The sequence below is a fragment of the Hyperolius riggenbachi genome, unplaced genomic scaffold (assembly GCF_040937935.1).
Source record: "Hyperolius riggenbachi isolate aHypRig1 unplaced genomic scaffold, aHypRig1.pri scaffold_272, whole genome shotgun sequence".
NCBI classification, from domain to species: Eukaryota; Metazoa; Chordata; class Amphibia; order Anura; family Hyperoliidae; genus Hyperolius; species Hyperolius riggenbachi.
In genome coordinates, this window is record NW_027152483.1 from 19,256 (window position 1) to 91,344 (window position 72,089).

The window sequence follows — 72,089 nt, forward strand, 5'->3', positions numbered from 1 at the left end:
CACCGACCACATCTACACACTGCACAGCCTCATCATACCCATGTCCACTGCACACACGGCAAATACACCACAGCACCGACCACATCTACACACTGCACAGCCTCATCATACCCATGTCCACAGCTCACACGGCAAATACACCACACCACCGACCACATCTACACACTGCACAGCCTCATCATACCCATGTCCACTGCTCACACGGCAAATACACCACACCACCGACCTCATCTACACACTGCACAGCCTCATCATACCCATGTCCACTGCTCAAACGGCAAATACACCGCACCACCGACCACATCTACACACTGCACCGCCTCATCAAGACCCATGTCCACTGCTCACACGGCAAATACACCATACCACCGACCTCATCTACACACTGCACAGCCTCATCATACCCATGTCCACAGCTCACACGGCAAATACACCGCACCACCGACCACATCTACACACTGCACAGCCTCATCATACCCATGTCCACAGCTCACACGGCAAAATACACGCTTGCTTTGTGGATTTTAAGAAGGCGTTTGACTCGGAGTGGCACCCAGGCCTTTTCCTGAAGAGAGCAAAATAGGAGGAATATGATGTCATCAAGAGTTCATACAGTATACTGGGAACCAATGCAGTGTGAAAAAGGACGGGAAGAGAAGCGCGTTCTTCAAACAGCATAGAGGAGTCAGGCAGGGCTGCAGTCTGAGCCCATCACTCTTTAACCACTTAAGGACTGCAGTCATAAAACCCCCTTAAGGACCATACACTTTTTCCATTCAGACCAATGCAGCTTTAACGGTTTATTGCTCGGTCATACAACCTACCACCTAAATGAATTTTACCTCCTTTTCTTGTCACTAGTAAAGCTTTCTTTTGGTGCTATTTGATTGCTGTTGTGATTTTTAGTTTTTATTATATTCATCAAAAAAGACATGAATTTTGTTAAAAAAATGATCTTTTTTAACTTTCTGTGCTGACATTTTTCAAATAAAGTAAAATTTCTATATACATTTTTGTCCAGATTTATTGTGCTACATGTCTTTGATTAAAAAAAAATCCATGTCTTTGATTAAAAAAAAAATCCAATAAGTGTATTTTTATTGGTTTGGGTAAAAGTTATAGAGTTTACAAACTATGGTGCCAAAAGTAAATTTTCCCATTTTGAAGCATCTCTGACTTTTCTGAGCACCTGTCATGTTTTATGAGGTGCTAAAAATCCAGGATAGTATAAATACCCCCCAAATGACCCCATTTTGGAAAGAAGACATCCCAAAGTATTCACTAAGAGGCATGGTGAGTTCATAGAAGATTTTATTTTATTTTATTATTCAACAAGTTTATTGATCATGTCAAAATTTGTATGAACAAACATGTCATAAAAACACATTCAATCAAGTGTCACAGGCACCAAACAAAAGAAATATGGTAATAACAGGCTCAAGTTGAGAATCAAACATCATAAAATGTATACAGGTTATGATAACAATGTCCATCTGAGAAAAAAGAGAATGTGAAAGGGTTAAGATAGATGCAGCCTCTTAAATTCCATCCAATTGCCCCATATGCTTTGAAACTTATCTGAATTTTCAATACTCATATAATAGAGCTTATCTGTTAACATAATAGTGTCCAATCTATCCTTCACTAAACAAATGCTTAATCCTGAAATTTCCAACTGAGAGCAATGGACCAATGAGCTGCCAACAACATATAATGGTAAAATCTTAGGAATTGCTTAGGTATTGATACATTTTGACCATATAGTAGGCACATAGTCCCCGAGAGGTTAGGACGGACCCCTGAAACATCAACAAATAAAAGTTGCCAGTCATTCCAGAATTTTGCTGCGGTAGGGCAGCTCCAAAATATATGCGAAAGGGTACCTATTGCACCACATCCTGTAAAACATAAAGAAGAGCATTCAGGATGTATACGATGAAGGCGAGTAGGTGTATAATACCATCTCATCATAAGTTTGACGGCCGTATCTTTCAGCATAGCGGATGGAGTAACAGTGGCTACATTAGTCCAGCATGAAACCCATTGGGAAGTATCTATTTGTGTTTGTAGATCTTGCTCCCATGCTCTCGGATAGGACATGGGACCAGTAGATAAGTTAGAAAGGAGCAACTGATAAAGAAGAGAAATAGTGCCTGGTTGTCTAACACCTTTATCATACATATTTTCAAATGTGAAAGGCTCCGTCAAGACATAATTAGGGAATTGGGACTGTAAAAATTGTCGAATTTGAAGATAATGATAAGCTTCCCCCCCCAGGAGCGTCCCTACCAAAACGAAACTGTTGGAATGATATGAACCTACCCCCTTGCCAAAATGTATTGGCTGTAACTGGTTAACCCACCAACCAAAGGCATTAGGATTGGAAAGGGCCGGGATTAAACCGGGTATTACTTAAAAAGGCTAATTTAAGAGAGGGGGTTCTTATTAAGGCGAATTTAGAAAGTACCCTTGACCAGAATTGTAATAAATGGGCAACAACTTTATTTAAATTAGATAACCCTCGAAGCATATCAAGAGAAAAAATAAAAATGAGATCTTTAAGATGGTATGGTTGGATTGATTGGAACTCAAATCCCCACCAAGGAGGAAGCGAGGAAGTGAGGCCCCAGTCTAAGATGTGGCTTAAACGAGCGGCCAAGTGATAATGCCAAAGTGATGGGAGCCCTATTCCCCCTTGATTACAGTGTTTATATAAAACCGTTATCTTTACTTGTGGTGGCTTATTATCCCAAACATACTTAGTCAAAAGGGATTGGATCGGTGTCAAAGTACCTTTAGTCAGGGAGATTGGTAACATGCGAAAGGCATATAAGAGTTTAGGTAGCAATATCATATTACAAGCAATGACTCGTCCAAGCCAAGATGTTTTAAAGGGGGCCCAGCTTTTATTTATTGCACCAATCTGTTGAAACAGGGGAGGGTAATTGACCTCAAACAGATGACGAAAAGAGGGGGTTAAATACATGCCAAAATATTTAAATTTTTTCTTCTGCCAGGTGAAATCAAAATTAGCCTCTAGTAACTTAAAGGGGAACTGAAGAGAGAGGTATATGGAGGCTGTCCTGTTTATTTCCTTTTAAGCAATACCAGTTACCTGGCAGCCCTGCTGATCCTCTGCCTCTAATACTATTAACCATAGCCCCTGAACAAGCATTCAGCAGATCAGGTGTTTCAGTGGTTCAGACTTTAAAGTCTGATCTGACAAGACTAGCTGCATGCTTGTTTCTGGTTTTATTCAGATACTACTGCAGAGAAATAGACCAGCAGGGCTGCCAGGCAACTGGTATTGATTAAAAGGAAATAAACATAACAGCCTCCATATAGCTCTCTCTTCAGTTCCCCTTTAATAGCATGAGGGGGCAGGTTCACAGGCATAGCAAGAGACTTAGATGAATTAATAGCAAGACCTGAGAAGCTAGCAAATTGAGACAGCAGCCTGAAAAAATTGGGTAAGGTGATGACCAGCCTAGATAGAAATAAAGCGTCATCCGCATATAGCAGAAGATTTTATTTTTTGTCAAAGTTAGCGGAAAATGACACTTTAAAACAAAAAAAAAAGTTTCCATTTCTGCTAACTTGTGACCCCCCCAAAAAATGAAATCTGCCACGGACTCACCATGTCCCTCTCTGAATACTTTGGGGTGTCTACTTTCCAAAATGGGGTCATTTGTGGGGTGTGTTTACTGTCCTGGCATTTTGGGGGGTGCTAAATTGTAAGCACCCCTGTAAAGCCTAAAGGTGCTCATAGGACTTTGGGCCCCTTAGCGCACCTAGGCTGCAAAAAGGGGCCAGACATGTGGTATCGCCGTACTCAGGAGAAGTAGTATAATGTATTTTTACACATACCCATGCTGGGTGGGAGAAATATCTCTGTAAATGAGATTTTTTTTTTTTTTACACACAATTGTCCATTTACAGAGAGATTTCTCCCACCCAGCATGGGTATGGGTAAAAATACACCCCAAAACACATTATACTACATCTCCTGAGTACGGCGATACCACATGTGTGACACTTTTTTGCAGCCTAGGTGCGCTAAGGGGCCCAACGTCCTATGAGTACCTTTAGGATTTCACAGGTCATTTTGCGGCATTTGGTTTCTAGACTACTCCTCACGCTTTAGGGCCCCTAAAATGCCGGGACAGTATAGGAACCCCACAAGTGACCCCATTTTAGAAAGAAGACACCCCAAGGTATTCCGTTAGGAGTATGGTGGGTTCATGAAAGATTTTATTTTTTGTCACAAGTTCGCAGAAATTGATTTTTACTGGGTTTTTTTTCAAAGTGTCATTTTCCGCTAACTTGTGACAAAAATAAAATCTTCTATGAACTCACCATACTCTGAATATCTTGGGGTGTCTTCTTTCTAAAATGGGGTCATTTGTGGGGTTCCTATACTGCCCTGGCATTTTAGGGGCCCTAAACCGTGAGGAGTAGTCTTGATTTCAAGATGTCTCAAAATTTTTACACATACCCATGCTGGGTGGGAGAAATATGTCTGTAAATGGACAATTTTTTTATTTTTTTACACACAATTGTCCATTTACAGAGATTTCTCCCACCCAGCGTGGGTATGTGTAAAAATACACCCCAAAACACATTATACTACTTCTCCTGAGTACGGCGATACCACATGTGTGACACTTTTTTGCAGCCTAGGTGCGCTAAGGCCTAGGTTCTCAACATGCGGTACGCATACCCCAGGGGGTACTTCTGATGGTTCCAGGGGGTACTCGGGCTTGATATACTTAACCAAGTATAACAAATTTAGAGTTTTAAGAGAATGATAAATCCTATATTAACAACACCAAATTAGTATTTAAGCGAATTAAAAGCAATAGTAAATGCTTGGAAATTGTTTAGAACCAATTATTATGTACTATGATTAAAAATATACTTGTCAAGGGGTACTTGTGATAATGGTTACTATACTGGGGGGTACTTGGTGAGTACTGGTTTTTAAAAGGGGTACATACCAATAAAATGTTGAGAAACACTGCGCTAAGGGGCCCAACGTCCTATGAGTACCTTTAGGATTTCACAGGTCATTTTGAGGCATTTGGTTTCTAGACTACGCCTCACGCTTTAGGGCCCCTAAAATGCCAGGGCAGTATAGGAACCCCACCAAGTGACCCCATTTTAGAAAAAAGCCACCCCAAGGTATTCCGTTAGGAGTATGGTGTGTTCATAGAAGATTTTATTTTTTGTCACAAGTTTGTGAAAAAAAAAAAATCAATTTCCGCTAACTTGTGACAAAAATAAAATCTTCTACCTAGGCTGCAAAAAAGTGTCACACGTGGTATTGCCGTACTCAGGAGAAGTAGTATAATGTGTTTTGGGGTGTATTTTTACACATACCCATGCTGGGTGGGAGAAATAGCTCTGTAAATGGACAATTGTGTGTAAAAAAAAAAAAAATCAAAAAATTGTCCATTTACAGACATATTTCTCCCACCTAGCACCAGTAAAAATACACCCCAAAACACATTATACTGCTTCTCCTGAGTACGGCAATACCACATGTGACACTTTTTTGCAGCCTAGGTGCGCTAAGGGGCCCAACGTCCTATTCACTGGTCATTTTGCGACATTTGGTTTCCAGACTACTCCTCACGGTTTAGGGCCCCTAAAATGCCAGGGCAGTATAGGAACCCCACAAGTGACCCCATTTTAGAAAGAAGACACCCCAAGGTATTCCATTAGTAGTATGGGGAGTTCATAGAAGATTTTATGTTTTGTCACAAGTTAGCGGAAATTGATTTTTACTGGGTTTTTTTTTCACAAAGTGTCATTTTCCACTAACTTGTGACAAAAAATAAAATCTTCTAAAATGGGGTCACTTGTGGGGTTCCTATACTGCCCTGGCATTTTAAGGGCCCAAAACCGTGAGAAGTAGTCTGGAAACCAAAAGCCTCAAAATGACTGTTTAGGGGTATAAGCATCTGCAAATTTTGATGACAGGTATTCTATGAGGGGACGAATTTTGTGGAACCGGTCATAAGCAGGGGGGCCTCTTAGATGACAGGTTGTATTGGCACTGAAGTGCAGGAAGCGCAGAATGTTCCCAAATCGTGACCTGGACATGGCAGCAGAGAACATGGGCATGTGATATTGGGTGCATAGACCAATAAGACCGCAATACATTCTTTTTGACTAGACCCAGGTTATGGAGAACGCCCCAAAAAAATGTTACGTTCGGAAACTTGGAGTGGTTTCCACCGAAAAGGCTGGGCATGGTAGCTTCTTGGATTGGCGGTTGCATATTGTGTGGCATAACGGTTGGTCTCAGCCACAATTAAGTCGTAGAGACCAGCAGTGATCAGAAAAAAAAATCTGTCACTGCGGTGGGGCGGGTGAGGGTTTGGCCGGGTGATCAGAAGCCCGCAGGGGGCAGATTAGGGCCTGATCTGATGGGTAGGTGTGCTAGGGGGTGACAGGAGGTGATTAATGGGTGATCAGTGAGTGATTAGAAGGGAGAACAGATGTCAATATTGCACTTGGGAGGTGATAAAGGGTGGTCTGAGGGCAATCTGAGGGTGTGGGCGGGTGTTTGGGTGCCCGCAGGGGGCAGATTAGGGTCTGATCTGATGGGTAGCAGTGACAGGTGGTGACAGGGGGTGATTGATGGGTGATCAGAGGGGAGAACAAATGTAAACAATGCACTTTGGCGGTGATCTGAGGGTGGGTCTGCGGGCGATCTGATGGTGCGGGGGGGTGATCAGATGCCGGTAGGAGGCAGGTTAGAGTCTGATCTGATGGGTGGCAGTGACAGGGGGTGATTGACGGGTGATCAGTGAGTGATTACAGGGGAAAATAAATGTACACGAGGGGGGGGGGGGGTGATCAGGAGCCCCCAGGGGGCAGTTTAGGACCTAATCTAAAAAATAGCATTGACAGATAGTGACAAGGGGTGATTGATAAGTGATCAGGGGGGTGACTGGGTGCAAACAGGGGTCTGTGGGCAATCAGAGGGCAGGGGGGGGCAGATCAGTGTGCTTGGGTGCATACTAGATGGGCTGCAGCCTGCCCTGGTGGTCCCTCACTTCTCACATCACTGGGACCACCTAGGCAGGAGGCAGCCTGTATAATACGCTTTGTATACATTACAAAGCTTATTATATGCTTTAGATGCGGCGATTCAGGGGTAAACAACCCGCCGGCGGGTCCTGGGCATGCCACTTTGCCGCCGCCCTTTCGCATTATGCGGTCGGCAAGTGGTTAACATATACATTAACTTACTGGCTGTAGCCCTGAAGTCCTCCCCAGTGCCAGGCCTCCTCCTGCATGACTGTGAGGTGAAGTTCCTGCTGTATGCAGATGACCTTCTGATCCTCTCCTGAAACGAGAAAGGTCTACTGGATAGCCTGGCAGTACTGGAGAATTTCTGCACCACATGGGCACTCTCCATAAAGCTTTTCAGCAGATGGAAGCATGAACCCACTTTTGAACCAGAAACAGCGGCAGAAGCGACTGACCTGGGCTACAGAGAAGCAGCACTGGACTGTTGCTCAGTGGTCCAAAGTACTTTTTTCGGATGAAAGCAACTTTTACATGTCATTCGGAAATCAAGGTGCCAGAGTCTGGAGGAAGACTGGGGAGAGGGAAATGCCAAAACGCCTGAAGTCCAGTGTCAAGTACCCACAGTCAGTGATGGTCTGGGGTGCCATGTCAGCTGCTGGTGTTGGTCCACTGTGTTTTATAAAGGGCAGGGTCAATGCAGCTAGCTATCAGGAGATTTTGGAGCACTTCATGCTTTCATCTGCTGAAAAGCTTTATGGAGATGAAGATTTCATTTTTCAGCACGACCTGGCACCTGCTCACAGTGCCAAACCCACTGGTAAATGGTTTACTGACCATGGTATTACTGTGCTCAATTGGCCTGCCAACTCTCCTGACCTGAACCCCATAGAGAATCTGTGGGATATTGTAAAGAGAAAGTTGAGAGACGCAAGACCCAACACTCTGGATGAGCTTAAGGCCGCTATCGAAGCATCCTGGGCCTCCATAACACCTGAGCAATGCCACAGGCTGATTGCCTCCATGCCATGCCACATTGAAGCAGTAATTTCTGCAGAAGGATTCCCGACCAAGTATTGAGTGCATAACTAAACATAATTATTTGAAGGTTGACTTTTTTTGTTTTAAAATCACTTTTCTTTTATTGGTCGGATGAAATATGCTAATTTTTTGAGATAGGAATTTTGAGTTTTCATGAGCTGTATGCTAAAATCATCAATATTAAAACAATAAAAGGCTTGAACTACTTCAGTTGTAGTGTAATGAATCTAAAATATATGAAAGTCAAATGGTTATCAGTACATTACAGAAAATAATGAACTTTATCACAATATGCTAATTTTTTGAGAAGATCCTGTATATCCCAACCCCCCATATTGTCCCTTACATCCTTCACACCCTATGGACTATATACCCTAACCCTCTATACCCTTCCTTTATTCCCACAACCCTCCCCCCCCCCCACCAATGTTAATGCTTTGTTTTGTTTGACAACGCAAAATGTATTTGGTCCTGCCAATAAAGCTTTTTTTTGGAATGGATTGGGTTCAGATCCAAAAATGTGTGTGTGTGTGTGTGTGTGTGCGTGTGTGTGTGCGTGTGTGTGTCTGTGTGTGTGTGTCTGTGTGTGTAAACTGTGAGGCAAACAGGCGACATTAATAACCAAGTAGACAGCAAACATAGCATTTGTGATAAGCTGGGGAGCATGTATGTACATGAAGACATCAATGAACACACATGCGCACAGAGAGCACCATCTAGTAAACAATTTAAGTGATGCAGCTTAAATCCCACCTCGTATTTAGACCAAGAGGAGAATGTACACCCAATTGGAAAATTCAATATGCCTCCCAAATTAGCTTATGAACGTCCCCCCCTCTAGTTGGTCTGGAGATACGTTCAATACCCTGCAAGGAAAAAGAGGACCTGTTTCCATAGTGAACCTGATGGAAATTGTATATAATAAACAGAGGCGCCAAAAACGTAAAATTTAACTAAAATTGTTAAAAATTGCTCGGAAGGCAGCGGTGGACTTACCTCCTGAAAGAAAACCTGAACTGAAAATTAAAAGTCAAAATAAGCATACACAAGTCATACTTACCTTCCATGTTGTCTACTCCTCAGTGTCTTTCTCCTGTCTCATGTCCTGTTTGTTCACTGTCATCAAGGGAATTTTCCGTCCTCCATTTTGAAAATGACCATTACCCATAACAGCTTTCTGGTCAGCACACAGTTAAACTGTAACATCGCCCACTTGAGCCATAGGGAAACATGGACATTACCTGGTACATCAGTTTTCCTCTCAGCTATAACTGACAGCAACTGATATTTTACTGACAGCAACTGATATATTTCAGATCTGACAAAATATTGTTAGAACTGGAAGGGATCATTGTCAGAAGAAAATGGTGAGCTTCGGAGAACTGATGGCAAGGTAACTATGTAATGTTCATTTGAAGTTACCTCATGTGTTTATTTTAAATATTTTTACTCAGTACAGGTTCTCTTTAAAGCAGACACATAGGCCTCAATTCACTAAGCTTATCTCCTGTCTTTAATAACTCTTCTAGAGTTGTTACCATGGTGATAAGGCATGTTGTATTCAGGAAACATTTTTCCTCAGGCAAACCTAAAGTTATCTCTTCTGTCTTTAAGTTAACTCTTTAATCCTTAAAATAACTCCAGAGTTAAAGACAGGCTGTTCATTAACTGCGTGTGAAAATAACTACAGAGGAGGTAACTTAACTACAGAGGAGGTAAATTAACTACAGAAGAGGTAACATAAGGAATGAAGAGATAAGATAACTCTCTTACTGTGTGGAGGTAAGTTTTCTCTTGCCTTATTATCTCCAGCATGATCTTAGTGAATTGAGGCCGTAAACTCAATTTCAAAGTGACAAATATTTATTAGATTCTCCCCAGTGTTGTAACATGTTTCACAGGTATAGTCCTGCTTCTTCAGGCAATAAAATAGAGAGCATATAACAGGGAATAGTCAGCGATGCACCAGGCGCCTCTGGTGGAAATGTTTAGCCACATTTGGGATTGCTGTGGTCAGTCAGCCAGGACCCCTGTGATGCTCGGAGACCCGCCATCTGAGATGCCGGATATTACACCCTGCATATCGGACACGGCAGATGGAACAAGAAATCAGATACACAGCAAATTTAGTGTGGAAATTAAGAAATTGTCTAAATGGAAAACGTTCTCCATTAGATAAGGAGGCAATGGGCTTGGATGTGGTATGGACATGGCAGTACTGACATGAGGACACGCCACACCGTGTATAACCAGTGACGTGGGCTGGAAGAGATCACAAGGGGAGAGAGAATGCTCCTCAAGGTGGGCGCCTATCTCCTGGCAAATCTTACACCTTTAGCGAGACAGTGTGGATGACTTCATCAGCCTGTAGTGCTGCTATAGAGAAAAAAATGTGACTGTACTCCAAACTAACAGCTGTGATGAATACAGTGCCCTCTGTATTGGGTTATCACACATCCCAGGGACATTGCACAACCCTTGTTCCCTGTTTCTCTCCGGGGCCAGTTTCATCGCTCTGCCTATCTTCCAATAAGGATAGCCTCATTCATGTAGGCGGATCCCACAATGTCATCTCTCTACACAAAGCGTCATCATGAGAGCAGCTGTGACGTGCCCTGATAAATTCCCCTACTGGGACTGGCAGAATAGTGTGGAGAGGAGGACAGCTATTGGCCCTCAGCATAGAATTCCCACTGCAGGGCTTGTGATAGGTAGAGGATGACACTGAACCTGATAACTGATTTCTACAGAGGCCCACTGACAAATAAGAGAGATTCAGGGAATGCTGTAATTCCCACACTTAACACAAATGCCACACAAAAAATGATTTGCGTTAAAAATATTTCCCACACTCAGCATTTGAATAGGACTTCTCACCAGTGTGAGATCTCTCATGTCTGACAAGGTTTCCTTTCAGTCCAAAACATTTCCCACACTCAGAACATGAATAGGGCTTCTCACCAGTGTGAGATCTCTCATGAGTGACAAGACGTGATTTACTCACAAAACATTTTCCACACTTAGGACATGAATAGGGCTTCTCACCCGTGTGAGATCTCTCATGTATGATAAGGCTGCCTTTATCTCCAAAACATTTCCCACACTCAGCACATGAATAGGGCTTCTCACCAGTGTGAGATCTCTCATGAATGACCAGATATGATTTACTTACAAAACATTTCCCACACTTAGCACATGAATAGCGCTTCTCACCACGGTGAGATCTCTCATGAGTGACAAGGTTGCCTTTATCTGCAAAACATTTCCCACACTCAGCACATGAATAGGGTTTCTCACCCGTGTGAGTTCTTTCATGTATGACAAGGCTACCTTTATCTCTAAAACATTTCCCACACTCAGAACATGAACAGGGCTTCTCATCAGTGTGAGATCTCTCATGTGTGACAAGATCTGATTTCCTCACAAAACATTTCCCACACTCAGCACATGAATATGGCTTCTCACCAGTGTGAGATCTCTCATGTGTGACAAGATTTGATTTCGTCACAAAACATTTCCCACACTCAGCACATGAATAGGGCTTCTCACCAGTGTGAGATCTCTCATGTGTGACAAGGCTACCTTTATCTCTAAAACATTTCCCACACTGAGCACATGAATAGGGCTTCTCACCAGTATGAGATCTCTCATGAGAGACAAGACTTGATTTATGCCCAAAACATTTCCCACACTCAGAACATGAATAGGGCTTCTCACCAGTGTGAGATCTCTCATGTTTGAAAAGATTTGATTTCTGAATAAAACATTTCCCACACTCAGCACATGAATATGGCTTCTCACCAGTGTGAGATCTCTCATGAAAGACAAGACTTGATTTAAGACCAAAACATTTCCCACACTCAGCACATGAATAGAGCTTCTCACCAGTGTGAGATCTCTCATGTTTGACAAGGCTACCTTTCTCTCTAAAACATATCCCACACTCAGCACATGAATAGGGCTTCTCACCAGTGTGAGATCTCTCATGTTTGACAAGGTTTGATTTAACACCGAAACATTTCCCACACTCAGCACATGAATAGGGCTTCTCACCAGTGTGAGATCTCTCATGTGTGAAAAGATGTGATTTCTGAACAAAACATTTCCCACACTCAGCACATGAATAGGGCTTCTCACCCGTGTGAGATCTCTCATGTGTGACAAGATGTGATTTCTGAACAAAACATTTCCCACACTCAGCACATGAATAGGGCTTCTCACCAGTGTGAGATCTCTCATGTCTGACAAGCTGTGATTTCCGTACAAAACATTTCCCACACGTGGAACAGGAATAAGACCCTCCAGCAGGGGGAGAGCTGTGCTGGGTATGAGGCCCCTCAGGGTTAGACAGGTGAGGGGAGTCTGGAAGAATATTTGGGGTAACCAGGATATCTGCAGGAGACTCTTCTCCAGTGACATCATCATCCGTTGTACAGTCTGTGGATACAGAGAGACGAGTCTCTGAGAGGATCCTGATGCCGGGACTCCGTCCTGCAAATAGAGACACATCATCACTTCCGGTTAGAGAATTCTGAGGGGAGGAGCAATTATCATTAGGGATGGTCAGTGAGCTGCTGATAATTCTAAGTTGATGCAAAGATAATGCAGATTGGAAATGGGGCAGATGCAGCATCTGTGTATCTCTACATATAATTAGACTATCATATTCACCATCTCAAGAGTTACTGGCATGTCACTGACCATCGCTAGTTATCAGCCTGACAGAGAACTGCAGAAGGTTGTGCTCATTACAGGCAGCCAATCACGTAACTTTGCCTTGCATGCACATTTTCTGTATCTTGGAATTTGGGCAATGAAATGAACTTCCTGAAAAATGTGATTAGCTGCATACAATTTGCATGATATTTGCATACAAGTCAGAGTTATTTGTATCTCATTGACCTCCCTACACATAAAGCATTGGCCATACACGGAAAAGCAGTAAATTGTAGAGCTTGATGAGACAATGGAAGCAATGTGTTACATCTGTGACAACAGACCTAGATGTACTTATAGCAAGAAATACATATATACTCCTATATATACATTATAGCCGTACCTCTCCTCCCATCCTGCAATCCAATGAGGAACCAAACTGCTTCACACTGCAGCTCCTATTGGACAGATCAGTGGGGGTGGGGAAGGGGTGTGACTAGAAATCACTGCCCCCCCCCCCCCACACACACACACACACACACACTTATCTCAGTGCCTCCTCTGCTCCCCCACACACTTATTTCAGTGACTCCTCTGCCCCCCCCCCCCCCACACACACACACTTATTTCAGTGCCTCCTCTGCCCTCCCCCCCCCCCCCCCCCAAACACACTTATATCAGTGCCTTCTCTGCCCCTCCCCCCCCCACACACACGCTTATTTCAGGGCCTCCTCTAACCCCTCCCCCCCCCCCCCCCCCCACACACACACACACACACACAAACACACACACTTATTTCAGTGCCTCCTCTGTACCTGTGTGAGAGCCCCTTTATACGCCTCCTGTGTGACTACCAGGCATTCTACTCCCTTTAAAGAAAATCTTATTATTGTTTAGTCATCACATCACACAGGCAGGTTCACACTTCGGCTGGGTCACATTTGAGCTGGAACATAAATTTGCCTTCTCAAAACAGAAGATAATTGTGATAATTCAGGTTGGAGTTAGCATATGCCATCTCCCATAATGCATCACTGCTGAATATGCATATTGTCTCTTTGTTGTCCCTGAAATCTAAACACACCCAGAACTGCTGAAATGCAGTGATGTATTAGCTTGTTTTAGCTTTCTGGGACAACAAAGGAGTGATTTCCATATTCAGCAGTGGTGCATTGTGGGGTGCCTCAAATGCTCACTCCAACCTGAATAATCACAAATACCTTCTGTTTTGAGAAGTCACATTTCTGTTTAGCATAGCATTTTAGTAAGAGGGATTTCTGATCCTTTGTAGCCCCTTACACTCTCCTGGGAGTTGTGGTTCACCGTGAGCTTGCTGGGTAATATGTAAATGTGAGCTGGAGTAACAGGAGGACAGCGGATGTGATGTAACATGTGCTGTGACTTCCCGTCCTTGTCATGGCTATCTATGCCACGTGTGATTTCTGTCATCGCGAATGAATGTTCAGGGACTATTCACAAACGCTTCCGCAAATGTCCACAAACCGAATGTTTGCAGGGGACCCCACTGACTTTACTGGCCGGTGAACTTCAAAAACCTTCAGGGCCTATTTACAGCCACAATTTCCATTGAAAAGGTGCCAAAACTATTCAAAAACCCCGGCAGTGTTATGACAGAGGGGGATAAATGACAAAACCCCGGAAGGGGCATGACAGAGGGGGATACATGTCAAAAACCCCGGCAGTGGCATGACAGAGGGGGATAAATGACAAAACCCCGGCAGTGGCATGACACAGGGGGATAAATGACAAAAACCCCGGCAGTGGCATGACAGAGGGGGATAAATGACAAAACCCCGGCAGTGGCATGACAGAGGGGGATAAATGACAAAACCCCGGCAGTGGCATGACAGAGGGGGATAAATGACAAAACCCTGGCAGTGGCATGACAGAGGGGGATAAATGACAAAACCCCGGCAGGGGCATGACAGAGGGGGATAAATGACAAAACCCCGGCAGTGGCATGACAGAGGGGGATAAATGACAAACCCCCGGCAGTGGCATGACAGAGGGGGATACATGTCAAAAACCCCGGCAGGGGCATGACAGAGGGGGATAAATGACAAAACCCCGGCAGTGGCATGACAGAGGGGGATAAATGACAAAACCCCGGCAGTGGCATGACAGAGGGGGATAAATGACAAAACCCCGGCAGTGGCATGACACAGGGGGACAAATGACAAAACCCCGGCAGTGGCATGACACAGGGGGACAAATGACAAAACCCCGGCAGTGGCATGACACAGGGGGATAAATGACAAAACCCCGGCAGTGGCATGACAGAGGAGGATAAAGGACAAAACCCCGGCATGACAGAGGGGGATAAATGACAAAACCCCGGCAGTGGCATGACAGAGGGGGATAAATGACAATAACCCGGCAGTGGCATGACAGAGGGGGATAAATGACAAAAACCCCGGCAGTGGCATGACAGAGGGGGATAAATGACAAAACCCCGGCAGTGGCATGACAGAGGGGGATAAATGACAAAACCCCGGCAGTGGCATGACAGAGGGGGATAAATGACAAAAACCCCGGCAGTGGCATGACAGAGGGGGATAAATGACAAAAACCCCGGCAGTGGCATGACAGAGGGGGATAAATGACAAAACCCCGGCAGTGGCATGACAGAGAGGGATAAATGACAAAAACCCCAGCAGTGGCATGACAGAGGGGGATAAATGACAAAAACCCCAGCAGTGGCATGACAGAGGGGGATAAATGACAAAACCCCGGCAGTGGCATGACAGAGGGGAATAAATGACAAAACCCCGGCAGTAGCATGACAGAGGGGGATAAATGACAGAACCCCGGCAGTAGCATGACAGAGGGGGATAAATGACAGAACCCCGGCAGTAGCATGACAGAGGAGGATAAATGACGAAAACCCCGGCAGTGGCATGACAGAGGGGGATAAATGACAAAACCCCGGCAGTGGCATGACACAGGGGGACAAATGACAAAACCCCGGCAGTGGCATGACAGAGAGGGATAAATGACAAAACCCCGGCAGTGGCATGACAGATGGGGATAAATGACAAAAACCCGGCAGTGGCATGACACGGGGATAAATGACAAAACCCCGGCAGTGGCATGACACGGGGATAAATGACAAAACCCCGGCAGTGGCATGACAGAGGAGGATAAATGACAAAACCCCGGCAGTGGCATGACAGAGGGGGATAAATGACAAAACCCCGGCAGTGGCATGACAGAGGGAGATAAATGACAAAACCCCAGCAGTGGCATGACAGAGGGGGATAAATGACAAAACCCCGGCAGTGGCATGACAGAGGGGGATAAATGACAAAACCCCGGCAGTGGCATGACAGAGGGGGATAAATGACAAAACCCCGGCAGTGGCATGACAGAGGGGGATAAATGACAAAAACCCCGGCAGTGGCATGACAGAGGGGGATAAATGACAAAAACCCCGGCGGTGGCATGACAGAGGGGGATAAGTGACAAAACCCCGGCAGTGGCATGACAGAGGGGGATAAATGACAAACCCCGGCAGTGGCATGACAGAGGGGGATAAATGACAAAAAACCCCGGCGGTGGCATGACAGAGGGGGATAAATGACAAAACCCCGGCAGTGGCATGACAGAGGGGGATAAATGACAAAAAAACTTCCTCAAAATATGTATTTTACACAAAGGCTTTTTCTTAATATGTAAACACGAAAAATTGCATTTTGTTTCTAGATTTTTTAAAATTAAGTTCCATAAACTGGCCGCTGTGTTTAACTGCCTAAAAATTGTTATTTGCAGCCACTGTAGCCGAGGCTTTAAATATTAGGCATAGACCTACCTAATTGTTAAAGTACACTGCAGTCACAAAATATGCCGCTTGCGCAGTGTGGGCCTAACACTGCACTACAAGCTCCACAGTGATGTGAAAGGCTTTGTGTGACAAGGTCAGGTGACACCATTTTTTCAGTACAACACATCCACTTTATCAGTTTATATAAGCACTAGGGATGGGGCGACTAATCCTGCAAATCCTTCGTATATTGGGAAATATTCAGGATTCGAATCCCAACGCCATTTACCGTTAGCCGAATCCCGACGCTGCGTCCTCGTGCATCCGCCGCTTGTCCTCCTCCGCTCACCCCCCGCATAGTTAAAGTACCCGCTCACCTATTCAGAGCGGAGCTCGGAGCGGCAGACCTCACGCTTACTTCCATGTTCCCCCTAGTAACCTGCTTTTACTAACACGTCATCAGTAAAAGCCGGTCTGGCCACTAGGGGGAACAGGGAAGTAAGGGAAGAGGTCTGCCGCTCTGCGCTCCACGCTGGAGGTGAGCGGGTACTTATTTATGCAGAGGAGGTGAGCGGAGGAGGCCACAGGGGAAGGGGGGGGGGGAGCATGGAGCTACCTATACTGAAAGCACATATACCCTGCTACCTATACTAAAGGCACATATACCCTGCTACCTATACTGAAGGCACATATACCCTGCTACCTATACTAAAGGCACATTTACCCTGCTACCTATACTGAAGGCACATATACCCTGCTACCTATACTGAAGGCACATATACCCTGCTACCTATACTGAAGGCACATATACCCTGCTACCTATACTGAAGGTACATATACCTCACTACCTATACTGAAGGCATATATACCCTGCTACCTATACTGAAGGCACATATACCCAGCTACCTATACTGAAGGCACATATACCCAGCTACCTATACTAAAGGCACATATACCCTGCTACCTATACTGAAGGCACATATACCCTGCTACCTATACTGAAGGCACATATACCCTGCTACCTATACTGAATGCACATATACCCTGCTACCTATACTGAAGGCATTTATACCCAGCTACCTATACTGAAGGCACATATACCCTGCTACCTATACTGAAGGCACATATACCCTGCTACCTATACTGAATGCACATATACCCTGCTACCTATACTGAAGGCATTTATACCCAGCTACCTATACTGAAGGCACATATACCCTGCTACCTATACTGAAGGCACATATACCCTGCTACCTATACTGAATGCACATATAACTAGCTTCCTATACTGAAGGCATTTATACCCAGCTACCTATACTGAAGGCACCCATATCTTGCTAGCTATACTGAAGGCATCAATAATATCTAGCTATACTGAAGGCCCCTTTACCTAGCTACCCATACTGTGGGCACCTATGCCTGGGTACCTATACTGCAGGCAACTATACCATGATTGCACAATTCTTATGTGCAGGATTCACTAGATTCGTGATTCAAAAGGATCGAGAAATTCTAGAACCTGTTTAGATTCGGATTCAAAGAAATTGTGGATTTGTCCCATCCCTACTAAGCACAGTGATGGGCTGTAACAGTGACACAGCCACACACTACACTATACTACACAGGTGATGTATATAAGCTACACACCGCACCACAATCAACAGCAAAAATAACAGCAGGATCAGTCATCTAAAGGACTTTGGGGGTCCCTAGTTGGTAATCTGCAAGGAGCAGAACACCTATGGAAGCAGCTACAGAGCACTGAATAACACAGAACATTGTCAGCAAGCTATCTCTCTGTCCCTCAGTCAGCAGCACAGCTCTCCCTACACTGACTCCAGGCACACAGCTACACAGCACTGGGTTACATAGAGAGCACCTATCTCTATCTGACCCTCAGCAGCACAGCTCCCCCTACACTGACTCCAGGCACGCAGCTACACAGCACTGGATTACACAGAGAACACCTATCTCTATCTGTCCCTCAGTCAGCAGCACCGCTCTCCCTACACTGACTCCAGGCACACAGCTAAACTGCACTGGATTACATAGAGAACACCTATCTCTATCTGTCCCTCAGCAGCACAGCTCTCCCTACACTGACTCCAGGCACACAGCTACACAGCACTGGGTTACATAGAGAACACCTATCTCTATCTGTTCCTCAGTCAGCAGCACAGCTCTCCCTACACTGACTCCAGGCACACAGCTACACAGCACTGGGTTACATAGAGAGCACCTATCTCTATCTGTTCCTCAGTCAGCAGCACAGCTCTCCCTACACTGACTCCAGGCACACAGCTACACAGCACTGGATCACATAGAGAACACCTATCTCTATCTGTCTCTCAGCAGCATAGCTCTCCCTACACTGACTCCAGGCACACAGCTACACAGCACTGGGTTACATAGAGAACACCTATCCCTATCTGTCCCTCAGCAGCACAGCTCTCCCTACACTGACTCCAGGCACACAGCTACACAGCACTGGATTACATAGAGAACACCTATCTCTATCTGTCCCTCAGTCAGCAGCACAGCTCTCCCTACACTGACTCCAGGCACACAGCTACACAGCACTGGATTACATAGAGAACACCTATCTCTATCTGCCCCTCAGTCAGCAGCACAGCTCTCCCTACACTGACTCCAGGCACGCAGCTACACAGCACTGGATTACACAGAGAACATCTATCTCTATCTGCCCCTCAGCAGCACAGCTCTCCCTACACTGACTCCAGGCACACAGCTACACAGCACTGGGTTACATAGAGAGCACCTATCTCTATCTGTCCCTCAGTCAGCACAGCTCTCCCTACACTGACTCCAGGCACACAGCTACACTGCACTGGGTTACATAGATAACACCTATCTCTATCTGTCCCTCAGTCAGCAGCACAGCTCTCCCTACACTGACCCCAGGCACACAGCTACACAGCACTGGGTTACATAGAGAGCACCTATCTCTATATGTCCCTCAGTCAGCAGCATAGCTCCCCCTACACTGACCCCAGGCACACAGCTACACAGCACTGGATTACATAGAGAGCACCTATCTCTATCTGTCCCTCAGTCAGCACAGCTCTCCCTACACTGACTCCAGGCACACAGCTACACAGCACTGGATTACATAGAGAACACCTATCTCTATCTGTCCCTCAGTCAGCAGCATGCTCTCCCTACACTGACTCCAGGCAAACAGCTACACAGCACTGGATTACACAGAGAACACCTATCTCTATCTGTCCCTCAGCAGCACAGCTCTCCCTACACTGACCCCAGGCACACAGCTACACAGCACTGGGTTACATAGAGAACACCTATCTCTATCTGTCCCTCAGTCAGCAGCACAGCTCTCCCTACACTGACTCCAGGCACACAGCTACACAGCACTGGGTTACATAGAGAACACCTATCTCTATCTGTCCCTCAGTCAGCAGCACAGCTCCCCCTACACTGACTCCAGGCACACAGCTACACAGCACTGGATTACATAGAGAACACCTATCTCTATCTGTCCCTCAGTCAGCAGCACAGCTCTCCCTACACTGACTCCAGGCACACAGCTACACTGCACTGGGTTACATAGAGAACACCTATCTCTATCTGTCCCTCAGCAGCACAGCTCTCCCTACACTGACTCCAGGCACACAGCTACACTGCACTGGGTCACATAGATAACACCTATCTCTATCTGTCCCTCAGTCAGCAGCATAGCTCCCCCTACACTGACCCCAGGCACACAGCACTGGATTACGTAGAGAACACCTATCTCTATCTGTCCCTCAGCAGCACAGCTCTCCCTACACTGACTCCAGGCACACAGCTACACAGCACTGGATTACATAGAGAACACCTATCTCTATCTGTCCCTCAATCAGCAGCATACCTCCCCCTACACTGACTCCAGGTACACAGCTACACAGCACTGGATTACATAGAGAACACCTATCTCTATCTGTCCCTCAGTCAGCAGCATAGCTCCCCCTACACTGACCCCAGGCACACAGCTACACAGCACTGGGTTACATAGAGAGCACCTATCTCTAGCTGTCCCTCAGCAGCACAGCTCTCCCTACACTGACTCCAGGCACACAGCTACACAGCACTGGGTTACATAGAGAACACCTATCTCTATCTGTCCCTCAGCAGCACAGCTCTCCCTACACTGACTGAAGGCACACAGCTACACACAGGGCTGTTGAGTCGGTACAAAAATCCACTGACTCTGACTCCTCAGTTTAGGATTCCACCGACTCAGACTCCTCTAATTTGCATATTACAATTTTGTTGAATGAAAGTATGTAACATGAAATTCGTCTCTTAACCGCCAACGCTTAGGAATTTTAAAAGACAACTGAAGTGAGAAGGATATGGAGACTGCCATATTTATTCCCTTTAGCCATAGACTAAAACTAGTCCTTGGTAAGAGTATTTGTAAAAGGTACAGACCGGAACAAAGAACATCTATCAGGTCCTAGGCAATGTGACTGTGGGTACATGTAAGAGTGATGTGCAGGTACTCTGCAGGGGAATGAGGAGATTCTTCCTCCATTACACATTCTTCATGTACAAGCTGAACCAGGTTTATGGGTGATAAACAACAACTCTGTGTTCAATGTGCACAACATTCTCAGTGGATTCCCTGAAGCTCTGTGGGGAGTGCATATGTATAGTATAGTACTACTGTGTAAACCTGAGACAGATGAAAATAAATTTTAATATGTGGGCTTCCTCCAGACCCCATCAGGCTAATCAGTCCCTCGCTGTCCTCCTCAGCCACCTGGATCTTCTGCTATGGGTCCAGGCACTTGAGCAAGTCTGGCGTAGTGCGCATGCACACACTCCACCGCCGGAAGCGTACTACATCTGCACAGCACTATTGTGCAGGTGCAGAATGCACCTGGCTGTGGAAGCGGCATGCGGCCGGACTGCGCTGACTGGCTGAATTACCAGGACTCATTGGAGAAGATCCAGGTGGTGGAGGAGGACAGTGAGGGACTGATTAGCCTGAAGGGGGCTGGAAGAAGCCCCAGGTATGTATAATACTTATCTTTTCATCCTTCTCAGGTACCGTTTAATTCATAGTCACCAACCCAAATTTTAATAACATATCAAATTATTTGATTTCATGAGCAAAGAGAGTGCGTACATTTGCATCAATGCGTACATTTGCATAAATCATAATCCACGCAGAATTATTTCCATCTCATTGACCATCTCTATTAGTGACACGGCTACACATCAGGCTTTATACTTACAGCAGAGATGTTATTTAGTATATATAAGAGATTCCACACCATATATACAGTATAGTCACAATCAGATGTGTATATCTGACTTTAAAACCACTTAACGACCGCCTAACGCCGATAAGCATCGGCAGGTCGAAGTGGTGTTTCCATGGAAACGGCCGCTCATTCGAGCAGCCGTTCCATGTCAATTCACGGAAGGTGTCTCCGTGAACAGTCTGCGAGCCGCCGATCGTGGCTCACAGGCTAATTGTAAACACGCGGGGAAAAAATCCCCACTGTTTACATCAATACGGCGCCATAAAGGAAATCGGCGATCCCTGGCCTCTGATTGGCCGGGGATCGCCGTCATTTGATAGGCTGAAGCCTATCCTAGGCGGCGCAGGACGGATTTCTGTCCTGCGCAGCCCATAGGGAAAGGGAGAGGAAGGGAGCGCAGAAACCGCTGCGGAGGGGGGCTTTGAGGAGCCCCCCTCGCTCGGGCACACGGAGCGGCGGCGATCAGACCCCCCCAGCAGGTCATCCCCTAGTGGCGGAAAAAAAAGGTGGGGGGGGGGGGGGTCTGATCGCCCTGCCTTGCACACGATTGGTGCTGTGGGCTGGAGAGCCCGAAAAGCACCGATCCTCCACAAATCCCCTGGTCCTTAAGTGGTTAAAAATACGGGGACTACTTTATTGAAGCAGCACAAGTAACTAATTTTGTTTGGTTTATTTCGTTTTTGTGGACTAAGCACAGCTATTACTGTATGTATAAATTATTTATGATGACTATTATCTGAGAAATAGAAGATTTTATCATATTTTCTATTTTAATTACAGTTTAAATTCATTAGGAGTCAGAGTCGGTGCATTTTTTTCCGACTCCGACTCCAGGCACCCAAAATTGCTCCGACTCCACAGCCCTGGCTACACTGCACTGGATTACATAGAGAACACCTATCTCTATCTGTCCCTCAGTCAGCAGCACAGCTCTCCCTACACTGACTCCAGGCACACAGCTACACAGCACTGGATTACATAGAGAACACCTATCTCTATCTGTCCCTCAGTCAGCAACATGCTCTCCCTACACTGACCCCAGGCACACAGCTACACAGCACTGGGTTACATAGAGAACACCTATCTCTGTCTGTCCCTTAGTCAGCAGCACAGCTCTCCCTACACTGACTCCAGGCACACAGCTACACAGCACTGGATTATAGAGAACACCTATCTCTATCTGTCCCTCAGTCAGCAGCACAGCTCTCCCTACACTGACTCCAGGCACACAGCTACACTGCACTGGATTACACAGAGAGCACCTATCTCTATCTGTCCCTCAGCAGCACAGCTCTCCCTACACGGACTCCAGGCACACAGCTACACAGCACTGGATTACATAGAGAGCACCTATCTCTATCTGTCCCTCAACCAGCAGCACAGCTCTCCCTACACTGACTCCAGGCACACAGCTACACAGCACTGGATTACATAGAGAGCACCTATCTCTATCTGTCCCTCAACCAGCAGCACAGCTCTCCCTACACTGACTCCAGGCACACAGCTACACAGCACTGGATTACATAGAGAACACCCATCTCTATCTGTCCCTCAGTCAGCAGCACAGCTCTCCCTACACTGACTCCAGGCACACAGCTACACAGCACTGGGTTACATAGAGAGCACCTATCTCTATCTGTCCCTCAGCAGCACAGCTCTCCCTACACTGACCCCAGCACACAGCTACACTGCACTGGATTACATAGAGAACACCTATCTCTATCTGTCCCTCAGTCAGCAGCACAGCTCTCCCTACACTGACCCCAGGCACACAGCTACACAGCACTGGGTTACATAGAGAGCACCTATCTCTACCTGTCCCTCAGTCAGCAGCACAGCTCTCCCTACACTGACTCCAGGCACACAGCTACACAGCACTGGATTACATAGACACCACCTATCTCTATCTGTCCCTCAGTCAGCAGCACAGCTCTCCCTACACTGACTCCAGGCACACAGCTACACAGCACTGGATTACATAGAGAACACCTATCTCTATCTGTCCCTCAGTCAGCAGCATAGCTCTCCCTACACTGACTCCAGGCACACAGCTACACAGCACTGGATTACATAGAGAACACCTATCTCTATCTGTCCCTCAGTCAGCAGCACAGCTCTCCCTACACTGACTGAAGGCATACAGCTACACAGCACTGGATTACATAGAGAACACCTATCTCTATCTGTCCCTCAGTCAGCAGCACAGCTCACCCTACACTGACTCCAGGCACACAGCTACACAGCACTGGGTTACATAGAGAACACCTATCTCTATCTGTCCCTCAGCAGCACAGCTCTCCCTACACTCACTCCAGGCACACAGCTACACAGCACTGGATTACATAGAGAACACCTATCTCTATCTGTCCCTCAGTCAGCAGCACAGCTCTCCCTACACTGACTCCAGGCACACAGCTACACAGCACTGGGTTACATAGAGAGCACCTATCTCTATCTGTCCCTCAGCAGCACAGCTCTCCCTACACTGACTCCAGGCACACAGCTACACAGCACTGGGTTACATAGAGAACACCTATCTCTATCTGTCCCTCAGTCAGCAGCACAGCTCTCCCTACACTGACTCCAGGCACACAGCTACACAGCACTGGGTTACATAGAGAACACCTATCCCTATCTGTCCCTCAGCAGCACAGCTCCCCCTACACTGACCCCAGGCAAACAGCTACACAGCACTGGATTACATAGAGAACACCTATCTCTATCTGTCCCTCAGCAGCACAGCTCCCCCTACACTGACCCCAGGCAAACAGCTACACTGCACTGGATTACATAGAGAGCACCTATCTCTATCTGTCCCTCAGCAGCACAGCTCTCCCTACACTGACCCCAGGCACACAGCTACACAGCACTGGATTACATAGAGAACACCTATCTCTATCTGTCCCTCAGCAGCACAGCTCTCCCTACACTGACTCCAGGCACACAGCTACACAGCACTGGATTACATAGAGAACACCTATCTCTATCTGTCCCTCAGCAGCACAGCTCTCCCTACACTGACTCCAGGCACACAGCTACACAGCACTGGGTTACATAGAGAGCACCTATCTCTATCTGTCCCTCAGCAGCACAGCTCTCCCTACACTGACTCCAGGCACACAGCTACACAGCACTGGATTACATAGAGAACACCTATCTCTATCTGTCCCTCAGCAGCACAGCTCTCCCTACACTGACTCCAGGCACACAGCTACACTGCACTGGATTACATAGAGAACACCTATCTCTATCTGTCCCTCAGTCAGCAGCACAGCTCTCCCTACACTGACTCCAGGCAAACAGCTACACTGCACTGGATTACATAGAGAGCACCTATCTCTATCTGTCTCTCAGTCAGCAGCACAGCTCTCCCTACACTGACTCCAGGCACACAGCTACACAGCACTGGATTACATAGAGAACACCTATCTCTATCTGTCCCTCAGCAGCACAGCTCTCCCTACACTGACTCCAGGCAAACAGCTACACTGCACTGGGTTACATAGAGAACACCTATCTCTATCTGTCCCTCAGCAGCACAGCTCTCCCTACACTGACTCCAGGCACACAGCTACACAGCACTGGATTACATAGAGAGCACCTATCTCTATCTGTCCCTCAGCAGCACAGCTCTCCCTACACTGACTCCAGGCACACAGCTACACAGCACTGGATTATAGAGAACACCTATCTCTATCTGTCCCTCAGTCAGCAGCACAGCTCTCCCTACACTGACTCCAGGCACACAGCTACACTGCACTGGATTACACAGAGAGCACCTATCTCTATCTGTCCCTCAGCAGCACAGCTCTCCCTACACGGACTCCAGGCACACAGCTACACAGCACTGGATTACATAGAGAGCACCTATCTCTATCTGTCCCTCAACCAGCAGCACAGCTCTCCCTACACTGACTCCAGGCACACAGCTACACAGCACTGGATTACATAGAGAGCACCTATCTCTATCTGTCCCTCAACCAGCAGCACAGCTCTCCCTACACTGACTCCAGGCACACAGCTACACAGCACTGGATTACATAGAGAACACCCATCTCTATCTGTCCCTCAGTCAGCAGCACAGCTCTCCCTACACTGACTCCAGGCACACAGCTACACAGCACTGGGTTACATAGAGAGCACCTATCTCTATCTGTCCCTCAGCAGCACAGCTCTCCCTACACTGACCCCAGGCACACAGCTACACTGCACTGGATTACATAGAGAACACCTATCTCTATCTGTCCCTCAGTCAGCAGCACAGCTCTCCCTACACTGACCCCAGGCACACAGCTACACAGCACTGGGTTACATAGAGAGCACCTATCTCTACCTGTCCCTCAGTCAGCAGCACAGCTCTCCCTACACTGACTCCAGGCACACAGCTACACAGCACTGGATTACATAGACACCACCTATCTCTATCTGTCCCTCAGTCAGCAGCACAGCTCTCCCTACACTGACTCCAGGCACACAGCTACACAGCACTGGATTACATAGAGAACACCTATCTCTATCTGTCCCTCAGTCAGCAGCATAGCTCTCCCTACACTGACTCCAGGCACACAGCTACACAGCACTGGATTACATAGAGAACACCTATCTCTATCTGTCCCTCAGTCAGCAGCACAGCTCTCCCTACACTGACTGAAGGCATACAGCTACACAGCACTGGATTACATAGAGAACACCTATCTCTATCTGTCCCTCAGTCAGCAGCACAGCTCACCCTACACTGACTCCAGGCACACAGCTACACAGCACTGGGTTACATAGAGAACACCTATCTCTATCTGTCCCTCAGCAGCACAGCTCTACCTACACTCACTCCAGGCACACAGCTACACAGCACTGGATTACATAGAGAACACCTATCTCTATCTGTCCCTCAGTCAGCAGCACAGCTCTCCCTACACTGACTCCAGGCACACAGCTACACAGCACTGGGTTACATAGAGAGCACCTATCTCTATCTGTCCCTCAGCAGCACAGCTCTCCCTACACTGACTCCAGGCACACAGCTACACAGCACTGGGTTACATAGAGAACACCTATCTCTATCTGTCCCTCAGTCAGCAGCACAGCTCTCCCTACACTGACTCCAGGCACACAGCTACACAGCACTGGGTTACATAGAGAACACCTATCCCTATCTGTCCCTCAGCAGCAGCACAGCTCTCCCTACACTGACTCCAGGCACACAGCTACACAGCACTGGATTACATAGAGAACACCTATCTCTATCTGTCCCTCAGCAGTACAGCTCCCCCTACACTGACCCCAGGCAAACAGCTACACAGCACTGGATTACATAGAGAACACCTATCTCTATCTGTCCCTCAGCAGCACAGCTCCCCCTACACTGACCCCAGGCAAACAGCTACACTGCACTGGATTACATAGAGAGCACCTATCTCTATCTGTCCCTCAGCAGCACAGCTCTCCCTACACTGACCCCAGGCACACAGCTACACAGCACTGGATTACATAGAGAACACCTATCTCTATCTGTCCCTCAGCAGCACAGCTCTCCCTACACTGACTCCAGGCACACAGCTACACAGCACTGGATTACATAGAGAACACCTATCTCTATCTGTCCCTCAGCAGCACAGCTCTCCCTACACTGACTCCAGGCACACAGCTACACAGCACTGGGTTACATAGAGAGCACCTATCTCTATCTGTCCCTCAGCAGCACAGCTCTCCCTACACTGACTCCAGGCACACAGCTACACAGCACTGGATTACATAGAGAACACCTATCTCTATCTGTCCCTCAGCAGCACAGCTCTCCCTACACTGACTCCAGGCACACAGCTACACTGCACTGGATTACATAGAGAACACCTATCTCTATCTGTCCCTCAGTCAGCAGCACAGCTCTCCCTACACTGACTCCAGGCAAACAGCTACACTGCACTGGATTACATAGAGAGCACCTATCTCTATCTGTCTCTCAGTCAGCAGCACAGCTCTCCCTACACTGACTCCAGGCACACAGCTACACAGCACTGGATTACATAGAGAACACCTATCTCTATCTGTCCCTCAGCAGCACAGCTCTCCCTACACTGACTCCAGGCAAACAGCTACACTGCACTGGGTTACATAGAGAACACCTATCTCTATCTGTCCCTCAGCAGCACAGCTCTCCCTACACTGACTCCAGGCACACAGCTACACAGCACTGGATTACATAGAGAGCACCTATCTCTATCTGTCCCTCAGTCAGCAGCACAGCTCCCCCTACACTGACTCCAGGCACACAGCTACACTGCACTGGGTTACATAGAGAGCACCTATCTCTATCTGTCCCTCAGTCAGCAACATGCTCTCCCTACACTGACTCCAGGCACACAGCTACACAGCACTGGATTACATAGAGAGCACCTATCTCTATCTGTCCCTCAGCAGCACAGCTCTCCCTACACTGACTCCAGGCACACAGCTACACAGCACTGGGTTACATAGAGAACACCTATCTCTATCTGTCCCTCAGTCAGCAGCACAGCTCTCCCTACACTGACCCCAGGCACACAGCTACACTGCACTGGATTACATAGAGAACACCTATCTCTATCTGTCCCTCAGTCAGCAGCACAGCTCTCCCTACACTGACTCCAGGTACACAGCTACACTGCACTGGATTACATAGAGAGCACCTATCTCTATCTGTCCCTCAGTCAGCAGCACAGCTCTCCCTACACTGACTCCAGGCACACAGCTACACAGCACTGGATTACATAGAGAACACCTATCTCTATCTGTCCCTCAGTCAGCAGCATAGCTCTCCCTACACTGACTCCAGGCACACAGCTACACAGCACTGGATTACATAGAGAGCACCTATCTCTATCTGTCCCTCAGTCAGCAGCATAGCTCTCCCTACACTCACTCCAGGCACACAGCTACACAGCACTGGATTACATAGAGAACACCTATCTCTATCTGTCCCTCAGTCAGCAGCATAGCTCTCCCTACACTGACTCCAGGCACACAGCTACACTGCACTGGGTTACATAGAGAACACATATCTCTATCTGTCCCTCAGTCAGCAGCACAGCTCTCCCTACACTGACTCCAGGCACACAGCTACACTGCACTGGGTTACATAGAGAACACATATCTCTATCTGTCCCTCAGTCAGCAGCACAGCTCTCCCTACACTGACTGAAGGCACACAGCTACACAGCACTGGGTTACATAGAGAACACATATCTCTATCTGTCCCTCAGTCAGCAGCACAGCTCTCCCTACACTGACTCCAGGCACACAGCTACACAGCACTGGATTACATAGAGAGCACCTATCTCTATCTGTCCCTCAGTCAGCAGCACATCTCTCCCTACACTGAATCCAGGCACACAGCTACACAGCACTGGATTACATAGAGAACACATATCTCTATCTGTCCCTCAGTCAGCAGCACAGCTCTCCCTACACTGACTCCAGGCACACAGCTACACAGCACTGGATTACATAGAGAGCACCTATCTCTATCTGTCCCTCAGTCAGCAGCACAGCTCTCCCTACACTGACTGAAGGCACACAGCTACACAGCACTGGGTTACATAGAGAACACATATCTCTATCTGTCCCTCAGTCAGCAGCACAGCTCTCCCTACACTGACTCCAGGCACACAGCTACACAGCACTGGATTACATAGAGAGCACCTATCTCTATCTGTCCCTCAGTCAGCAGCATAGCTCTCCCTACACTGACCCCAGGCACTCAGCTACACTGCACTGGATTACATAGAGAGCACCTATCTCTATCTGTCCCTCAGTCAGCAGCACAGCTCTCCCTACACTGACTCCAGGCACACAGCTACACAGCACTGGATTACATAGAGAACACCTATCTCTATCTGTCCCTCAGTCAGCAGCACAGCTCTCCCTACACTGACTCCAGGCACACAGCTACACAGCACTGGGTTACATAGAGAGCACCTATCTCTACCTGTCCCTCAGTCAGCAGCACAGCTCCCCCTACACTGACTACTGTCTGACTGTAAAATGGCTGCCAGATTCATTTCTTTTTATGGAGGGTGTGGCCTGTATGGTAAAAATACTTAATTGGCTGTCCTGACCTACCTGACTTGAAGGTGAAGGGTCAAAATAAGGCTACATGTTAACCACTTAAGGACCACAGAGTCCTCCCCCCCCCCCCCCCCATTTTTTACAATTCGGTGCTCTGCAGCTTAAATAGCTCGCTGCAGAGCCGCACAAGTCAGCACACAAATGGATTCCCCCCCCCCTTTTCTGCCCACCAATAGAGCTCTATGTTGGTGGGCTCTGATCGCTGCTGTCATGTTTCTTTTGGTTTTTTTTTATCAATTTATTTGTTGGGTTTTTTTTTTTAATAAAATTACATATTTTTTTTAAATGTCTGGGAATGTGGGAGAGCTGAGATGAGGGTAATTCCCCATAGACAGCCTCCCTGGTTGCAGATACGGGACACACAGGGACAGCTGAGATGAGGGTAATTCCCCATAGACAGCCTCCCTGGTTGCAGATACGGGACACACAGGGAGAGCTGAGATGAGGGCAATTCCCCATAGACAGCCTCCCTGGTTGCAGATACGGGACACACAGGGACAGCTGAGATGAGGGTAATTCCCCATAGACAGCCTCCCTGGTTGCAGATACGGGACACACAGGGAGAGCTGAGATGAGGGTAATTCCCCATAGACAGCCTCCCTGGTTGCAGATACGGGACACACAGGGAGAGCTGAGATGAGGGTAATTCCCCATAGACAGCCTCCCTGGTTGCAGATACGGGACACACAGGGAGAGCTGAGATGAGGGTAATTCCCCATAGATAGCCTCCCTGGTTGCAGATACGGGACACACAGGGAGAGCTGAGATGAGGGTAATTCCCCATAGACAGCCTCCCTGGTTGCAGATACGGGACACACAGGGAGAGCGGAGAGGAGGGTAATTCCCCATAGATAGCCTCCCTGGTTGCAGATACGGGACACACAGTAGGGCAGTTGCTGCACGGGCTACCAGGCAGGTACCATAGTACCACATCTTTATTACTCATCTATTGTATCATATTATCAATATTACTACCTCTGCATTTATCCATTCCTGTATAAGTTTGCAGCCTGAATGCAGAGCGCTATAGCACACTAGGGCACTATGCTGATCGGGAAGTAACTAGATTCTATAGCCCTAATTAGCGCATCATGTCCTGGGCGTGGCCGCACACATACATTATAGCCCAATTATTGCCAACATTTTAATGACAGCCCAATGTCACTCTGAGCCCATGCGCCCACTGACAGCTTTAAGGGCAGAGGTCTTTTTATAACCCTTCTTAGCATTGCAGAGTGGTGTAATAGCATGGGCGGAATGTGTTTATGATTATTATCTTATGATTATTTTTATTATTATGATTAACCACTTCACCACTGAGGGGTTTTACCCCCTGAGCACCAGAGCAATTTTCACCTTTCAGCGCTTCTTCCATTCATTCGTCTATAACTTTATCATTACTTATCGCAATGAAATGAACTATATCTTGTTTTTTCCGGCACCAATTAGGCTTTCTTTAGGTGGGACATTATGCCAAGAATTATTTTTTTCTAAATGTGTTTTAATGGGAAAATAGGAAAAATGTGGGGAAAAAAATAATTATTTTTCAGTTTTCGGCCATTATAGTTTTTAAATAATGCATGCTACTGTAATTAAAACCCATGAAATGTATTTGCCCTTTTGTCCCGGTTATAAAACCATTTAAATTATGTCCCTATCACAATGTTTGGCGCCAATATTTTATTTGGAAATAAAGGTGCATTTTTTTCATTTTTGCGTCCATCCCTAATTACAAGCCCATAGTTTATAAAGTAACAGTGTTATACCCTCTTGACATAAATATTTAAAAAGTTCAGTCCCTAAGGTAACTATTTATGTATTTTTTTTAATTGTAAATTTTTGAATTTTTTTTTAATTACAAAAAAAAAAAAAAATGGGGAGTGTGGGAGGTAATGAGTTAATTTTTTGTGTAAAAGTCATTTATGTGTATGTGAAAAATGTGTAGGGTGTAGTTTACTATTTGGCCACAAGATGGCCACAGTAACTTTTTGTTTTAATGCGACCTCCAAGCCTCTTCCCGGAAGCTTGGAGGAAGTATAAGGAGGCTGGACACGTGAGTTTTTTTTCACAATGATCGCGCTGCCCATCGGAGAGCAGCGGATCATTGCGGGGCTTAGATCAACGAACGGGAATGGATTTTCCCGTTCATTGATCTCCGGGCGAGCGGGCGGCGGCGTGTTTACTAGCGGCGGGCGGCGGCGTGTTTACTAGCGGGAGCGCGGACAGCGGCGGGAGCGCGGAAAGTACGTATTTCTCCGTCCCTGGTTGTTAAAGGATGGAAAAAGGGGCGGAGAAATACGTACGCGCGGGGGTAAAGTGGTTAAATTCAGCTTAATTAATTATTTGATGGTTTTATGATTCATTTCTGTTTAATAATCGTATTCAGTTATTTATATTTATTCATACATTTTAGGTAATAGCCACGCTCAATTGTTTTTATATCTGTAAGTGTGGAAAGGGCTGCCAGCGTTTATTACAGTACGATAACATTTGCTTTAACAGTGCGCTGGCATCTCCCCGCCCCTTATGCTAAGTAGTCTCAGATAGAAACTACATAGCCAGCGCCCACAGCCACTACATCACCTGAAGAAGGCGCGGTATTGCCGAAAACAGTAGTGACATAACACTGACGCACAGTGGACACGCCCCCTGCTTCTCCTGCACCTCCAGACAGACACCAGAGAGACACCATGGCAATCCCAGGTCCCGGCCAGACCTCGGGGCGGAGGCAGCAGACGTGGCGGCTCTGGACACGTGGGTTTCTTTTGAAACCTGTGTAAAGGCTCATACACACGGATTTTTCCAAAAGACAGGTCATTTGGACGTCAAATCGGGCGTGTGTACAGTCGGTCATTCAGCTGATAACGCTGGTTTTGACCAATCCACACGCCAGATTTGACATCCAAATGACCGGTCGTTTGGAAAAATTTGACGTGTGTATGAGCCTTTAGTGCAACTTATGAATAAAGAGGATTAATGCACTATAGGAGCTCTTTCTTCCTCTTTTGGTTGCTAAGCAACCAGGGATCGCACAAAGGTGGCTGAACAATGACATATGGGCATCATCACTGGAACTGATTAGCAGAAATGTAACACTTTATTAGGTAACCAGTGCTGCTGACAGTAGCAAGCGTCCCCTGCTAAAGTGTCAGAGGAGAAGAGGGCAGCCCAGTGTGAGAGAACAAAGAGACCTTTCCCTTCTCCAGGGTGTCTGTACTGCTATTGTTAGCCAACTGTCACCATATATATTCATGAATGATAGTTATAGATGGCAAAAATCTAACATGAGCACAAAGCATAACCCGATATGGTCAGTCTGTGAGCAGTGACATAACAGCAATACAGATACACATTTATTCTATATACACTGCTGATTACTCACCTGTTCTGCCCTCTGTAACATTGTCCTCCTCTTTACTTGTCCTCATCATGTCACCCTTCTCCATAGACTGCTGATCACTCCTCACATACGTCTCTTCTTCTTCTTCACTTGTCATCATGTCACCCTCCTCCATAGACTGCTGGTCACTCCTCACATATGTCTCTTCTTTTTCCTCTTTACTTGTCCTCATCATGTCACCCTCCTCTATAGACTGCTGATCACTCCTAACATATGTCTCTTCTTCCTCTTCTTTACTTGTCCTCATCTTGTCACCCTCCTCCACAGACTGCTGATCACTCCTCACATAGGTCTCTTCTTTTTCCTCTTTACTTGTCCTCATCATGTCACCCTCCTCTATAGACTGCTGATCACTCCTAACATATGTCTCTTCTTCCTCTTCTTTACTTGTCCTCATCTTGTCACCCTCCTCCATAGACTGCTGATCACTCCTCACATAGGTCTCTTCTTTTTCCTCTTTACTTGTCCTCATCATGTCACCCTCCTTCATAGACTGCTGATCACTCCTCACATATGTCTCTTCTTCCTCTTCTTTAATTGTTACCATCATGTCACCGTCCTCCATAGATTGCTGATCACTCCTCACATACGTCTCTTCTTCTTCCTCTTTACTTGTCCTCATCATGTCACCCTCCTCCATAGACTGCTGATCACTCCTCATACACATCTCTTCTTCTTCCTCTTTACTTGTCCTCATCATGTCACCCCCTTCCAAAGACTGCTGATCACTCCTCACATACGTCTCTTCTTCTTCCTCTTTACTTGTCCTCATCATGTCACCTCCCTCCAAAGACTGCTGATCACTCCTCACATATGTCTCTTCTTCCTCTTTAACCACAGTACTTTCATGTACAAGTTCTCCACCCTAAGTGCACAAAGTGAGAGATAATGTAAAATGTGAGCACAGAGAACAGCACAGGAAGGAAGAATGTGTCATGGTTTGGGGTCTCCGGGGACCCTCAGTCCCACCTACCTGATAATGGTGGGGGATGGTGGGATCTTCCTGTTGACAATCCTGGGAATAAAGAGGACCGGTACATCTCTCTGGTGGGTTTCTGTCACTGGATCCATCTGCAGGAAACACACACATTGACTGAATACAGGTAAAACTAAAAAAAAATTAGAATTTCATGCAAAACGCCATTTATTTTAGTAATTCAACTTATAAGGTGAAACTAATATATGCAATAGACTCATTACACGCAAAGTAATATATTTCAAGCCTTTGTTATAAATTTTGATTATTATAGCTTACAGCTTATGAAACCCCTAAAATCAAAATCTCAGACCATTAGAATATTGAGAAACTGTTCAATATCCTCGGCTCAAAGTGTCAGAGTCTAATTAGCTAATTCATCCAAATAAATCCAAAACACCCGCAAGGGGTTCCTATTTCATACATTAGTTTCATCTTTTAGGTAAAATTACAGAAATACATGGATTTTCACCTGTACATTGTCTCCATGTGTTTATCAAATGATGGAGGGGATCTAGGTCTGCACCCTCCTGTACAAGACATGAAAGTCTCCTCTTACCCGGTGATGTGAGGGGCGGCTGATTCTCCATCATGGCGTCCTTGTAGAGGTCCTGGTGTCCTTCTATATACTGCTGCTCCTGCATGGAGAAATAGACAGTGACATCCTGACACCTTATAGCAGTGATGGCTAACCTTGGCACTCCAGCTGTGACAAAACTACAAATCCCATCATGCCTCTGACTCCCCTATGTATGCTTAGAGCTGTCAGTGTATTGCAATGCCTCATGGGACTTGTAGTTCCACCACGGCTGGAGTGCCAAGGTTAGCCATCACTGCCTTATAGGAACCTGACATACACAATGATACAGTTAACACCCAGACACCCCCCCTGCTGTTACTGGATAATGTCCCATAATTCCCAGCACCACTCACCTCTCCTGTCAGCAGCTCCATCATCTTCCTGGTGATTTCCAGAATCTTGTTGTGTCCCTCAGATATCAGGAAGTGAGGTGGGGGCACCGTGATGGTCACATGATCACCAGCCTTTACTGGAGCAAAACTCTGTATGGAAACATCAACCATAATGTCACATGATCCCTCAGAATCCCCCTCACCTCTCCAGTCAGCTGTGTGCAGGGCCAGGACAAGGTTCCCCAGCACTAGTGTAGGTAGCAGATGCAGCCCCTGTAGTACAGGAAACCTCATTTAAAAAAAGAAAAAAAAAACGAACCTTCCCCTAAGGGAGGTTCACACATTATGTCTCTTTGTGGGGTCTCCTTTCTCTCTATGAAGGCGTCCATCTTGCAGATATCATTGCAGCGTGGCCGCAGTTTAAAGTGGCCAAGAGTCCAGTGTGTTCCTGACCACTGCTGCATGCTGGGAGAAATAGACATTAATCTGTCTACATTTCCCAGCATGCACCAGTTATATAGCCAGATCAGCCCCAGTATTAGGCAGCCCCTCCCCATGTTATATAGCCAGATCAGCTCCCAGTATTAGGCAGCCCCTCCCCATGTTATATAGCCAGATCAGCCCCAGTATTACGCAGACCCTCCCCATGTTATATAGCCAGATCAGCCCCCAGTATTAGGCAGCCCCTCCCCAAGTTATATAGCCAGATCAGCCCCAGTATTAGGCAGCCCCTCCCCATGTTATATAGCCAGATCAGCCCAAAGTATTAGGCAGCCCCTCCCCAAGTTATATAGCCAGATCAGCCCCAGTATTAGGCAGCCCCTCCCCATGTTATATAGCCAGATCAGCCCCCAGTATTAGGCAGCCCCTCCCCATGTTATATAGCCAGATCAGCCCCAGTATTAGGCAGACCCTCCCCATGTTATATAGCCAGATCAGCCCCCAGTATTAGGCAGCCCCTCCCCAAGTTATATAGCCAGATCAGCCCCAGTATTAGGCAGCCCCTCCCCATGTTATATAGCCAGATCAGCCCCCAGTATTAGGCAGCCCCTCCCCAAGTTATATAGCCAGATCAGCCCCAGTATTAGGCAGCCCCTCCCCATGTTATATAGCCAGATGTGCCCCCAGTATTAGGCAGACCCTCCCCATGTTATATAGCCAGATCAGCTCCAGTATTAGGCAGCCCCTCCCCATGTTATATAGCCAGATCAGCCCAAGTATTCAGCAGACCCTCCCCATGTTATATAGCCAGATCAGCCCCCAGTATTAAGCAGCCCCTCCCCATGTTATATAGCCAGATCAGCCCCAGTATTATGCAGCCCCTCCCCATGTTATATAGCCAGATCAGCCCCAGTATTAGGCAGCCCCTCCCCATGTTATATAGCCAGATCAGCCCCAGTATTAGGCAGACCCTCCCCATGTTATATAGCCAGATCAGGCCCAGTATTAGGCAGCCCCTCCCCATGTTATATAGCCAGATCAGCCCCAGTATTAGGCAGCCCCTCCCCATGTTATATAGCCAGATCAGCCCCATTATTAGGCAGCCCCCTCCCCATGTTATATAGCCAGATCAGCCCCAGTATTAGGCAGCCCCTCCCCATGTTATATAGCCAGATCAGCCCCAGTATTAGGCAGCCCCTCCCCATGTTATATAGCCAGATCAGCCCCAGTATTAGGCAGCCCCTCCCCATGTTATATAGCCAGATCAGCCCCCAGTATTAGGCAGCCCCTCCCCATGTTATATAGCCAGATCAGCAACAGTATTAGGCAGCCCCTCCCCATGTTATATAGCCAGATCAGCCCCAGTATTCGGCAGACCCTCCCCATGTTATATAGCCAGATCAGCCCCAGTATTAGGCAGCCCCTCTCCATGTTATATAGCCAGATCAGCCCCCAGTATTAGGCAGCCCCTCCCCATGTTATATAGCCAGATCAGCCCCTAGTATTAGGCAGACCCTCCCCATGTTATATAGCCAGATCAGCCCCTAGTAATAGGCAGACCCTCCCCATGTTATATAGCCAGATCAGCCCCAGTATTAGGCAGCCCCTCCCCATGTTATATAGCCAGATCAGCCCCTAGTATTAGGCAGACCCTCCCCATGTTATATAGCCAGATCAGCCCCAGTATTAGGCAGCCCCTCCCCATGTTATATAGCCAGATCAGCCCCCAGTATTGAGTAACCCACCTCCTCAAGTTATATAGCCAGATCAGCTGAGAGAAGCAGCAGCAGAGAGGGGCGGGCTTTTCGGCTATTCTAGTGAGACATTCCTCGGTGTATCAGAGAACATTCACAAATTGGAGATTAATATCCCCACCCCTCCTTTCCAGGACTTAAATGCACCCAAGCAGCATTCTAGTGTCCCCGTACTGTGTGCTAGCCTCCTAGTGCCCCCCATAGTGTGTTCCAGCTTTTAGTGTCCCCCATAGTGTGTCCCAGCTTCCCTGTGTCCCCCATAGTGTGTCCCAGCTTCCCTGTGTCCTTGCATCACCACAGTGTGTCTTAGCTTCTCAGTATCTCCTTAGTGCATCCCAGCTTCCCAGTGTCCCTCACAGTATGTCCCACATTGCAGTGCCCCTCACAGTGTACCCCAACTTCCTAGTGTCCCCCAACTTCCTAGTGTCCCCTATAGTGTGTCCCTGCTTCCCAGTGTCCCTCACAGTATGTCCCACATTGCAGTGCCCCGCACAGTGTACCCCAACTTCCTAGTGTCCCCCATAGTGTGTCCCAGCTTCCTAGTGTCCCCCAGCTTCCTAGTGTCCCTCATAGTGTGCCCCAGCTTCCTAGTGTCCCCCAGCTTCCCAGTGTCCCCCCCCCCATAGTGTGCCCCAGCTTCCTAGTGTCCCCCCATAGTGTGCCCCAGCTTCCTAGTGTCCCCCAGCTTCCCAGTGTCCTCCATAGTGTGCCCCAGCTTCCCAGTGTCCCCCATAGTGTGTCCCAGCTTCCTATTGTCCTTCCAGTGTGTCCCAGAATCCCAGTGCCCCTCACAGTGTACCCCAACTTCCTAGTGTCCCTCACAGTGTGCCCCAGCTTCCTAGTGTCCCTGCAACACCACAGTGTGTCTTAGCTTCCCAGTATTCCCTTAGTGCATCCCAGCTTCCCAGTGTCTCTCACAGTATGTGCCACATCCCAGTGTCCCTCACAGTGTACCCCAACTTCCTATTGTCCCTCACAGTGTGTCCCAGCTTCCCAGTGTCCCCCATAGTGTGCCCCAGCTTCCTATTGTCCCTCACAGTGTGTCCCAGATTCCCAGTGTCCCCCATAGTGTGCCCCAGCTTCCCAGTGTCCCCCATAGTGTGCCCCAGCTTCCTAGTGTCCCCCATAGTGTGTCCCAGATTCCCAGTGTCCCCCATAGTGTGCCCCAGCTTCCCAGTGTCCCCCATAGTGTGTCCCAGCTTCCCAGTGTCCCCCATAGTGTGCCCCAGCTTCCCAGTGTCCCCCATAGTGTGCCCCAGCTTCCCAGTGTCCCCCATAGTGTGTCCCAGCTTCCTATTGTCCCTCACAGTGTGGCTCAGATTCCCACTGTTCCCTAAAGTGTGGCCCAGCATTTCCATAGTGTCTTCCAGCTTACCAGTTTAACCATTGTGTGTCCCAGATTTTCAGTGTCCCCTAAACTGTGCCCAGTATTAGTTATTATTTGTATTTATATAGTGCTGACATCTTCTGCAGCACTTTACAGAGTATATATATGCTTGTCACTAACTGTCCCTTGGAGGAGATCACACTATAATCCCTACCAGAATCCTATGTCTTTGTATGTATCGTGCAGTGCATGTATATCATAGTCTAGGGCCAATTTTAGGGAGAAGCCTATTAATTTGTATGTTTCTAGGACATTGGAGGAAACTGGAGTACCCGGAGGAAACCTACACAGACACAGGGAGAACATAAAAACACCTTGCAGATGATGATCTGGCTGGGATTCGAACCAGGGACCCAGTGCTGCAAGGCGAGAGTGCTAACCACTGTGCCCCCCTCCCCAGTATAGATAGCCAGATGTGCCCCAGTATAAGGCAGCCCTACTTCCCATGTTAGATAGCCAGATCACCCCTCCCCCCCAATATTAGGCCACACCTTAAACTGAGCAGCTCCGCCCACATGCAGAGTTGTGAGCAGAGCCTGTAGTGCTGCCTACTCACCTCACCACTCCAGGAACTCAGCCATGTCAGGCTCACAGCATCTCTTCTTATCTCTCTCTAGTGAGCATGGTGGAGTACTGGTTATTGCTCTTGTCTTGCAGTGCTGGGTCCCGGTTTGAATCTCAGCCAGGGCACTATCTGCACGGAGTTTGTATGCTCTCCCCATGTTAGCGTGGGTTTCCTCCGGGCACTCCAGTTTCCTCCCACACCCCAAAAACATACAAATTAAATACTGTATATACTCGAGTATAAGCCGACTCTCCAACTTTTACCTAAATAAGCAGGGAAAGGATCGACCCGAGTATAAGCCGGGGGAAGGAAATACAGAAGCTGTAAATACTCTCCACTGTAATCCCTGTTAGCCCAGCCAGCTGAAATGTATCAGCACCACCTTGTGTGACCAGTGAGGTGACGTGTGCCCACCATCCCCCCTCCCCGACTCTCCATATACCCCAGGCAGCTGAAATGTATCAGCACCACCTTGTGTGACCAGTGAGGTGACGTGTGCCCCCCATCCCCCCTCCCCGACTCTCCATATACCCCAGGCAGCTGAAATGTATCAGCACCACCTTGTGTGACCAGTGAGGTGACGTGTGCCCCCCATCCCCCCCTCCCCGACTCTCCATATACCCCAGCCAGCTGAAATGTATCAGCACCACCTTGTGTGACCAGTGAGGTGACGTGTGCCCCCCATTCCCCCTCCCCGACTCTCCATATACCCCAGCCAGCTGAAATGTATCAGCACCCCCTTGTGTGACCAGTGAGGTGACGTGTGCCCCCCATCCCCCCTCCCCGACTCTCCATATACCCCAGGCAGCTGAAATGTATCAGCACCACCTTGTGTGACCAGTGAGGTGACGTGTGCCCACCATCCCCCCTCCCCGACTCTCCATATACCCCAGCCAGCTGAAATGTATCAGCACCCCCTTGTGTGACCAGTGAGGTGACGTGTGCCCCCCATCCCCCCTCCCCGACTCTCCATATACCCCAGGCAGAGAGGAACAACTACAATTCAACTCATCTCCAAGCTGAAAAGTGAAAGGTAATACTTCTCATTAACACTAAACAACATAATAGGCTGTAGACTTGGCTTCCTCAGTTTCAGGTTTGGTTGGGCTTCACATTGGTACATCAGTGCTTCAGTTACACAGACTCCATGGATGACATCTTTCTTATTTTGAATACATTGTTACAGCAGCATGTCAGCATCATTATAATGAGTATCAGCAAGCGGTGCATGTAGCTTGACACAGGTCCACTGACTTCTATGCTGCTCCAGCCATGAGATCCATAGTAGCCTGGACCCCCTCCCCCCAGTCATATTCCCTCGCCGTAAGGATTCCCCTGCTTGCCTGTCACCGGCTAACATCTATGATGCCCTCTAGTGGCGAGGCGCAGTGAACAGGCAAGCAGGGGAATCCTAACGGGGAAGAGCGGTGAGTGATAGCTTCCGCTGTACATTCTGCTAATAGAGCCTGTGTGTGCCAGAGGGGGGCGGAAACGCTGCAGATAAACTACTACTTTGCTATTCTGCTCTGCTGGGGTGATGCTTGAAAACTCAGCGGAGGAGGGGGGGGGGGGGGGTATCTTACACATCAGCTCACTGAGCTGAGATTCTGTCAGCATGATTCTGCCCGGCATTTGGCAGAGGGGGACTCGAGTTCAAGCCGAGGCCCTCACCTTTGGGCCAATTATTTAGTCCCAAACATTTGGCTTATACTCGAGTGTATACGGTAATAATAATAATGGTAATGAAAATAATCAGAAAAGACACTATATGGAGACAGAGATAAGTTACTGCAAGCCTGTGATGTGGCTGAGTTCCTGGAGTGATGAGGAGCAGCACTACAACCTCTGCTTGTGACTCTGCATCAGCCAGGCAAGGGGGCACTCGAAGGGAGGGGGCATGGGTGCGCCCTCAGGGGCTAGTGTCTTCCCCACCTCAGCCCAGAACTGGCCGCGTGTTATATTACTAGAGATAAGAGACATCCAGAATCCTCCTCACCTCTCCAGTCACCTGTGTTATATTACTAGAGATAAGAGTGATGTCATGTGACCTCCCAGAATCCTCCTCACCTCTCCAGTCACCTGTGTTATATTACTAGAGATAAGAGTGATGTCATGTGACCTCCCAGAATCCTCCTCTCCTCTTCAGTCACCTGTGTGTTATATTACTAGAGATAAGAGTTATGTCATGTGACCTCCCAGAATCCCCCTCACCTCTCCAGTCAGCAGGCAGATGATCTCCAGGGTGAGGTTGAATATCCTCTCGGTCATGTGACTCTGGTCCTCATCCATCCTCAGTAATGCGGTCATGTGATCTGTACAGGAAGCTGCTGCCTTTTGATAAATAATAAGGGGAAGATAATTTAGGCTGTACATATGTCAGTGGTGAAACTACCAATACAGGATCCCCCCCCCCTCCCCCCAGCACTCCCCATTGCTGTCACTTGTGGGTGGTGGGGCCATGCAGAGTATTGCAAGGAAGCATAATAAGCTGGTTTATAGCTACCTGTGCACTATACTCACAGCATGCTGCAGTCCTGTCCTCCCTCTGCCTCCTCTCCAGCTGGCCTTCTCTCCTCACATCCCCCTCCCACTGTTACCATTCCTGTGATGTTACAGCAGTGCTGGTAGTGGTAGATGGATGAGGATATGAGGAGAGGCGGAGACTGAGGCTAATGGGAGCAGAGGACTGGAGCACACTGTGACAGCTAGCTATAAACCAATGTAATCCTTCCTCTTACTGCTCTGCATGGAGGTGGGGGAAGGGAGAAATACTGGAGTGTGGGCATGGCTATACTGGGGGAGAAATGGCATTACTGGGGTGGGGGACATTACATACTGGAGGATAATGGCAATGCTGGGGGACACAGGGGGGCATGGCAATACTGGAGAGAAATGGCATTACTGGGGTGGGGGACATTACATACTGGAGGATAATGGCAATGCTGGGGGACACAGGGGAGACATGGCTATACTGGGGGAGAAATGGCATTACTGGGGTGGGGGACATTACATACTGGAGGATAATGGCAATGCTGGAGGACACAGGGAGGACATGGCTGTACTGGGAAAGAAATGGCATTACTGGAGTGGGGGTACATTACATACTGGAGGATAATGGCAATGCTGGGGTACACAGCTACACTGGGAGAGAAATGGCATTACTGGGGTGGGGGACATTATATACTGGAGCATAATGGCAATGCTGGGGGACACTGGGTCATAGCTATACTGGAAAAGAAATGTCATTACTGGGGGGGGGGGGGGGGAACGACATGGCTATATTGTAAAAGAAATGGCATTACTGGGGTGGTGGACATTACATACTGGAGGATTTTGGCAATGCTGGGGGACATAGGGGGGATGGCTATACTGGGAAAGAAATGGCATTACTGGGGTGGGGGACATTACATACTGGAGGATAATGGTAATGCTGGAGGACACAGGGGGGGGACATGGCTATACCGGTGAGAAATGGCATTACAGGGGTGGGGGATATTATATACTGGAGCATAATGGAAATGCTGGGGGACACAGGGGGACCTGGAAGCATTAGTGTAATTTAGGATTAGGAAGATATGGAGGCTGTCATATTTATTTTCTGTTAAACAATAACAGTTGCCTGGCAGCCCTGCTGGTCTATTTGGCTGCAGTAGTGTCTGAATAACACCAGAAACCAGCATGCAGCTAATCTTGTCAGATCTGACAATAATGTCATAAACACCTGATCTGCTGCATGCTTGGTCAGGGTCTATGGCTAAAAGTATTAGAGGCAGAGTATCAGCAGGATAGTCAGGCAACTGGTATTGCATAAAAGAGAATAAATATGGCAGCCTCCATATTCCTCTCACTTCAGTTGTCCTTTAAGGCCCAATTCACATTGCATGCGTTGCCGTCCGTGTTTCCGCAACGTGTGCGGGAGGCAGAAACGCGCGACATCAGAAGTGCATAGGCTGCACTGTCTGATGTCTACACTGCATGCGTTCCCCACCAGTGCGGTCCGCGAACGCATGCTGCATGCATTTTTTAACAAAACGCACGGCTAACCCATTCCGTATAGTAAATGGCATCAGCCACAGAACGCATTTAAAAGCAGATGGCATGTGTTCCGAACGCACGGCCATTCGTGTTTGATAATGTGAATGTGGCCTAAAGCAGTTATATAAAAGTCTCTTGTATGGCGATTACTTCAAGGGGGATGATCAAGATAGTAACATGTGTACTATGGCCTCCACTGTAACAAAGTATGTCCACCCCGACCTCTGCTCTGCCCAGTATATAACAAGTATGTCCACCCCGACCCCTGCTCTGCCCAATATATAACAAGTATGTCCACCCCGACCTCTGCTCTGCCCAATATATAACAAGTATGTCCACCCCGACCTCTGCTCTGCCCAATATATAACAAGTATGTCCACCCTGACCTCTGCTCTCCCCAATATATAACAAGTATGCCCACCCCGACCTCTGCTCTGCCCAATATATAACAAGTATGTCCACCCCGACCTCTGCTCTACCCAATATATAACAAGTATGTCCACCCCGACCTCTGCTCTACCCAATATATAACAAGTCTGTCCACCCCGACCTCTGCTCTGCCCAATATATAACAAGTATGTCCACCCCGACCTCTGCTCTGCCCAATATATAACAAGTATGTCCACCCCGACCTCTGCTCTGCCCAATATATAACAAGTATGTCCACCCCGACCTCAGCTCTGCCCAATATATAACAAGTATGTCCACCCCAACCTCTACCCAATATATAACAAGTATGTCCACCCCGCCCTCTGCTCTGCCCAATATATAACAAGTATGTCCACCCCGCCCTCTGCTCTGCCCAATATATAACAAGTATGTCCACCCTGACCTCCCGATATATAACAAGTATGTCAACCCCGACCTCTGCTCTGCCCAATATATAACAAGTATGACCACCCCGACCTCTGCTCTGCACAATATATAACAAGTATGACCACCCCGACCTCTGCTCTGCACAATATATAACAAGTATATCCACCCCGACCTCTGCTCTGCCCAATATATAACAAGTATGTCCACCGCGACCTCTGCTCTGCCCAATATATAACAAGTATGTCCACCCCGACCTCTGCTCTACCCAATATATAACAAGTATGTCCACCCCGACCTCTGCTCTGCCCAATATATAACAAGTGTGTCCACCCCGACCTCTGCTCTGCCCAATATATAACAAGTATGTCCACCCCGACCTCTGCTCTGCCCAATATATAACAAGTGTGTCCACCCCGACCTCTGCTCTGCCCAATATATAACAAGTATGGCCACCCCGACCTCTGCTCTGCCCAATATATAACAAGTATGTCCACCCCGACCTCTGCTCTGCCCAATATATAACAAGTATGTCCACCCCGACCTCTGCTCTGCCCAATATACAACAAGTATGTCCACCCCGACCTCTGCTCTGCCCAATATATAACAAGTATGTCCAACCCGACCTCTGCTCTGCCCAATATATAACAAGTATGTCCACCCCAACCTCTGCTCTACCCAATATATAACAAGTATGTCCACCCCGACCTCTGCTCTGCCCAATATATAACAAGTGTGTCCACCCCGACCTCTGCTCTGCCCAATATATAACAAGTATGTCCACCCCGGCCTCTGCTCTGCCCAATATATAACAAGTATGTCCACCCCGACCTCTGCCCTGCCCAATATATAACAAGTATGTCCACCCCGACCTCTGCTCTGCCCAATATATAACAAGTACGCCCACCCCGACCTCTGCTCTGCCCAATATATAACAAGTATGCCCACCCCGACCTCTGCTCTGCCCAATATATAGCAAGTATGCCCACCCCGACCTCTGCTCTGCCCAATATATAGCAAGTATGTCCACCCCGATCTCTGCTCTGCCCAATATATAACAAAGTATATCCACCCTGACCTCTGCTCTGCCCAATATATAACAAAGTATATCCACCCTGACCTCTGCTCTGCCCAATATATAACAAGTATGTCCACCCCGATCTCTGCTCTGCCCAATATATAACAAAGTATATCCACCCTGACCTCTGCTCTGCCCAATATATAACAAGTATGTCCACCCCGACCTCTGCTCTGCCCAATATATAACAAGTATATCCACCCCGACCTCTGCTCTGCCCAATATATAACAAGTATGTCCACCCCGACCTCTGCTCTGCCCAATATATAACAAGTATGTCCACCCCGACCTCTGCTCTGCCCAATATATAACAAGTATGTCCACCCCGACCTCTGCTCTGCCCAATTTATATCAAGTATGTCCACCCCGACCTCTGCTCTGCCCGATATATAACAAGTATGTCCACCCTGACCTCTGCTCTGCCCAATATATAACAAGTACGACCACCCGACCTCTGCTCTGCCCAATATATAACAAGTACGACCACCCGACCTCTGCTCTGCCCAATATATAACAAAGTATATCCACCCTGACCTCTGCTCTGCCCAATATATAACAAGTATGACCACCCCGACCTCTGCTCTGCCCAATATATAACAAGTATATCCACCCCGACCTCTGCTCTGCCCAATATATAACAAGTATATCCACCCCGACCTCTGCTCTGCCCAATATATAACAAGTATGTCCACCCCGACCTCTGCTCTGCCCAATATATAACAAGTATGTCCACCCCGACCTCTGCTCTGCCCAATATATAACAAGTATGTCCACCCCGACCTCTGCTCTGCCCAATATATAACAAGTATGACCACCCCGACCTCTGCTCTGCCCAATATATAACAAGTGTGTCCACCCCGACCTCTGCTCTGCCCAATATATAACAAGTATGTCCACCCCGACCTCTGCTCTGCCCAATATATAACAAGTATGTCCACCCCGACCTCTGCTATGCCCAATATATAACAAGTATGTCCACCCCGACCTCTGCTCTGCCCAATATATAACAAGTATGTCCATCCCGACCTCTGCTCTGCCCAATATATAACAAGTATGTCCACCCCGACCTCTGCTCTGCCCAATATATAACAAGTATGTCCACCCCGACCTCTGCTCTGCCCAATATATAACAAGTATGTCCACCCCAACCTCTGCTCTGCCCAATATATAACAAGTATGTCCACTCCGACCTCTGCTCTGCCCAATATATAACAAGTATGACCACCCCGACCTCTGCTCTGCCCAATATATAACAAGTATGTCCACCCCGGCCTCTGCCCTGCCCAATATATAACAAGTATGACCACCCCGACCTCTGCTCTGCTCAATATATAACAAGTATGTCCCCCCCGACCTCTGCTCTGCCCAATACATAACAAGCATGTCCACCCCGACCTCTGCTCTGCCCAATATATAACAAGTATGTCCCCCCCGACCTCTGCTCTGCCCAATATATAACAAGTATGTCCACACCGACCTCTGCTCTGCCCAATATATAACAAGTATGTCCACCCCGACCTCTGCTCTGCCCAATATATAACAAGTATGTCCACTCCGACCTCTGCTCTGCCCAATACATAACAAGCATGTCCACCCCGACCTCTGCTCTGCCCAATATATAACAAGTATGTCCCCCCCGACCTCTGCTCTGCCCAATATATAACAAGTATGTCCACCCCAACCTCTGCTCTGCCCCATATATAACAAAGTATATCCACCCTGACCTCTGCTCTGCCCAATATATAACAAGTATATCCACCCCGACCTCTGCTCTGCCCAATATATAACAAGTATCTCCACCCCGACCTCTGCTCTGTCCAATATATAACAAGCATGGCCACCCTGACCTCTGCTCTGCCCAATATATAACAAGTATGTCCACCCCGACCTCTGCTCTGCCCAATATATAACAAGTATGTCCACCCTGACCTCTGCCCAATATATAACAAGTATGTCCACCCCGACCTCTGCTCTGCCCAATATATAACAAGTATGACCACCCCGACCTCTGCTCTGCCCAATATATAACAAGTATGTCCACCCCGACCTCTGCTCTGCCCAATATATAACAAGTATGTCCACCCCGACCTCTGCTCTGCCCAATATATATCAAGTATGTCCACCCCGACCTCTGCTCTGCCCAATATATAACAAGTATGTCCACCCCGACCTCTGCTCTGCCCAATATATAACAAGTATGTCCACCCCGACCTCTGCTCTGCCCAATATATAACAAGTATGTCCACCCCGACCTCTGCTCTGCCCAATATATAACAAGTATGTCCACCCCGACCTCTGCTCTGCCCAATATATAACAAGTATGTCCACCCCGACCTCTGCTGTGCCCAATATGTAACAAGTATGTCCCCCCGACCTCTGCTCTGCCCAATATATAACAAGTATGTCCACCCCGACCTCTGCTCTGCCCAATATATAACAAGTATGTCCACCCCGACCTCTGCTCTACCCAATATATAACAAGTATGTCCACCCCGACCTCTGCTCTGCCAAATATATAACAAGTATGTCCACCCCGACCTCTGCTCTGCCCAATATATAACAAGTATGTCGTCCCCCCCCCCCCCCCCCGACCTCTGCTCTGCCCGATATATAACAAGTATGTCCACCCCGACCTCTGCCCTGTGTATCCCTTCCCCTCCCCCAACCCTCCTGGTATACGTTTGATAGAGGATGTAGGCAAATTCGACATGTAGGTTATCACGTCGGAACACCCTGCCCAATATATAACAAGTATGTCCACCCCGACCTCCGCTCTGCCCAATATATAACAAGTATGTCCACCCCGACCTCTGCTCTGCCCAATATATATCAAGTATGTCCACCCCGACCTCTGATCTGCCCAATATATAACAAGTATAACCACCCCGACCTCTGCTCTGCCAATATATAACAAGTATGTCCACCCCGACCTCTGCTCTGCCCAATATATAACAAGTATGCCCACCCCGACCTCTGCTCTGCCCAATATATAACAAGTATGTCCACCCCGACCTCTGCTCTGCCCGATATATAACAAGTATGTCCACCCCGACCTCTGCTCTGCCCAATATACAGTATAACAAGTATGTCCACCCCGACCTCTGCTCTGCCCAATATAGAACAACTATGACCACCCTGACCTCTGCTCTGCCCAATATATAACAACAATCACACAATTACCTCTCCCAGCCTTGTGCTCTCTCCACTTCCTGCAACTTCTCCTTTTGTGACATCACTTCCCATCTATATTACACCACTTCCTATCTTTGGTTTTTCATTTTCCTTTCTATGCGTTCCACCTGGGAGAGGGCGAGATCGCCATCTTGTGGTAGATAGGCTAACTGCAGCCTCTGTTGGTGGAATCATCTGCACTCAGACTATAAAGGTACACTTACACACCAGAGCAATAATGCTCCTTCCATTCAATTGCCTATAACTTTATTGCTTCTTATCTTGTTTTTTTCACCACAAATTAGGCTTTCTTTGGGCGTTACTATTTGCTATGAATTATTTTATTCTAAAGGCATTTTAACATAAATAACAAGAAAAGAATGGGAATAATTCATTATTTATCAGTTTGCGGCCATTATAGTTTTATAATAATGCATGCTACCATAATTAAAACCCACACATTTTTTTTCCTATTTGTCCCAGTTATTGCAACATTAAAAATGTTTCCCTAGTACAATGTATGGCACCAATATTTTATTTGGAAATAAAGGTGCATTTTTTTTCAATTTCGCATCCATCACTATTTACCAACCCATGATTTAAAAAAATAACAGTAATATACCCTAGTGACATACATATTTAAAAAGTTCAGCCACTAAGGTTACTATTTTTTTTTTTAATACAAAAAAACAAACAAACTTGGTTACTATGGGAGAGTGTGGGTGGGAAATAGTTAATTAAAATGTAAATGTATTACCTTTTATTTATATGGCCTCATGCATTCCTTTCTGTTGCATACTATTAGTCTGCTAAACAGGAAGCAATGAGTGGATGTGTAAGTATCGGCTTTTGTGAATAACGTGGCATCTAATTGATCGCTGGCGTCATTCAAACGGGGATTCGGATTAATGAATGGGAACTTTGTTCGGCGGTAAGAAAAAGCGTGGGGGGGGGCGAGTGCAAGTGCACGGCAGCAAGGGAGGAGTATCTACGTCCCTGCAAGGTAAAGCAGGGATGTAGATACTCGTGCCGGGAGAGGTGAATTGGTTAAAAACATCCCCACTACGGTTACCTGTGCCATTTATCCTTACCTGGTTCACACTGTCTTGTATTATACAGCAGAGAAACATCCCCACTACGGTTACCTGTGCCATTTATCCTTACCTGGTTCACACTGTCTTGTATTATACAAGCAGAGTTCCCCAACCCTGTCCTCAAGGCCCACCAACAGTACATGTTTTGCAGGAAACCACACACATGCACAGGTGGAGTAATTAGTGTTGCAGCAGAGCTGATTAAATACCTCTGTGGATTTCCACAAAACATGCCCTGTTGGTGGGCCTTGAGGACAGGGTTGGGGAACAACAGCATGAATTGTGATTGCATTGTTCTAGATTCCCTCTCATTGATTTGCCCCTGAGTCTTATGCCTCTATCACATCTTGCCTTATACAGGGGATGTGAGGCTTTACAGACCATCACTGCGGGACTCATATGTTAATTTACATGAACCTTAAAATTCATGCCCACCGCTTTATGGGTGTCCATAGCAACCGAGTAATCCCTGACCACACCCAGGAAATGACATGGGGTAATCCCTGACCACACCCAGGAAATGACATGGGTAATCCCTGACCACACCCAGGAAATGACACAGGGAACTAGGTTGTATGCACCTGCCCATCTCCTCACACAGCCCATTCGGGATATGCTGATGGAGTGGTACATACCATGCACACCAGCACCTGCATCATGGATAATTCTATACAGAGGTGAACATGGGCAACACCCTAGGGGCGTGTCTAGGCTGCTAACACACAGGTATTTAACCCAGAGGCTTATTTGGCAACTCAGCTCTGACTGGGGCTGTTTGCTACTGGGAATTCTGGTGGGGGGATATTGTAAATAGCTGTATTTCTGTTACATTGTTCCTACTTTGATGAGGCCCTTCATGGTGAAACATGTCACAGTTGTGTCACTATATATTTGCACCCTATGTATGTCTTTCCCAGTATGTCGTTTGAGCAGCTGCTATGAGTAGTATTGCACAGGACCTGAGGTGGTTGATAACACTGCACATCCAGCACTGTGTGCTGGATAGCTACACCCCTCCCTGAGACATATACATAGGTGGGGGATCAGCAAGGACCGCAGCACACCGGTGTGGTTCACACTGGTACCTCCCACATAACCCGGTCAGGGAGGTTTTTATTTTAATATCGATACATTGCCTGTTGCTACTTGAGTAAACATTTATATCTCTATACGGCACAGGGCTGTCCTTAGGGCAGACATATGAAATCACCGCCGGGAGACTTGGGCACAGGATACAGCCAGTATATCCTGCTCCTGCACAAGTCCTGGCGGTGTTAATTACTATTCCCCCTCCAGGTCCATGTGGATGGTGGAGAATGATGTAATTCGGCTTCCAGCTATTGCTGGCGGCCGAATTAGTGTTTTAAAAGTAACTTCAGCTCTATCTTCTCACAGCACCGAAGTTACTCACTGTGCGCCGCTATAGCTGTAATTCCTATTATGGTCTATGGTGGCGCCGGCTGCACCCAAATCTGCTGTGCTGTTATTACATCACTCGGGCCTTAGGGCCGTATATATCACATTTGATAAAATGCACAGAAACAGGAAACGCAAGGGAGAGGTCCTGATCTTGTGAGCTTACAATCTATAGGGTAGTGGAGTGGTGACACTTATGCTGGGAATACACAATGAGTTGTTTTGGCAGATTTACTTTCCGATAGTTTTTCTGATCGATTTCCATTCACTTCTATGAGAAAATTGATCTGAAAATCAGATCAGACCTGTGGGAAATTATCGAAAGAACCATCTGTCTGCTGAAAAAACTCCTGGTGTATTCCCAGCATAAGGGAGTAGACTATGCGGTTAGTGGATGAGGTAATCAACATCAAATTATTAGCATAGCTAATTACAAGCTTGTCTGAATAGGAGTGTCTGGAGGGTGTGATTTAACATTCCCAGGTCTGGGGCCTGATGGACAGACTGTGGGAGAGAGTTCCAGAGGAGAGGTGAGAAGTCCTGGATGCGAGAGTGAGAGGAGGAGATCCCTACTTGTGGCCCTATAGATGGCATTTGTACCCCAGCTCTTATGGGTGCCATTGCCATGCAGCAGGAAGCTAGCTCAGCCAGAGGCATTGTGGGTATTTGTATTATTCTTTCAGCCTGGTGGGAAAGTATGGGGAGAATTAGCAGTGGAGGAGAGAGAATCGCTGCTGGTCACCGGAGATCTGGGCATGTGCAGAAAGATGCACCCCTCATTCATTACATTTCATGCTGAATATCCCCCCCAGCCAGGCCTCCTACAATTATTATTATTATTATTATTATTTATTAGATTTATATAGCGCCAACATATTACGCAGCAATCCCCCCATATAGAGGGTAGGGAGGGGACCTCCATGGCAGATTGCATATCTCCAGCACCGCTTGTTCCCCAGATATCACATAAAAAGTGATCTAGGAATCTGCAATTTTATGTGGCAGTAGCTTGGGGGGTTCCCTCTAGATCAATACGATGCACATATTTCTGGCTTTATATAAGCGGCAAAGATGGAGAAGCACACAATGGAAGTGGACACCTCGAGGATAAAAAAGGCAACGCTAAACCGTAAAAATTGAAGGACTTTTAATGATTGGTGTAGCATACAGACGTCTGATTATTGTGTGATCTGCAGAATCACCAATAATACACACTCTATACCCGATTATGTGGTGATCTGCAGTATCACCAATAATGCAAGTACAGAAGGCTGAGGAACAGAGGTGTAAAGGGTTTGGTGCAACAGTAGAATAAATGGATAGATCTCACCAGAGAAGCTGGTGAGTACTATCTGAAACAACAGTGCTAGACCTCACCAGGGGAGCTGGTGGGTACTAGCTGCAACAACAGTACTAGCCCTCACCAGGGGAGCTGGTGGGTACTAGCTGCAAAAACAGTAGTATAAATAATAGGCCTTACCAGAGGAGCTGGTAAAGTACTAACAGCAAGAGAGACAACAAAGTTTGGCTAAACCTTACCAGGGGAGCTGGTAAGGTACTATCAGCACAAGCGACTGAATAGTTTAACTAGACCTTACCAGAGGAGCTGGTAAGGTACTATCAGTCACAGGAGCTGTATAACTTAAACTGAACCTCACCAGAGGAGCTGGTTAGTATTTAGTCAAATAGCACCTCACCAGTGGCAAGGGCCCACTGGTGAGTAGAGAGGTCTGACAGGTAAGGTTCGGCAACTGAGAGGCGAATACAGTACAGAAACGTGAGGGAGAAGAATAGCGAGTTATCAGGCAGAGGTTCAGCAACTTAGTAAGATAGGCAGAAGTACAGAATCGATAAGCAAAATCAAGGTCAGAGTATAGCCAGAATCATACACAGGTTATCAGTAATACAATATAACAATAGTCCTAGTCTTGTGTGAAATCCCTGGTTTCCTCCCAGATCAAAGCACACCGGATACTAGTCTAAGGTCTGAGTGCGAGTGTAACACGAGTGTATTTGCAACAGCAGACAAGTTGCAAATGACCAGTAAAGGCTTAAGAAGCCGAGGAGAGCTCACAGCCGCGCCCCTTACCAATCAGCCAATCCGAGTGGCGTGAGTCACCTCTGACGTCAGCCGACCGGCAGGTCAGCTGACGCACCTTCTTCCAGCATAAAGGTACTGTCTCCACGCGTGCCCGCGCGATACAGCGACCCTATGAGCACGAGACAGTACCGTTCACGGCGTGCTAGACGCAGACGGAACGGATGAGGCCTGTGAACAGGGAACAAAGGCGGCTGCGGGTATACCCTGCGTGTCCACAGCCGCCATAGTTGCAGATGTTACAGTACCCCCCCCCCTCTAGACGTGGACTCCGGACACGATCCACCTGGCCTGTCAGGATGCAATCTATGAAACTGCTCCCTGAGTTTTTCTGCATGCATGCGACAAGCAGGTACCCAAGATCTCTCCTCTGCACTATACCCTTTCCAGTGGACTAGGTACTGTATGGAGTTACGCACCACCCGAGAATCCAAGATCTGCTCTATCTCGTACTCTGGTTCTCCATCAATCACCACAGGGGGGGGGGGGAGAGGAATCCACATGCACAGCAGGTTTCAAGAGGGACACATGAAACGTCCTACCACCCCCGAAACTGGGTGGGAGCGAGACAACATAGGTAACATTGTTGACCCTTTTGGACACAGGGTATGGCCCTATACATTTGAGACCCAGTTTAGCAGAAGGTTGCTTTAAGGCCAAGTGTCGAGTAGAGACCCACACTAAATCTCCTGGAACAAAATTCCATTCAATAGAACGTTCCTTATCTGGGTAGCAAAAGCCTTTTTTAAGTTCCCTATGACTTTCCCCCAGATCTCCTTTAATGACCCTTGCCACTCCTCCAAGGCCAGGAAAGGTGATGACACCACCGGCAGAGGAGAGAATTTCGGTGATCTCCCCGTTACCACCTGAAAAGGGGAGAATCCCGAGGAATTACATTTCAAATTATTATGGGCAAATTCTGGAAAAGGCAAGAATTTGACCCAATCCATCTGAGCATCAGCCATGTAACATCTAAAGCCTGATTGACCCTTTCAGTCTGCCCGTTAGTCTGTGGGTGGTAGCCGGAGGAAAACGATAGATTAATTCCCATATGATGACAGAAGGCCCTCCAAAACCTGGACACGAACTGGACTCCCCTATCTGACACCACATTTTCCGGAATTCCATGCAGTCTGAAAATGTGATGGATGAAGAGCTCTGCCAGCTCCTGTGCAGTGGGGAGTCCGTCCAAGGGGATAAAATGGGCCATCTTGCTGAACCTATCGACTACCACCCATATGACTGTTTTACCTTCTGATCTAGGCATTTCGCCCACAAAGTCCATGGACACATGGGTCAAGGGCTGCTCAGGCACCGGAAGTGACTGTAAGGTACCCACAGGAGCCCGTCTAGACGACTTACTCCTAGCACATACAGAGCAATTACCGACAAATTCCTTACAATCTGACACTATCGAGGGCCACCAGACACAACGATCCAGCAACTCCTGTGTGCGAGCAATCCCTGGGTGACCGGCATTTTTATGGGTATGGAAGGTATGAAGAATCTTAAATCTGAACTGCAATGGTACAAACAGAACCCCCTCTGGTTTCCCTTCAGGGATCTCTTGTTGGAATGGGCTTAATGTAGGTACCCAATCCACCCAGGTATCTGTCTCAGGGGGTTCAGAGGACGACTCAGGAGTCCCCTCCACTTGAATTTCGGTGGCGGCTATGGTAACTTTCTCCAAACAATGATGATGACAGTTAGGAGACCAGCTTAACAACTGTCTGGAACTCCAGTCAATCTGAGGAGAATGTTTGTTTTTTAAGCCACGGCATACCCAGAATGACGGTGGAGGTGGACATCTTGAGTACCAGAAACTGTATCTGTTCCTTATGTAAGACCCCTAGTTGGCATAATAATACAGGAGTCTGGGTGATGGACTGTTTAATCAGTAATGGGGAATCATCCACTGCTGTAATCTGCACCTGTCGTCCCACAGAAGTTAAAGGAAAACCAAATTTGATAGCGAAATCATAAGCCATAACATTCACAGCTGAACCCGAGTCTATAAAAGCCTGAGTGGAGTGAACCTGCCCCTTCCAGGTGATAGAGCACGGTAGTAATAGACGTTTATTGTTTAGAGGTAAGACTGGATCGCCTAGGGTAGTACCTCCAGCTACTCCTAGGCGATAGAGTTTTCCGCCTTCTTGGGACAACCAGATACCATATGTCCTTTCTCAGCACAATAAAGACATAATTTTTCATTGCGTCTCCTGTTTTTCTCGACCTCTGTGAGCCTGTGTAATGGATTGTGGAGATGCCGCTGTGCGGTCTGGCAGCGGGGCGGCTGTCTCCGCGTTCAGACCAGCGGTTTCCGCACAGCAGCATGCGTCTGGTTTGCCTGGGCCTTCTAGTGCACACAGATGGAGAGCTACGCGCGCGCGCTAGAAGGCAAGCCCTTTATGCCAGTAGGAGAAGGATCAGCTGATCAGGTCGATCAGCTGATCCCAGCGCAGTTACTGATTGGCTAAGTGGCGCAGTGATCTTGAGATCACCTCCCCTGTGACATCATCAGTAGCGGCCTGTGTTTTGTGTTTTATCTCCTCCACCAGTTTGCTGGATTCTATCCTGGCAATATGAAAGGAAGGGAGGGGTTACTCCAATAAATGTAAAATATTTTATATTTGTCATCAGGCAGCTGAAAAAAGGCTGCTATTTATTATTATAATTTAGAAAATAGATTTTATTTCTGAAAACTTGTATTTTTAATTTGGGACCACTTTAAGAGATGCCCAAGTGCCATATAAATGGGGTTTCCCCACCAAAATAATTATCTCTGTTCTCAGTCAACTGTACATAATTCCCTCCTTGAATCTGGATACAAATTGTTTAAACCCCCAGTAAGCCCGAGCTCAGCTCGGCAAGCCAAAACCATCACACGTATTCCTTTCCTGCGTCTCGTATGTGATCAGCGCTGGTCAGCAGGACCCAGGCTTATTCCCCGGCTGTCGGGATCCCCTTTACCTCCCATTATATATATATATATATATATATATATATATATATATATATATATATATATATATGATGGTCAGAGCATGTCTGCTTGTTTCTGGTGTGGATTTGGATGAGAAGGTCCTGGATAGTTTCAGTTAACAACACTATCCAGCAGATTTGTTTGGGATCCAGGGCTGGCGTGTATTGGGAGAAGGGTGGGCCTTGCACGTAGAGGTGGGCCGAACGCGTTCGCCGGCGAATGGTTCCAGGCAAACCCAGGGTGGTTCGCCTTCGCCGGCGAACTTTCCCGGAAGTTCGATTCACCCCATAATGCTCTATGAGGGTCAACTTTGACCCTCTGCATCACAGTCAGCAGGAGCATTGTAGCCACTCCGGCTATACTAAGCCCTGGAGCCCCTCCCCCCTTATATAAGGCAGGCTCCGGTGGCCATTAGCCTCACTCGTGTGCCTGCTAGAGACAGACTAGGGACAGCTGCTGCAGACTTGTTCTCCTAGGGACAGATTAGTCAGGCTCTTGCCTTCTTAGCTTGCTACTAGCTGAATCTTATTGCTATAATAGCGCCCCAGAACAGCTCTTTTCAGAGCTCATCCTGCTCGTGTGATCAATTATTTTTTCTGTGTTTGAAACTGACACTTGTGTTGCTTAGACAGCATTGCTAATTCATACTGTGTGTCCCACTGCCAGCAGCAGCAGCAGCAGCACATTCAGTGACTACCTGTGTGTGTGAGACACTTGTGTTGCTTAGACAGCATTGCTAATTCATACTGTGTGTGTCCCACTGCCAGCAGCCCACCAGCAGCAGCAGCAGCACATTCAGTGACTACCTGTGTGTGTGAGACACTTGTGTTGCTTAGACAGCATTGCTAATTCATAATGTGTGTGTCCCACTGCAAGCAGCCCACCAGCAGCAGCAGCAGCAGCACATTCAGTGACTACCTGTGTGTGTGAGACACTTGTGTTGCTTAGACAGCATTGCTAATTCATACTGTGTGTGTCCCACTGCCAGCAGCCCACCAACATCAGCAGCACATTCGGTGACTACCTGAGTGTGTGACAGGGAGCTGCACATTGTACTACCCACCCAGTACTGCATTTACCTACTACTAGTGTTGGGCGAACAGTGTTCGCCACTGTTCGGGTTCTGCAGAACATCACCCTGTTCGGGTGATGTTCGAGTTCGGCCGAACACCTGATGGTGTTCGGCCAAACCGTTCGGCCACATGGCCGAACTAAGAGCTCATGGCCGAACGTTCCCCGAACGGTCGGCTAGCGCTGTGATTGGCCGAACGGGTCACGTGGTTCGGACCCGAACGCGCTCTGATTGGCCGAACGGTTCACGTGGTTCGGACCCGAACGCGCTCTGATTGGCCGAACGGTCACGTGGTTCGGGTAAATAAATACCCGAACCACGTCATATCTCCGCCATTTGTCTGTGGGTTTAGCTTTGGGTAGGCAGGCAGGGTAGTTCTCTCTCCAGCCAGGCTAGCCAGGGTCCCCCCAGTCATTGTGTCGCTGCTGGAAACAGTAGTACACCGCTCGCTCAGCCACACTATATAGCATTGTTACTGCCACTCTGTGTACCTCGCTCAGCCACACTATATAGTATTGTGTTTACTGCCACTCTGTGTACACCGCTCAGCCACACTATATAGTATTGTGTTTACTTACTGCCACTCTGTGTACCTCGCTCAGCCACACTATATAGTATTGCGTTTACTACCACTCTGTGTACACCGCTCAGCCACACTATATAGTATTGTGTTTACTGCCACAGTGCCACTCTGTGTCTGCTGGGAACAGTAGTACACCGCTCGCTCAGCCACACTATATAGCATTGTTACTGCCACTCTGTGTACACCGCTCAGCCACACTATATAGTATTGTGTTTACTGCCACTCTGTGTACACCGCTCAGCCACACTATATAGTATTGTGTTTACTTACTGCCACTCTGTGTACCTCGCTCAGCCACACTATATAGTATTGTGTTTACTGCCACTCTGTGTACACCGCTCAGCCACACTATATAGTATTGTGTTTACTGCCACAGTGCCACTCTGTGTCTGCTGGGAACAGTAGTACACCGCTCGCTCAGCCACACTATATAGCATTGTTACTGCCACTCTGTGTACACCGCTCAGCAAACTATATAGTATTGTGTTTACTGCCACTCTGTGTCTGCTGGAAACAGTAGTACACCGCTCGCTCAGCCACACTATATAGCATTGTTACTGCCACTCTGTGTACACCGCTCAGCCACACTATATAGTATTGTGTTTACTTACTGCCACTCTGTGTACCTCGCTCAGCCACACTATATAGTATTGTGTTTACTGCCACTCTGTGTACACCGCTCAGCCACACTATATAGTATTGTGTTTACTGCCACAGTGCCACTCTGTGTCTGCTGGGAACAGTAGTACACCGCTCGCTCAGCCACACTATATAGCATTGTGTTTACTGACACTCTGTGTACCTTGCTCAGCCACACTATATAGCATTGTGTTTACTGACACTCTGTGTCTGCTGGGAACAGTAGTACACCGCTCGCTCAGCCACACTATATAGCATTGTTACTGCCACTCTGTGTACCTCGCTCAGCCACACTATATAGTATTGTGTTTACTGCCACTCTGTGTACACCGCTCAGCCACACTATATAGTATTGTGTTTACTTACTGCCACTCTGTGTACCTCGCTCAGCCACACTATATAGTATTGTGTTTACTGCCACTCTGTGTACACCGCTCAGCCACACTATATAGTATTGTGTTTACTGCCACAGTGCCACTCTGTGTCTGCTGGGAACAGTAGTACACCGCTCGCTCAGCCACACTATATAGCATTGTGTTTACTGACACTCTGTGTACCTTGCTCAGCCACACTATATAGCATTGTGTTTACTGACACTCTGTGTCTGCTGGGAACAGTAATACACCACTCGCTCAGCCACACTATATAGCATTGTTACTGCCACTCTGTGTACCTCGCTCAGCCACACTATATAGTATTGTGTTTACTGCCACTCTGTGTACACCGCTCAGCCACACTATATAGTATTGTGTTTACTTACTGCCACTCTGTGTACCTCGCTCAGCCACACTATATAGTATTGTGTTTACTGCCACTCTGTGTACACCGCTCAGCCACACTATATAGTATTGTGTTTACTGCCACAGTGCCACTCTGTGTCTGCTGGGAACAGTAGTACACCGCTCGCTCAGCCACACTATATAGCATTGTGTTTACTGACACTCTGTGTACACGGCTCAGCCACACTATATAGCATTGTGTTTACTGACACTCTGTGTCTGCTGGAAACAGTAGGACACCGCTCGCTCAGCCACACTATATAGCATTGTGTTTACTTCCACTCTGTGTCTGCTGGGAACAGTAGTACACCGCTCACCCGCCACTGTATAGCATTGTGCTCTGTGTCGCTGCTGGCAATAGTGGTACACCGCTCACCCACCACTGTATAGCATTTCTGTACTGCCACTGTACTGCTGCCAGTCAGCGTGTACTTTAAGGATAAGTAAAATGAGGAAGAAATCCGGTGAAAGAGGGAGGGGCAAGGGAAGAGGTGTTTCCCCTGACGGTTCACGTACAGGCCACAGGGGAGCACCCAAGAAAACCCACTCAATACCGCCCATGTTGTCCATGACAACAACCCTCACAGATCCAAAAGAACAGGACCAGATAATTACTTGGATGACCTCTCAAGCGTCCAGCAGTGGGTTAAGCAGCACCAGCACATCACGCACGAGGTCCGAGTCCTCAGCCAGTTACAAGGAGCCAGTGGGCACAAAGCTGACACAACCGGCAGCGACACCACGCACACAACTGCCAGATAACCAGTCCGATGAATTACCTCAGGACACAATGGGGTATTCGCAGGAGCTATTCCCAGGCCAACAAACTTCCACCTTTGAAAGGTCAATGGAGGAACAGCCAGAAATGTTGTGCCCGGATTCACAACCATTAACTGTGGGAAATGCACCGGGCACTGAAATACAAGGCGAGTCGGAGGACTTTGAAACCCAAATTCCAGAGCAAGTTGGGCAGGAGGGGTTGCAATTGCAGGAGGTCTGCCGAGAAGCTCTGGAAGACGACGTTGGAGTGAGCTGCGCAGAGGTTGTTCTGGGGAGCTCTACTCCACGGCGGCGGCCCCCCACAATGACATATGACGAGTTTGAGGAGATGGAAGAGGAGGGTATGGACAATGTGGACATAGACCCAGATTTTGTTTGTGAACGAGAACATCGCCGTCGTAGCAGCAGCACAGATGAGTCTGTTGAAGAATCTACTGCTGCACGAGTTCGCCTTGTGCCACAAGGTAGGCGGCGCGCAATTTCAGGCACCACAAGCGTGGAAGTTCAAGTGAGAGGCAAAAGAGGTGCAAACAGAAATCGCCAGCAAGGCAGGTGCTCCAAAGTCTGGGCTTTCTTTGAAGACTGCACTGAGGATGGTACCATGGCGATTTGCAAGGTGTGCAAGACCCGCCTGAGCAGGGGGAAAAGTATTAACAATCTCTCCACCACCAGCATGAGCCGCCACATGCTATCCAAACATCCCACTCTGTGGGCAAACACGACAGGACAGGGTACCAGCAACACTGCCTCCCTTGGGTTCACCAGACTCACCACCAGACCCGCCTCAGCAGCAGCAGTAGCCCAGCCATTGCGTGGTTCACAACATTCACAAACATCAGACGACGCTGACACTGTCACTTTCCGGAGTAGTGCTCTGGTCTCCCAGTGTTCATCATCAAACACAACAACCAACAGCCCTTCAGTGTGCAGCCCTACGGTTCAGTTGTCTGTGTCGGAGATGTTTGAGCGCAAGAGGAAATTGCCAGCAAATGACCCCCGGGCCGTGGCAGTAACAGCCAGCATAGCCAAGCTTCTGGCCTGCGAAATGCTGCCATATAGAGTGGTGGAGACAAACAGCTTCAAGGGCATGATGTCAGTGGCCTTCCCACGTTACGTGGTTCCCAGCCGCTACCACTTTGCGTGCTCTGCAGTGCCTGAGTTGCATGAGCACGTGGTCAGCAAAATAACCCGAAGCTTGAAGAATGCCGTTGCCTGCAAGGTTCACCTCACCACTGACACCTGGGCGTTCGGCCAGGGTCGATACGTCTCCCTTACCGCGCACTGGGTGAACCTTGTGGAGCATGGCAGCGATTCCTCACCTGCTACGGCGCGGGTGTTGCCCACGCCGCAAACAGCTGCACCGCCGTCCCTCCCACTGGATAACAACAGCAGTACCTACCTCTCTGACTCCTTCTCCTCCAATGCATCTCAAAGCTGTACCTCATCCGGAAACGCTAACCCAGCAACAGCAGCAGTAGGATCGTGGAAGCAGTGCAGCACAGCTGTTGGCATGCGTCAGCAAGCGTTGCTGAAGCTGATCTGCCTTGGGGATAAGCAGCACACAGGGGAGGAAATTTGGAGGGGAATAAAGGAACAGATGGATTTGTGGCTGGCACCGCTGGACCTGAAACCGGGCATGGTTGTGTGTGATAATGGGAGTAATCTCATTCGCGCTTTAAGGTTGGCTAAGCTGACACACATCCCTTGCCTGGCGCATGTGATGAACCTAATAGTTCAGCGGTTCCTGAGGACATACCCAGGCGTGGCCGATCTTCTGTTGAAGGTGCGTCGAGTGGCCAAACATTGTAGAAATTCCAGTACTGCTTCGGGGGCACTCGCCAAGATGCAGGAGCGCTTCAATCTCCCCCACCATCGCTTGCTGTGTGATGTCCCTACGCGCTGGAATTCTACGCTGCACATGCTAGCCCGCTTTTGCGAGCAGAAGAGTGCAGTGGTCCAGTACATGACGGCGCAGTACCGAGGCGCATCCGGACAGCTGCCAAGCTTCTGTGGATCCGATTGGGCCAACATGTTGGACCTCTGCCAAGTCCTCCAAAATTTTGAGCAATCCACATTGCTTGTGAGCAGTGACAACTCTTCAGTCAGCATTACCATACCACTGCTGTGTTTACTGAAGAGGTCAATGTTGAAAATCAAGGAAACAGCTGTCATGATGCAACTGGGGGAATCTGAAGGAGAAAACGATCAGCATGATGGTACCAACATCAGGCCATCCGCCTCAGGAAACGCTGGCCCCAGCAGCTATGACGAAGAAGAGGAGGAGTAACAGCTGGAGTTAGAGCAGGAATTTCCTGCCACCACTGACGAGGGCCAGAGCGGTGCACGTTGGACTTCCACAATTCAGCACGAATGGTCAGCAGAAGCAGACCAGGAAGAAGGTGACGACTATGATGCATCACAACAACTATCACAACGCTCACTAGAGGATGATGAGGATTCTGGTAGGACTCTGGCACACATGGCTCAATTAATGCTAGACTGCATTGAACGCGACCCACGCATTGTGCGCATTCTGGACAACACCAATTACTGGGTTTATACCCTTCTGGATCCACGGTACAAACACAATGTTCCAAAACTGCTTGAAGAAAGAGTCAGACAGGTCAAAATGGAAGAATACCAGCAGGCCCTTGTGGAGACTTTAGAGAGGAGATTGACATCCTCCCCCTCCTCTAGCCAGTTGTACGCCGACAGACTGACTTCCGCAAACCCAGGACGACCAGGAGGGCAGCAAACAACACAAGCCGCAGCTAGTGCCCAAAAGGGAATGGTATCGGCATGGTATTGGAGTGGGAACAATTTCTGACACCCATGCAGCAGCAGCCCACAGAACGGCAAGCGTGCAGATCCACCTCCAACACCGATCGCCTGGAGAAGATGGTCAAGGACTACATGTCAGATGGCGTAGCTGTGTCGAACAATCCATCTGCACCCTTCAACTATTGGGTATCGAAGCTAGACACCTGGCACGAACTGGCAATGTACGCAATAGAGGTGCTGGCTTGCCCGGCAGCCAGCATTATGTCGGAACGCTGTTTCAGTGCTGCCGGAGGCATCTTCACAGATCGGCGTATCCGCCTCTCCACAGAAAATGCAGACCGTCTGACTCAAATTAAAATGAATCAATCCTGGATTGGAAACGACTACGCAACACTCCAGGACCCCAACCAAGTAACATGACCAATGAACATCTGGGATGGTTTAGCGTTTCCGGTCCCTGTTTATTGAACCTCTCATCTGTATTACATTTATGACTGCATGGCGGCAAAAAGCATTGCTGCTATATCCGCACGCTTTTTGTCCTCATGCAAGGCCTGGGTTGTTGTGTCTCAAAAAGCATGGCCTTCTCCTCCTGCGCCTGCTCCTGTTCCATCACGTGTGCTGCTGCTGCTGGGTTAGCGTTGCCGGTCCCTGTTTATGGAACCTCTTATCTTTATTACATTTATGACTGCATGGCGGCAAAAAGCATTGCTGCTATATCCGCACGCTTTTTGTCCTCATGCAAGGCCTGGGTTGTTGTGTCTCAAAGCGTGGCCTTCTCCTTCTGCACCTCCTCCTGTTCCATCACGTCTGCTGCTGCTGGGTTAGCGTTGCCGGTCCCTGTTTATGGAACCTCTTATCTTTATTACATTTATGACTGCGTGCCGGTAAAAAGCATGCTATCCGCACGCTTCTTGTCCTCATGCAAGGCCTGGGTTGTTGTGTCTCACAAAGCGTGGCCTTCTCCTCCTGCGCCTCCTCCTGTTCCATCACGTCTGCTGCTGCTGGGTTAGCGTTGCCGGTCCCTGTTTATGGAACCTCTTATCTTTATTACATTTATGACTGCATGGCGGTAAAAAGCATGCTATCCGCACGCTTCTTGTCCTCATGCAAGGCCTGGGTTGTTGTGTCTCAAAGCGTGGCCTTCTCCTCCTGCGCCTCCTCCTGTTCCATCACGTGTGCTGCTGCTGGGTTAGTGTTGCCGGTCCCTGTTTATGGAACCTCTTATCTTTATTACATTTATGACTGCATGGCGGTAAAAAGCATGCTATCCGCACGCTTCTTGTCCTCATGCAAGGCCTGGGTTGTTGTGTCTCAAAGCGTGGCCTTCTCCTCCTGCGCCTCCTCCTGTTCCATCACGTCTGCTGCTGCTGGGTTAGCGTTGCCGGTCCCTGTTTATGGAACCTCTTATCTTTATTACATTTATGACTGCATGGCGGTAAAAAGCATGCTATCCGCACGCTTCTTGTCCTCATGCAAGGCCTGGGTTGTTGTGTCTCAAAGCGTGGCCTTCTCCTCCTGCGCCTCCTCCTGTTCCATCACGTGTGCTGCTGCTGGGTTAGCGTTGCCGGTCCCTGTTTATGGAACCTCTTATCTTTATTACATTTATGACTGCATGGTGGTAAAAAGCATGCTATCCGCACGCTTCTTGTCCTCATGCAAGGCCTGGGTTGTTGTGTCTCAAAAAGCATGGCCTTCTCCTCCTGCGCCTGCTCCTGTTCCATCACGTGTGCTGCTGCTGCTGCTGGGTTAGCGTTGCCGGTCCCTGTTTATGGAACCTCTCATCTTTATTACATTTATGACTGCATGGCGGTAAAAAGCATGCTATCCGCACGCTTCTTGTCCTCATGCAAGGCCTGGGTTGTTGTGTCTCAAAGCGTGGCCTTCTCCTCCTGCGCCTCCTCCTGTTCCATCACGTCTGCTGCTGCTGGGTTAGCGTTGCCGCGTGGTCCCTGTTTATTGAACCTCTTATCTTTATTACATTTATGACTGCATGGCGGTACAAAGCATGCTATCCGCACGCTTCTTGTCATCATGCAAGGCCTGGGTTGTTGTGTCTCAAAAAGCGTGGCCTTCTCCTCCTGCGCCTCCTCCTGTTCCATCACGTCTGCTGCTGCTGGTGCTGGGTTAGCATTACCGGTCCCTTTTCCTGGAACCTCTTCTCTGTATTACATTTATGACTGCATGGCGACAAAAAGCATGTTACCTGTGCAAAGAAACATGACATTTTCCACATTTAAAAGACAGTTTTTCCTTTGAAACTTTACAATCAATTTTCTCAAAAACTATAAGCTCTTTTTCAAATATTTTTTTTCCTCTTGTACCCACTCCCAAGGTGCACATACCCTGCAAATTTGGGGTATGTAGCATGTAAGGAAGCTTTACAAAGCACGAAAGTTCGGGTCCCCATTGACTTCCATTATGTTCGGAGTTCGGCGCGAACACCCGAACATCGCGGCGATGTTCGGCGAACGTTCTCGAACCCGAACATCTAGGTGTTCGCCCAACACTACCTACTACTAGTACCTGTTGTGTTTAGTTAACCCACCTCATCACTGCATACACCTACGTTTGTGTTGAGTGAACCCACCTTGCTGCACATAACTACCTTTTGTGTTCAGTGAACTCACCTCACTGCATATAATTACCTTTTGTGTTCAGTGAACTCACCTCACTGCATATATAACTACCTTTGGGTTGAGTGAACTCACCTCACTGCATATAACTACCTTTTTTGTGTTGAGTGAACTCAGCTGACTGCATCTAACTACCTTTTGTGTTCAGTGAACTCACCTCACTGCATATATAACTACCTTTGGGTTCAGTGAACTCACCTCACTACATATATAACTACCTTTGGGTTGAGTGAACTCACCTCACTGCATATAACTACCTTTGTGTTGAGTGAACTCAGCTGACTGCATCTAACTACCTTTTGTGTTTAGTGAACTCACCTCACTGCATATATAACTACCTTTGTGTTGAGTGAACCCAGCTCACTGCATATATAACTACCTTTGGGTTGAGTGAACTCACCTCACTGCATATATAACTACCTTTGTGTTGAGTGAACTCACCTCACTGCATATAGCTACCTTTTGTGTTTAGTGAACTCACCTCACTGCATATATAACTACCTTTGGGTTGAGTGAACTCACCTCACTGCATCTAACTACTGTCACAAAATGCATCTGCTGGCAAATATCGTGAACTATTGATGACCTTTCTCTATTTCGCCAGCAGATGTCCTCTGTGTCCTCAGTGTTTGAAACTGCTTGATCTATTCACTGCCACCAGCAGAGGTCTCACTCGCAAGAACTGTTATTGCAGATTTAATGAGGGCAGGTCTGTGTTCACCTGGACTTTGTCATCTGACTCTCTTGCACACTATATAAGCTGCTTTAACAGGCCATTCTGTGCTAGCTCATCGATGTCAGTTCCTGATCCTGAGTCCTAGCCTTCCTGTCTTGCTCAGCCTTGTATCTGCTCTTACCGTGTTTGACCCGTTTACTGTATTTTGACTAATCCTTTGCCTAAGCGATTGTATCTTGATTGTTCCTCTGGTTTGGCCCTGCATGTATGACGTTCCATTGCCTGCCGATTATATTCTGTTACTTTGCCTATGTATATAATTCCTAAGTGTATATATCATGTCAGGTTCAAGGTTCAGTGTGCACACTATTGTTATGCTCAGGATTCCCTTGCATATTCTCCTATATGCAGGGGGTCCATAGCATATAAAATCCCTGATAGTCTCTGCTACAGTGTTAGCTTGTTTCAGTTGTACTATTGTTTCTGTGAATCTATGCATAAACTTGATGCCAATTGTGTATGCGTTCTGATGGTATGATTCTATGCATAATCTTGATACTAATTGTTTGTGTCCTGATTGATTCTATGCATAGACTCAATACCAATTGCTTATGCATTCTGATTGATTATATGCATAAACTTCATGCCAATTGCTTATGCATAAACTTAATGCCAATTGCTTATGCATAAACTTAATGCCAATTGTGTGTGTATTTTGTTTGACAGTTTATTTGCATAACTCTGTACATGAGCTTTAATGTGCAACATTTATGCTATTTATCTTTTGAGTTGGTTTGCAATAAATCTTTATATTGATTCCTTTAATTCCAGTCTCAGTGTTTCTTGCATAGTGACAAAACAGTCTTCCTTTCGATTCCCTTGCATTGCATACCAATGCATTAGAATCGTGACAACTACCTTTCCTGCTGTAGACATGGCAGCATACAATTGGGTAAACCCCGCCCCACATACAGGTCTCTTTCTCTATAAATCAAACACCCCCCCTACCCTCATTGCTTTTTTTTTCCTGTCCACGCGACAGGTCTATCCCAGAGTTTCAGGGAGAAGTTTTAATTTTGCCCTTACCTGGCTGTCTTCTTACAGCCATCCGGCCAGGTTCAGCCTCTCCTGGGCCGAAGCTCACCCAGTTTGCCTCATGGAGAGCGGGGGGCAGAGCCCTCTGACTGGCGGAGGAGACGTCTTCGCTGTTTTACAGCGTTTGATTGGCGCTGTATGCGCAGGGCACTGGCCGGTACCTTCCCAGGCGCGGGTGCGCTGGAAGAGATGCACATTTCCGCACGGGGCAGGCAGGCAAACTTCCGCGTTCCACGGAGAGGAAGTGAGCGGAGTTAGCAGAGTCGGAAGGACGCTAAAAGCACGGGAAGGACTCGCAATCATTGCTGCACTGGGCACAGCCACGAGGAGGATCTCCGCGTACTTCAGGAAGAAGGTGATATGCTGGGTTTATTTTTTACTACTTGGTTGGTCGCCGTGCCAACACTGACTTACAATATGCAACCTGCAAATAGTGCATTAGAATGGAGTCTCACAGGATATATTACCATGCTTTTTTGCAGGGGTCAAGTTGGAGTGCTTTTGCCGGTTGTCCTGCTGGACGTGTTTGTGCCTGTCAGCTTGTGCGGAAAGGGGGGTGAGAAATATATTTACCTTTAGGTAGAGGTATCTGTTTTTCTTGTGTACCCCGTGCTTAGTACCCACCTTTTTCTTCACAGCCTCTTTTCTGTGTTGAAAATGGAGCCAGATGCCCAGACAGGGGCGGCACCAGGGGGGTGCTTGGGGGTGCTCGAGCACCCCCTAGAATTGTCCAAGCACCCCCAAAGCACCCCCTGGAGTGAACTGACTTCAGGCGTCTAAAAGACGCCAAGTCAGTTCACACAGCGGCAGCACGGAGCAGAAGGCAGGGCTACGGTAAGATGGCCGCCCGGAGCCCTGTTCTGCAGACTTCGAGTCTGCAGTGCATGGCTTCGGGCGGCCATTTTCCCGTAGCCCTGCTCTCTGCATGCAGGCAGGAAGTCTCGTCGTGACGTCGGGAAGGAAGAGGATCGTGGGCGCGTGGGCGCTGCGCGCCACAAGGAGGTCGGGACAGGAGGTCGGGAAAGAAGGTTTTCTGGCTGTAGGTGAGTAAATGGGTTTTTCTTTTCTTTTTCAGGTGATGCTGATTGTGCATATTGGGGCCATATCTGCTACGGATTGTGCATATCGGGGTCATATCTGCTACGGATTGTGCATATCGGGGTCATATCTGCTACCGATTGTGCATATCGGGGTCATTTCTGCTACCGATTGTGCATATCGGGGTCATATCTGCTACCGATTGTGCATATCGGGGTCATATCTGCTACCGATTGTGCATATCGGGGTCATTTCTGCTACCGATTGTGCATATCGGGGTCATTTCTGCTACCGATTGTGCATATCGGGGTCATATCTGCTACCGATTGTGCATATCGGGGTCATATCTGCTACCGATTGTGCATATCGGGGCCATATCTGCTACCGATTGTGCATATCGGGGCCATATCTGCTACCGATTGTGCATATCGGGGCCATATCTGCTACCGATTGTGCATATCGGGGCCATATCTGCTACCGATTGTGCATATCGGGGCCATATCTGCTACCGATTGTGCATATCGGGGCCATATCTGCTACCGATTGTGCATATCTGGGACCATATCTGCTACCGATTGTGCATATCTGGGACCATATCTGCTACCGATTGTGCATATCTGGGACCATATCTGCTACCGATTGTGCATATCTGGGACCATATCTGCTACCGATTGTGCATATCTGGGACCATATCTGCTACCGATTGTGCATATCTGGGACCATATCTGCTACCGATTGTGCATATCTGGGACCATATCTGCTACCGATTGTGCATATCTGGGACCATATCTGCTACCGATTGTGCATATCTGCTACCGATTGTGCATATCTGGGACCATATCTGCTACCGATTGTGCATATCTGGGACCATATCTGCTACCGATTGTTGCACTTTTAAAGGGAACCCGAGGTGAGAATAATATTGGGGCTGCCATATTTATCTCCTTTTAAGTAATACCAGCTGCCTGGCTGCCGTGTTGGTCCTCTGCCTCTAATTCTTTCAACCATAGACCCTGAACAAGCATGCAGCAGGTCAGGGGTTTCTGACAATATTGTCAAAACTGACAAGATTAGCTGCATGCTTGTTTCTGGTGTAATTCAGTTCACTACTACAGCCAAATAGATCAGCAGGGCTGCCAGGCAACTAGAATTGTTTAAAAGGAAATAAATATGGCAGCCACCATATCACTCTCACCCTGGGTTCACTTTAAATTACATTTAGCCCCGCCCTCATCCGGTCATAACCACGCCCATTTTTTCGCCGATATGGTTGTAGCCACACCCATTTTTTGCTGCGGCGCGCCGCAGGTCGTCAGCTCCCCCGGAAATTGGTCCAGCACCTGCATAGCACCCCCTAAAAAAAATTCCTGGAGCCGCCACTGTGCCCAGAATACAAGCCAGCATAAATCCAATAGGTAAGGGCAGATATGATGTATTATGTATTATGTATTTGTTTTGGGTGATATAAATAAAAGAGTGCATACTGAGCAGAACCCTCTGCTTTGTCTTGGCAGCCCTGCATCTTCAGGAGGAAGCAAAGACAAATCAAAGTCAACCTCTGCCTCGGGGTCAAAAGCTACTAGCAAGACTAAACACATCAATAGGCCTGATAAAACTATATGCTGGGCATGTGGGGATAAGCCTATGCCAGACAAACTCGTGTGTGAAAATTGTTTATATTCACTGCCTGTAGAAGAGGAAGAGGATTTTCCTGATATTGAAACAATTGTGAAACAAATTGTACAGGCCACATTGAAGGAAAAACGTAGGGAGACGCTCACGCAAGGATCTACTGAGGCAAATATGGATGAGGGGGAGACAACTGAGTTGGAAATAGGATTTGACTTCGCAATGGTGAACCACTTAGTTAGGGCAGTAAAGACTGCGATTGCATGGGAGGAACCTGTGGAACCTCCCAAGAAAAAGTTGAGGTACTATCCTCATTTAAAAAAGGACTCTGAGTCTTTCCCCCTTATGGAAGAGGTTAATGAGCTATTCTTGGAAGAATGGTCTAAACTGGAAAGAAAACCACAACTAGCTCCAAGGTTTACTAAATTATACCCGCTAGAAGGGGAGATAATAGGAAAGTTGGAGGCGCCACCTACGGTAGATGCATCAATTATTAGACTTGCCAGACATGCCACATTACCTTTAGAAGATTCAGTATCCTTCAAGGACGCGCTTGAGAGAAGAATGGATTTGGACCTAAAGAAGGCTTACCTAACAATGGGCTCCTCAGCTAAGCCAGGGATTGCTTTGACATCAGTTGGTAAGGCAATTCGGGCCTGGGCAGACAATATGGAGGGAGCCATTAAAGCGCACTGTGATAAGGAGACATTATTTGCTTCCTTATCAGAGTTCAGACTGGCGGGAGATTTTGTTGGTGAATCAGGCATTGATGTCATAAGATGCGCCTCAAGAGCTATGGTCCAGACCGTGACGTGCAAGCGGGCGATGTGGCTGAGGCACTGGGCAGCTGATAATAATTCCAGAGTGACGTGGTGCAAAATCCCGTATGATGGCAAACACCTATTCGGAGAGACCATGGACAAGGCTATATCTAAAGTGACGGGAGGTAAGAGTGGCCTCATTCCACAGGAAAGAAGGATTAGAAGACAGCCGTATAGTAGTGATAGACGCTCCTTTCGCTTTAGGAGAGGGGACAATACAGCATCGAGAGGAAATAGAGGCTACAGAAGGCAATGGCAGGGTGCACAATCCACATTATCGAGGTTCTCCAAGAACAAGAGCAGTCAGCCAGCACCACAGAATCCCACACGCTGCTGGTGGGAGCAAGGTTACAGGCCTTCCACAGTGTGTGGGCGAGATAGGTGGGGGACCCGTGGGTCATAAGAACTATAACAGAGGGGCACTCCTGGAGGTTTCAGTCCCCACCACCAATCAAGTTTTTTGTACCAACAAAGATACCGTCAGACAAGAGGATGCTGGAGACACTATTCTCGTATGTACAGGAACTAAAGAGGAAAAAGGCGATAGTTCCGGTTCCGCAGGAACAGAGATTCAAGGGGTTCTACTCTCCACTATTTTTTGTTCCCAAAAAATCGGGAGAGCTCAGACCGGTACTGGATCTCAGGAGACTCAATATGCATATAGAAAAACTAAAATTCAAAATGGAATCAATCTATACGATAACAAAGGCCATTCAGCCGAACAGCTGGTTAATGTCTATAGACTTGTCAGAAGCTTACTTACATATCCCAATACATCCAGAGTACAGACAGTATCTACGCTTTGCCATAGGGAACAACCACTTTCAGTTCACAAGCCTCCCTTTCGGCATCTCAACAGCACCAAGAACTTTTACGAAGGTACTGATAGCCCTAATTGCGCTGTTGAGAGTAAAGGGGGTAAAAGTACACCACTACCTCGACGACATACTGTTGATAGCCGAAGACAAGGAAATACTGATAAACCACAGACAGCTGCTGATTCAAACGTTGGAAAGATTCGGCTGGATTATAAACAGAGAGAAGAGTCAGCTACAGCCGACGCAAACATTAATATACCTAGGAGCGGAATTCGCTACAAGGGAAAACGTTATTCGCTTACCAGAGGACAAGATTACGGTAGTCGTGGCAAGAGTGCACGAGTTCCTCAGCCGCACGGGATGGCCAGCTCGTCAGTTTCTGAGAATAATGGGCACCAGGTCTTCAGTCATTCCCATGGTCAGCTGGGCAAGATGGCATTCCAGAAGACTGCAGACAGAATTCTTACACAGATGGGACAGAGTGAGCCTGACACAGAGTATAGAACTGAACAGGGTCATGAGACAAGAATTAACATGGTGGCTGAACAAGAACAATCTGAGGAGATGCCTACAGCTGAGAATGACGAAACCACTGGTAGTGACAACAGATGCCAGTATGACCGGGTGGGGAGCAACGCTGGCAGACAGATATGTACAGAACACATGGAAGTATCAAACGAGATACCTAACGGCGAATGTCCTGGAACTC

At 47.7% G+C, this 72,089-nt stretch overlaps 1 protein-coding gene across 1 annotated transcript; it reads right to left on the minus strand.

Moving 5' to 3' along the window:
• Positions 1-1,391: 1,391 nt before the first annotated feature.
• On the minus strand, positions 1,392-48,501 carry LOC137543868 (cilia- and flagella-associated protein 251-like). Its single transcript, XM_068264938.1, has 9 exons — positions 48,452-48,501; positions 41,557-41,676; positions 35,220-35,348; positions 34,846-34,924; positions 34,284-34,381; positions 33,293-34,175; positions 12,301-12,570; positions 7,261-7,357; positions 1,392-1,898 (listed from the first exon to the last, which is right to left on the minus strand). The coding sequence occupies exons 2-9, from the start codon at positions 41,650-41,652 to the stop codon at positions 1,829-1,831; spliced, it is 1,722 nt and encodes a 573-aa protein (XP_068121039.1). The 5' UTR covers positions 41,653-41,676; positions 48,452-48,501; the 3' UTR covers positions 1,392-1,828.
• Between the last annotated feature and the right edge of the window lie 23,588 nt (positions 48,502-72,089).

What these genes read in the sequence shown, in the direction of transcription:
- LOC137543868 (XM_068264938.1), bottom strand. Translation starts at nt 41,652, where the DNA reads ATGACCGCATTACTGAGGATGGATGAGGACCAGAGTCACATGACCGAG. An exon ending in TGGAGCTGCTGACAGGAGAG is followed by an intron (nt 34,925 to 35,219) that starts GTGAGTGGTGCT and finishes TTCTCCATGCAG; the next exon opens with GAGCAGCAGTATATAGAAGG. An exon ending in TGTTACAGAGGGCAGAACAG is followed by an intron (nt 12,571 to 33,292) that starts GTGAGTAATCAG and finishes CTCTATTTGCAG; the next exon opens with GACGGAGTCCCGGCATCAGG.